Genomic DNA, 72,089 nt, shown 5'->3' with positions numbered 1-72,089 from the left:
GTCAACTGTCTAGGCCTTGCCTTGACAAAAGACTAAACAATTCTGCTGTATTCAGAAGCAGGATTGATATGGGGAGCACAGAATGGGGTAAGAGGGTTAGGGAATGTATAAACAAGGGTACTGGAGAAAGGGAAAGGGACAAGGGACAAAGAAGGAAGGGGTTTCTGCTTTTAAACCTACTTATAAAACTCATAAGTCTTACAAATATTAGAAAAATGAAAACCATTAGGGGCTTAAGGCATCAAGATCAACAAAGGCTCTTAAGAACCCGGTGGAAGTCAAAAGACCTTTGTGCTTATTTCCCATTTATACCTTAGAGAATCCCTGCTCTCACCCCTGCAAACACCACTATACAAGTTGAAATAGAAGTCTGTATTCATCAAACAGCTACTCTGGTAGAGTCATCCTTTTCATTTACAAGACCCCGTCATCTTTCTTACAAAAAAAAAATAAATAAAAAGAAACAAGAAAAGAGATGGAACTCTTCAAAGAGAAGTAAGATAGAACTTTAGACATTAAATGCCACCAGAACCCATGTGTGTTCAAGGGTTACCTGCATCGAACCACGTATAGGTGAGTCTTAAGCAAACTCTGTCTATCTCTGCTATGATCAAAACCAACACTTCACTTTGAACATCTGATGTCCCTGGCTTTTAGAAGGCTTGTTGATATTCATTAATTGATCACTTGATTCTTTTCAATTTTTTTTCTCTTTTTATATTTAGATAGTGTACACCTACTATACGTGTACAAATGCATAACAAGATATATACATAAAAGCAATTTGTTTCAACAAAGCTGATCTGCTTGTAATTTTAACATCCTCATGAGAATATTTTGTGCCATGAGAAAGGTAAAGAGATACTTTAGGACTTGTACTAGTTTTATAATTTTATTATTTATTGTACAGTATTGAGAAGCACGCTTGAATGAGATGAGAACATTTATCTGATGAGTTTTTAAATGTGCATAGTAAGAAATAAGAAGTTTTCTCAGGTTAGTAGTCTTCTTTTTAAGCAACATCTGAGGATGTTAGGGCAAAAAAAATTTCCCTTTCTTTATAATACTCAATGGTGTATAAATTGCTTCAGAGATCTTGAGAAGCAAAATTTCCCAGTCTGGTACTTTCTTCTTCCTGGAAGTAAGCAGTGAACCAGGGAGTGTGAAAATGTATGTCTGCAGCTTACAATCAGTCAAAATTTAGGTAATGAATTCCAAGGAATAACAAGAGAGGGGAAGGGTAAGTCTGAGCAGCTTTGAAGAGCTACATCTGACTTAGGCTACAGTTTGGTTTTCTCCATGTCAGAGAGGGAGTAGTGACTTCTCAGCTCCTCCTTGACCAACTGGGTTAGATTCTTCTCATCTGACTGACTATAGTCATTGACAATACAGGCATCTGTGTATGAGTGGGTAATGCCTGGTTCCCCTCCTGGGTGATGAAGAGAAAGAGGTGTCTCTGAGGTTCAATGGTGTCTTTTTCATACTTCCTGTGCGATGTACCCCAGAAAACCTCTTTCTCTGAAAAGGGAGAGAACTGAGACACATACCTTGGCAATAAGCACACACACTGCAGATGTCTATAATTTGGTCAGAATAATCCAGCCTTTTTGTTTGCTCTAATTCTCTAGTTCTCAGCATCCAAGCTGTTTAAGGGTTGTCTTCAAAAGTTGTAGCTCTCTGGCACAAATGTCAACAAGTCGGGGGTTTTTCTGCAAATTTGCGGAGACAGAAATCCTGCAGCATTAGGATTTAATCTGGTCTGATCAGATGAATCATTCTAGAAAAAAATCTTGGTCAAAGCTCACAATCTGGGTAACTGAGCGGGTAATGTCTGACTCCTGGTTCCATTTTTTGGTCACTCTTCTGCTTCAATAATGTCTGTCAGATGTGATCTACCCTTTCAAGCTCTTTCCATTTTGTTGAAAGAGCTCTGACTTTTTTCTGTCTCCTGAAGCGCTTTGTTTTGTGATAGAGAACTGTCCTAATCCGCCTCACCTGATGATCTATATTACAATCTATGTTACTGGGAAAGCCAAGACACAGGGCAAACATATTTCCCTATCCAAGTTGGTGGTGTGAGACTGTTGTGCATTGTCCTACATGAGGTCACACTGCAGAGGGTTCCAGTGGTTCCAAAGGATTCCATAGCAAGCAGGTAACAAATTTTAGTCCTGTTACAAACTTATCCTAACAATATTTACTTCCAGGCTGGTCTTAAGATCTCTAGAAGAAATTCTAGAAGTTCCAGATTCCATAAAAACCTAGTTTTAGTCACTTTCATCTGTGCAAATGTACATTTTGTAGACAGTAAGAATAAGGTGTGCATCTCTATTCACTGGGCAAAAAGTCCCGTTCCCCTGTGAGGCAGTATATAGAGAATCATGAATTTTTAACATATAAAAGCAGGAAAATTAAGGAAATAATTGCATGTAAATTTATTTCATCCCAAACTTCCATTATAACAGCAGATATTTTTTAAATGAACTGATTTTACATCTTGCGTGTCTAATCCATCGTCTGGCTACAAAGGAAGATCTCAATGAGAATATCAGTGAAGTACAAGCTAAGCAACAAAAACATTCCTTTTTTCTGATCAAGTTTTCATTCTTGCAAATTGTACATTTAAGTTCAGAGAACAAAGCCAACTTCTCTAGTGGTTTGTAAATATTTACAGTTACTATCTTGGATACCATCCTGGGTCACTGCTAGATTTACCCTGCTGATTTTTCTTGTTCTAGGATTTTGATCAAAGATTCTATTGGGAAAAGCCATCTTCCACTCTGCCAGCTTTGTTTATTCAAAGTAGCAGGATTTTTCCTAATGGTAAAATGTGTTCTCATCTCTAAACTGTGCTAAACTGATAAGTGTGAAAATGATGACTGCTTAGATCTATATTCCAGTATGTGTATATGGATGCAAATAAAACAAATTATATTTAAACTTTATGTTATGGATTTCTCTTTTAGTAGGTAGAGGAATTGTAATGCCCTGGGCATTTTTAACTGTTCTGCAAAGGATTACATCATAGAAAATGAGCACTCTACAAGTTATCTGATATAAAGAACCTATAAAATTTTTTTAAGTATTAACAGAGGTTGTACATGACTGTTTTTTACATAGTTATACTTCAATCCACACTTAGAGCTCAGTTTAAATTGTTTTTAGAACATGGTTCCCGTTAATACAACAGGAACATATTTTTAGCATCAGAAACTGTTACATAGCTAGCTTGAGCCCCTTCTTTGATATTTTATAAATATCAAATCACCAAAATAAAAGAGCATAGTCACTTCCACTGGAAAGACAAACGTTTCTCAAATATATTGCCTCACAGTCAGATTCACTGACATTGAAGGTGCTTTTCACAGCCATAATCTCCTAATTGTTGCACAATGACAACACTCAGAAGTCCAACAAACAATTTCTTGCACACTTGTAAAGTGAGCTCAAACCAGACCCTCTTTTAATCATATCACTAGTATTGACTGCTTCATTTATTTTCCCATCTAAGTCTTTCAGACATACTTGAATGAAAAGCATGTCAGCCCATAATTCCTAGCTTCTGTTCAGTAATGGGAATGACAAATGTATAGTTTGCAGCAATTTGTGTCAAACCAATGTCATGTTATTTTTAAACTGTATTTGGTAGGGAGTTTGAAGTGTTGTGAATAGGGCTATCAGTCTCTCTACCACCTACAACATCTTTGGAGACAATTTTCATCACATTTGAATAATGTTTTGTCACAGGAACAATTTATCTAAGATCTGGAAGCAGCATTTATACACAGTTTTCTTGCATTTATCATGTGCATTTTTCATAGTTTTAAAAAGTTAGAAAGAAACATGCCATTTTCCTTTCCATCTGACTGGAAGTTCTATTACTGCTTGTCATCAGTAAGGCAAAAAGGCCATCAGACACAAAGCTAGTCATTCTGCAATGGCTTATCCAAACACTAATTCATGATTAAAGAGCCATATATTATATATAAGGGAAGATGGAGTCAAGAGGAGATTTCACTGACAAAAGAGAGGGAACTTCTATCAAAACCCAGAGAAGACATCTCCCTAAGTTTTGAGAGACCCTTTTATACCCAACAATGTGAATTACTACTGCCTGTATTCTCATCTGTGCAGCAGTAAGGGGCTTATCTGCAAAGAGTGGCAGATCACCATGACAACTTACATCAGTCTAGATGTTTGTGGGTTTTTGTTCTGGTAGAAGTTTAAATTCTGTTCCTTCCTTAGTAATCTTAACACATGAACAATAAACCAAGAGCCTATGTGTTTATCTTTAGTTTTTCTTTACTATCATATTCCTTTCTGATAGCTTTCACCTATTTTCAGCAATTTTCAGCTTAGTACCTGATTTAAAGATATCTTTTCTGTGATAAATATGGCTTCAAAGTTAGAACTATGAGGAAAGTTGCAGTATTCTCTAGAGATAACATATGACTATCAATAAACCAATTCAACTATCAAAAGTAATTTAGCCTATGCAGGAAACTTTGCATAGGTTAATTTATCCTAGTTATTACTGAATTATGTACATGTGCTTGGGTTAGTTGGGTCTCCTGTTCTTAAAGTTGGCTAATTTAAACTTAGCTCTACCTTAATATTGTGTTGTTATGCTGACTGCAGCATAAAACAATGTGGGTTTTTGCAGAAATACTGCAGCATGAGGTTGAAGCTCCATAGGCAGTTTCACCAATGCCCAAATATATGCCTAAAAGAGAAGAGTTTCTTGACTTTCTGTATTGACTGTGAAGGAAACCAAGCCATACCTCTTGGATGTCTAATGAGTAAAGGTTGAAGTGAAGTGACACACATCCCACCATAACCACCTCAACATTTATCACTGTTTTCCAATATTGTTTTCTAGTCTAATTTTCTAGCTTGTGTGGTATTCTCTATATGCTTTGTTATTTGGGTGGAGACAGAATATGCTGGAAAACTAAATGGGGACATTTTTTTTGAACAGGGAGATCAAACTTTATTCGTAGGAATTTCAGTGTTTAGTGGAAGGGCAAGCCTAATAGTTTACCATAAACCCAGTCAAAGATATTTAATAATGAAAAGCACTATTGCTAACACATGCTCTCTGTAGTATCACCTCAGATTTTGACATTCCAAGAATCTAGGAGAAATGTTGTAATATTTTTATCACAAATATTTACTACCCCACTACTGCAGCTGTGTTAGAGATGTGGACACAGGTCATGTCTGGATCAAGACATTGGCATTGCTAGTATTTAGCCTTCTCAAATCCATTTAAAAGAGATATAATTAGGAATGCCCTCACCAACCCTTTCTGGTTCACAGCCTAGTCATGGGGCAAGTAATTACTGACTTAATTTTACTGTGTTCTCTGAAACCGCTTATTTAAATGAACAGAGATTATCTCTTCTCTGAGGACACCAATTTTGTAGGTATTATATGGCTGATCAAGTTCACTAACTTGTTTTTGAAGGCATAACATTATTTCTGTGAAACCAAATAAGTAAATCACTAACCATGGTCTTTGACAAGGTACTGCGCTGTTAAGAGTTGTTATCGTTTCAATGAGGTGTTACAGGGAAACTACATCTGCTTACCTCTTTTGACAGATGGAAGTCAAAAGACCCCCAGAAGCACTCTATTCATGCTTATCTTGGTGTCCTTGCCAATGTTCTTTCACCCAGAAGTCAAAGAAGTCCTGATCCTGAGTCATCGCTGAACATAATATATTTTGCAGTAGGTTACATTGTCATTCACAACCCATTTATAACCTTTTTATTAAAATATTGTCAATACTAAACACATGAATTTGACTTTGCAAAGACAAACCTTTGAATTTAGAGGAACTTTTGTTTCCACTCTTTAGAATAAACTTTCTTGGTCTGGTCTCTAGATAGTTTTCCATAAGTAATTAAGGGAAAATAATAATATACCTTCTGTTTTGTGAAATGGTGTGAGATCATAGGCAGATCATCTGCCCTTCAAGTGTATAGATGACCCAGGATGCAGTCTCCAGAGAACTGCATCCTGATCTGAATTCTATGACTGAAGACTGATTTCTAATATAAATCAGACTATGCGGTAGCCCAGCATGCATAAAATGAGTAAAGGACTTTATTTACCCTTATCTCTAAGTAAAGCTTCAGCTCTTCACTCTTTCCTCATATACATTTAAATGACTTCAAGTTCTCTTTATGTTCCAGTCTTAAAATGATACTTGATTTATTTCTGCTTTCTAAGATTTGTGCTTAAGGAAAAAGAAAAGAAACTTCATTAGATATTCACTTTGACATTCTGGCCCCAGAAGAAATAACATTAGTTTCATACTTATCCATCTGCTTTCCTATTTTAGCTGGAAAATCTCTGCTTATAATTATTCTAGGGACATGTGGGCAACCTTCCAGTTGTGCCATTAAAATCCGTTACATCCTAACAACATGTTAATTAATGTCCTCTGATGGTTCTGCATGCAAAACTGCAGTGAAAAATGTGTCCCAAAATGAAAAAGTTTGTAATTCACAAGCAAAATTCAAGTGATGTCTCTTACTTTCTTTGGCTGGTAAAAAATCTTAGTTTAACACATATGCAATCATATTTAAATAAAAAATCTTTGAATTTCAGAATAGAATAAATAAAGTACTTTTAAAGTTAGCTCTCACAAGAACAAAGTTGACCATTCATGTTGCCTAGCAACTCCATTTTGTTACAGGAAATCTAATATTGTATCGTAATGATTTGGGGAGTATTAGTTAGAAGTAATAATTTGCATGAGAAATATATAAATGCCTGTTCTCATTAGGAACGACACCTCTTTTCTAAAATTGGTCAGCAGTAGTTTGGAGTCAGCCATCTGTCTGGGAATGCTTTTCTCCATATGAAAAGGCAGATGAACATCATACTATCAGCAGCATATTGATGGAACAATAAAGTGGTTCAGAAATTAACAGGGGACAAGAACAAAACTTGCTTGGCCTTTCACAATGCTAAGGTAGTAACATATTGTGCATTTAATAATCTGTCCCATTCGAGGATTTCAAAGACCTTTACAAGCATTCAAGTTAGAAATTATAAGTTATCATCAGTACCCATGGGAAGGACTTCCACTGACCACTTCTAGCAGTTTTTTGGTTTGTTTTATTTTTTTACGCAATTTTTTATACTGGTTTAATTTTCCTCTACTCCACTATGTTTTTACTATTATTATTATTTTTCATCTTTCTTTTCACTAGAGGAATGATAATTAGCACTTGGGATACAAATTAGGCATTAATATTAGCATTGAAATGTGAAAGTTGTATATGCTCCAGCTCTGTGTTCCTACGTAACATTTCTGTGGACAGAGCCATTTTAGATTGCAGACTCAGAGACAAATTCACTGGAAAGAAACAGGCTCTGGTGGGTTATTGTATATTTTCAGTTTTTTCCTGGATGTTGCAGTAGGTTTCTGTGTCTGGATTTTGGTAGCGAGGGGGGGCTACAGGAGTGGCTTCTGTTAGAAGCTGCTAGAAGCTTCCCCTATTCCATGGAGCCAATACCAGCCAGCTCCAGGACAGACATCCTGCTGCTGGCCAAGGCCAAGCCAATTAGAAGTAATAGTAACACCTCTGTGATAACATATTTAAGAAAAGAAGGTTGTGGCGCAGAAGAAAATTCCAGCCAGGGAAGAGCAGAGTGAGAACATGTGAATAACAATGTAGACACCAAGGTCAGTGCAGAAGGAGGGGCAGGAGGTGCTCCAGGCACTGGAGTTGAGGTCCCTGCAGCCCGTGGTGCAGACCGTGGTGGAGCAGCTGTTCCCCTGCAGCTCATGGAGGACCATCGGGGTGCAGAGACCCACCTGCAGCCCATGGAGGTGCCCATGCTGGAGCAGGTGGATGAATGAAAGAAGCTGTGACCCCTTGGGAGGCCCAGGATGGAGCAGGGTCCTGCTGGAGACCTGCAGCCCATGGAGAGGGAAGCCCACACTGGAGCAGGGTTTTCCCAGGTAGGACTTGTGGCCCCTGTGGGGGACCCACGTCAGTACAGCTCATTCGTGAAGGACTGCACCCCATGGAGGAGTGACCCAGGGGACTGCAGTTTGGGAAGAACTGCTGCCCAAGGGATAGACTCACGCTGAAGAGTTTCATTAAGGACTGCCTCCCGTGGGAGGGATCCAGCGGGAGCAGGGGAAGGACTCCTTTCCCTGAGCAGCCGCAGAAATAACAACTGATCATAACCCCCATTCCCTGTCCCCCTGCACCGCTGGGGGGGAGGAGGGAGAACATGCAAGGAAGAAGCGGTGGGGGGAAAGTGTTTTTAAGACTGTTTTATTTCTCACTCTTTGGCTCTTATCCTGTTAGTAATAAATATAAGTACTATCCCCACTTTGAGTCTTATTTTGCCCATGAAGGTAATCAGTAAGTGACCTCTTCCAGCTGTTATCTCAACTCATGAATTCTTAGCTGTTTTTTCCTCTCTCTCCTCTATCTAGTTGCAGAGGGAGAGTGAGAGAGCGGCTTTAGTGGGTACCTGGTATCAGGCCAGGGTCAACCTACTACAATGTTAAATTTGTTTTTGAATATGGGCCTTTAAAAAGCTCACGAAGACAAAAACCACATGCACTGCATCAACACATCAATATTAATAGATTATTTACATTTACTAAATTCTGACTTTTTACGTCCAAAATTTTAAAGTGAGTTCTGTTAGTGAAGTTTTGTGTTTCTGTCTGTCTTTTTTTCTCTTGAGGAATTGTATTTATGGACTTCTTAAACTTCTCCCAGAGGAATGATTACACTCTGATATATTGTTAAAAAATAGCACCTTATAAGCCTACAGTTCATGGGTATAATGAATACAAGCACAGCAGAAATCAATTCCATCCAGACTGTAAGAAGCTGGCTTGGCTTCTGGAATCAGCATTTTCTTCAATCAAGAAGCACCAATTAATATGTTTAATTTTAAACTTGCAAATGCCCCCACTGGAATATGACCTCCCTTGAGCTCTCCACAACTAATTTCTAACAGAGGTTAGAGAAAGACTGAAAAAATGAATATGCTATTGTACCCCCCATGGTGTTTCCTCTCAGTTAACATCAGTCTAGGCTAAAGAACATACTCAGTGAAAAGGTACATCTGTACATCCATATTAAATAACCCCTTTTAAAGTTCTCTTCCTTTTGTTCATCTTACTGCTTTCCACTTTCTCACTTTTACTTTTAGCTTCTACAGTCGTGTTAGATTCACAGTCTTATGTCTGTGTTATGCAAAGATGGAATTCCTTTTGCTGCCCTAAAGTTCCTTTGGTACTTTCTGATGTAAGAAATAGTCACCATTTCTACCCCACATATCTTTTGCCTGACACTTCAATATCATGTGAAGAAGTGGTCTGTCACTACAGACTAAATAGAATAAATATATCTTCTAGACGTGTGATTTTACAGAATCTACAGTGAGATCACCTTTCCTTCCCATATTAAAATGTCCTCTGTTTAATGTTTTACAGAAATCATCCCATACTTTGATTGCATCTGCCACCATTACCTTTACCTCTTTTTGTTCTACCGCCTAGTTCTTTTAATTTTCTTTTTTTTGTCCTAGTAGAAACAAAATCACATGAAGCATTCAGGGTGTAGCTCACCATTAATTTCTGACTGTGTTTCCTTGTTTTATAGTGAGGAATTCTCAAATTCTGTTGACAAGTTGACTTCTGTAGACATAAAGATGAGACTACTGAACATAAAGATAAGCGCTCACACATTTACTGCATCAGAGTTCAAGGACCATTGCATATTTTCCAATATCAGGAATAAAGAAAGGCTCTGGCTAATTCTGATTAACAGCCAAGATATAAAGATCGTATACTTTATTATTTTGGGATATTTATATTCTACTTGATAAGTTTAAAATTTAAGCCTGCAAGATTCAGAACCACCAATCATTCCAGGAGATATCACTGAGTATCTAAAATGCTAAGCCAGAAATACTGAGCTGGTAGCAACTGAACACATAATCCTGCACAACTGAAATATGTTCGGGGATAGATATTCTAGGGAGTAGATTGAAATTCATCTGTGCATACCTCAGAGGCACGACTCAAGCATTTAATGATTCAGCTGAAAGGCCTGTTGCTGCTGAATGGTGCAGTCCAAATATGTTATCACTGGACAAATGAATCATTAAGGAATGGGATGTGCCGCTGATTGAAGAGATGGCTAATCTCAGAACAGATCATAATATCTACCTTACTATATGGTTTCCATTCTTCATACTCATTGAAAAGATCAATATTATAGGCAAAAAATAACGATCTCTGTTTTAATTTATCAGGCTAAACCAACAGCTAAAATACCGGGTCATTATTGTTTCTGTCTGCATCTGCATGCTTTCTCCAGTGATGAATTTCAGATCTGAAACTTTTTGTGGGAACAATTGGTAGCAAAATGGATCTAGTTCAACCACACATAGTTCTTTTAAAATTAACAAATGGACAACCTATGGCCCTGTCATGGTTTGAGATAGTCCCAAAATCCAATTCCCTAGCTCCATCCCCCCTCCCACATCTCAACCCAATGTGAGAGATGGGTTTTTCCAGACAAAAACACACCAGACTCAAAGTGGGGGAAAGGGAATATATTACAATGACTGTACAAATAAATACCATATCACATTATACACACGATCACAAACTATCTCTACCATGACATATAGTATTTACAATGGATCAGATCTCTTCTCCCCTCCAAATAAAAGTCCAGGAGGGAAAGAAGGACAGATCCCTTCCAGTCCTTAAGCAGCAACATCTTTCTGAGGCAGCAGGTTTCTTTCTGTCTTCTCCACATGCAGCAACTGATAGCTGGATTTCTGCCAGCACTCAACGAGGGAGATATCCAACCTCCCTCGGCCCCCTTGACACAGGCAAAGGGGTCTTCCGTGGGCTTCGTAACCCCAGACAAGGTCGTATCACCACGTCATATCACGAAGACACAGGGGGGTCTTCGTGATGGTCTGGTATCTTGCAGGAGACTCAAGCTCCTTGCTTGCAGGGCCTCTGTGCCCTGCCTCTCAGGCTGCCACCGTGGCAGCAGTGCAAGGGGGGGGGGAAGCCAAGGTCAACTCCCCCCTGCATTCCATCTGGCCGTCCCGGTCCAGCTCCCGGGACGCTCTGAGCTTCTCAGCTCCTCTCTCTCCGGTACTGCTGTACTACAAGGCTCCTCTAAAATAGGAGTCCATCTACTCCTCCTTTCTCGGAGGTCTCAAAGGAGTTTGAGGGGCTGGTACAGTCTTACCCCAAACTCTGTCTCTCAGCTGCTGGCTCTCTTTCTCCCGGCTCTGTCTTCCAGGAGTCTTCTCTGCAGTGCTGCATGTTGCTTCTGCTGCTCCTTCAGTTCAGGTCCTTATCTCTGGCTCTCTGCCACCGTTTCTCTGGTCAGCGTCGGCTGCTGCTCTGCGCCCATGGAGAAAAGCATCTCCCAGCATAACTACAGGCACCTAGCCCAGCTTTATGCTGTTCCAGGTCCCTGCAGCCCCCCCAGCCGGGGGCTGGGAGGCCCAGAGGGCCCAAGGGGCTTAGAGCCCCTTCCTCGTGGCTCACAACATGGCCACCTCTCCTACAACAACCAAAACTACAACTCATCTCTTCCGGTCTGGTTGTGATATGTTTACATTTCTGCAGGAGCGCCCATTGGACAAAATTTCAAAACTTCTAGGGGTTTCCACCCCTTGGGGTCTACCACTTCTCTTAGCCTCTGGGGGAAAACAAGGTCCAAACCACGACAGGCCCTTGAGGTCAGTGTCCTGATTTCAGCTTCTTTTTCTGTCCCTGCACCAGGGAAACATGAAAACACACTACTTCGCCTATTATTAAAGCAGCCATTGCAATAGACTGCACAGTGCATGTGTTTAGAGCTTTCCTATAACACGTGTATTATAAAAAAACCAGCTTATCTTCCTAGGGGCAAAGCTTATCTACAAAAGTACTAGACATTTCCCAAGTTTAAAATGCTGATGAATAAATATACATTTAGCTTCACAGAAGTTTCTTTTTACATGCCAAATTTTTTAAATGCATTACTGGTGTGTCTTTGTAAAAAGTTTTGGCACTAGATGTTAAAAACCTAAAGAACATAAAATTACATAGATGAATGCACTTTATAAAACACATAATGGTATTGTGGATGGTTCCAAAATATTGAGACACACATTATTACCTAAATCTCAGCTTCCTCAGCATGGAAAAGTCTCAGAATCAATTTTCAGGGGACAAGAAAAATTTTTAATATTATCAACCATTTATTATATATTGCCAGCTGAATTACAGGAAAACACAGAAGTCACAAAGACCACAATTTTAAGTGTTTACATGATGTTTTTCACATTAAAGTTTCAAGCACCATACAGCAGTTTTTAGGTATCTCAGCAAAATCTTCAGTTTTGGCTTTGGTATTCCCCATAGTTAATGCCAACATTTTTATGGTAGAATTTCTCTAGAAAAAAAAACACTTAAAGGACTGGAAAAATAAGAGATGCAACTAAGACAGATGGTAAATCTGTCCTTCTGCAGTGTCATCAAGTGAGTTTATTTGCTTAAGCATATGATTTTGTTAGGACTTTATTAGTTTTGGACTGTTCAGAAATGTTAGCCAATTCAAATAACAATGGAAGACTCCTTCTTATTCCAGGAGAGTTTCAGCAGTGACTCTGGCATTGAGGGGATTGCCTATCCCCACCTCCCACTCCAGAGGTGTGGAGAGAAACCAAAGAGCACTCTCTTTTGCAGTCAACAACACTCTTCTGTTCTGATGCCTCACCTTCTATTACTGCTTCAATCTACTTTGAAATCATATTCTTATGTTCATGATAGAATGGGTTTCCTTGAAAACACTGAGGTTCAATAGGCTTTTTTTACAAACTTCCTGCAAATGTGGGATGAGTAAATGCTTATATGGCTTGCAAATATAGCTGATATGGGCTAACATAAGGGGAGAAATAAAGTAAGTGCTTCTATTGTCACCTCTTATTGTAAAAGTATAGAGAGACTGGCAGGAACCTGTTGAATGAATAAAAAGAGATCCTGGACTTCGTTTTACCAATGCCCACTTCACCAACTATGTAAACTGTTGCCTGAATCTGAACCCAGATATGCCTAGTAGATACTTAGCAAGCAAACTACAGAAGTAACAATGTAGTCTCTGCTGGTCTAGAGTCTGCCTGCAACCCTGGAGTTATGCACCACAGTAGAAAGTTCTGCTATTCCCAAGAATGGCTCCAGAGAAGGTCTGCCCAACTACAGTTAAGCAATACAATTAATTATCTTCCAAAGCAGGCTCTCATTCCCATCAGCAAACTGAAGATGTTCTACTTCACAAATCCTGCACCAATGGAAGCCCTGGCTTTTCTTTGGAAAACTCCTCTGGAGCTCAGTTGTCCCTGCTTCTCACTTTCTCTCCAGTGGACTGTAGTATTAATTAAACATTCTCTAGCTTTCTATGCTTTAGCTTGATGCATTTTATGTATTCCCAATGGACATGACTTTCTTCAGGGAATTTTTTTCTGGTACATTTTCTAGTTGCTGAGAAAATTATATATTTGCTTCAAAGATATAATGGCAAAAAGTTTCTCAGTGAGGCATGAGTCTGGGTCACTGAAAAATATATTCCCAAGCATTACGCTGTCAGTGTAAGCTTCACACTACTGTTACTAGCAGGTATTGAGTCCTTTCTCATATGAGCTCTGGAAAAAATGAATTCCTGATTCTCCTCTTACATCTCTGCTCAACAGCATGTATTGCTTATACTTTCCATGGTTATGGTTTCAGCTTGTGAAAGATTTGCTTTTATTTTACTCTTTTTATTTTCTGAATTTTATGTGCAATCCTCCATCTTACATTCTGACCTTTATTTCTCTCTGTTAGTAACAATGTTCTACTAAGTACTACTGAATTTTCACATGAGAACTAGATACTCAAATCCCACTAATGTTCAATTAGACAGACTGTTCTAACGGAGAACCAGTGAAAATTTCAGTCATTATTTTTTACTCTGTTCTCATCAACACACTATGACTCATTCTTCAACCTTGGACTAATATTTTATTTTCTTCCTTTAATAAATATTGGCAGGACTACTCATTTAAAATCTTAACTAGACATTGATCTTCTTGTGGTTTTTAAATGATTTACCTCCTTTTTACAGACAGAAAGACTGACACTATATTTGGCTATATTGTAATCAATACATTTAATTTTTCACAAGTTCGTTTCTTTCCAGTCATAGTGAAATTATTACAAGAAGTCCAAAATTTGCTTCAGTGGAAATCACATGGCAGAGTTATTATTTCCTCATTTCTTAGAAGACTTAGAAGTCTTCACTCCAGGCTGATATCTTTGTGTTGTTTGCCTTAACAGGGAAAAGATGTAGAAGGAAATGTATCAACCTGAACACAAAGAAACACTCTTTCAAAACAGGTTTTGATATGTATTTTATTTCCTTTATCTACTTACTCCCTAAATATTTCTTTACCTAACAGACTAAAACACTGTGGTATAGAACTTCTGGTGGCTATTCCAGTCACTTGTTAAATTTGACTTTTCCCAAACATACCTCACCAGTTATTATCATATTGGAAGTCTAAAATAAGATTAAAATAGTAATTAGCTAACTAAACTTTATCTTAGCATTTCTTTAACTGAATAGACCCCTCATTTCTTCATTTTTCTTTCTAAAGGAAAAGATAGTTTTCAAGATAACAAAGAATCCTCAGTTTCCTCAATTTATTTTAATTAAGAATTCATTTCAGCCCTGTCTTTCCCAGCTTGCGAGGTAAAAAAAAAAAAAGTGAAAAAAAAAGGAGAAAGACACTAAGGTCATAACAGAATATTCTTACATGACACAGAATATTCTCTTCACCTTGCTGTCTCTAGCAGCAATTCTTTCACATTTTTCTGTGCCTTTTCTAAGCTGCAGCCTAAACTGGATTCTATTCTCTAATCATCATAAACTGCATACTGCTCCCATCACTGTTATTCTCCATTGCCACTCCCCTTTCCTTTCGATATTTTTGACTGCTTCTAAAGTGCATTTCAGTACTGAAAACTAAAAACATAATAAGAAATACTAATTTATTTAGATTGTTTGTTTTGTCTGGAAAACCACTCAATTACATCTTATTTCTGGAAATTTCTTACTGCTGATTACATGAAGCTGAGTGGTGCTTTTGACACACCTGAAGGATAGGATGCCATCCAGACTGACCTGGACAGCCTTGAGAAGTGGCGCCATGGGAAGCTCATGCAGTTTAACAAGACCAAGAGCAGGCTGCTGCATCTGGGTCAGGGCAACTCCTGGTATAAGAGGCTGGGGGATGAACAGATCAAGAGCAGACCTGCTGGGAAGGAGTTATGGGTGCTGGTGGATGAGAGGCTGGACATGAGTCAGCAGTGTGCACTTAGAGCCCAGAAAGCCAATTGTATCCTGGGCTGCTTCAAAAGCAGCATGGCCAGCAGGTCAAGGAAGGTGATTCTGCCCCTCCACTCCACTCTGGTGAGATCCCACCTGGAGTATTGCATCCAGTTCTGGGGTCCTCAGCACAAAAAAAAGACACGGACTTCTTGGACCAAATACAGAAGAGGTCACCAAGATAATTAGAGGGATGGAGCACCTTTCATATGAGGAAAGGCTGAGAGATTTGGGATTGTTCAGCCTGAAAGGAGGCGGCTTTGGAGTGACCTAATTGCAGCCTTCCAATACCTGAAAGGAGCCTACAATTAGGAGGTCCCTTTTAATCAAAGATAACTTTTTGGGGTGTCTGTGTCCAAGTGCTGGCAGTGGATGGGCTGCAGGAGTGGTCTCTGTGAGGAGAATACAGGGACTGTCCTGTGTCAGACACTGCCAGCTCCCACAGACTCACCACAGGACGCTGCTGAACCCTTCAGCCTGGTGGTCCCTTGGGGAAAACCTATTTAAGATGGGAAAAAGGATGCACAACAGTGAGGAAAATAGCAACAATGCTGTGAACACCAAGTTAAGAGAAGATGGAGAGGAAGAGATGCTCCAGGACTTGGAGCAGTTATTTCCCTGTAGCCCATGGAAGCTTTGGAATTCACCGTGGGGAACAGGTGGATATTTCCTGCAGGAACTGAGCCTGTGGAGATGAGCCCAAGAGGGAGCAGGTTTATTCAGAAGGACTACAACCCATATAGCAGACCCACGCTAGAGCAGAGAAAAAGTGTAAGGATGAGGTAGTGGCAAACAGGAGCTCAAATTCTCATTCTCCATCCTCCTGCTTGGTGGGGGTGGAGTAATTAGAAGAGCCAGGAACAGAGGAGTGAAACTGAACCTGGGAAGAAGAGAGGTTGTGAAGAAGGCATTGTTTTAATTAGTCTTTGTTTCTTACTTTCCAATAAATTGGCAATCAGTTAAAGTAATTTTCCCCAAGACAAGCCTGTTTTGCCCGTGACAGTAGCTAGTAAGTGAATTCCCACTCCTGTTTAGGAGAGGGAGTGAGAGAGCAGCTGGGTGGGTGTCTGGCAGCCAGCCAGATACCAGCCAAGGTCAACCCACTGCAAGCAACATGTCCTTGGTCCAGAGAATTTAGCAAAATTAAGATTCTAGATTAGAAGAAAGTTTGTAAATTTTTCCCAGATCAAGACGTAGTTTCTACTTTAGAGGACAGAACTTCTAGAACAGCTGCAGATTCCTTCTCTCTATTTATGGGTTGTTTGCAGGTTTTTTTAACAAGTTGGAAGGTTGGGTTTGACTAGTTTTATTAAGGATGTTTGAATTATACAATGTTCTTCTTTTGCTGAGTAGCATTATATAAGTACATAGCAAATATGATTTATTGTACATCAGTGATTAAGTAAGCATAGTGTGGTATAATAAACAGGTTTGTAGTATTAGCAAAGGGTAATTTTGCACATGCTAATGTAACACCAATCTTCAGGATTTTGTGTGTTAAGAAATAAGATAGTTATGAGCTTCTCATTTTTACCATTTTATCAAAGTGCATCCACTGGAACACTGCATACAAGTGGAAACCACTTCTACTGGTATGTGGCAGTATGAAATATTGTTCACTAACCATTCCCATTACTCATGTTAGATAGAAGCGGAATGACATCAAAGGAATCTAACTGCAGAGACTCGAGTGGTGAATAAAACTAATTAGAGTCACATTTAATATCTTTATGTGGTTTATGTCAAACTAACAGTATGTCTGTACTTACCCATGGCAAGTAATAGGTCTCTTCATTTTTCCACAATAAATCACTATAGTTCTCCATCTCGGATAATACTTGAATAATGTGAAATTACAGAAATTTTTTTTAGAGAAGTACTTTAATCTTCAGTCTACCTTGCCAGAAGGAATGTTAATGTATAAAACCAGTTTTATGGTTAATGTTTCAATCTGAGGTGTGAGATAATAATAACTTCTATTTTCAGCCCCAATATAGAATACTTAGCTAAAAAAAAAAGGACCATGCTACTTATTATGAATAGACTAGTTTAAAAAAAATCGCTGGTAATGAGAGAAGGTTTTCTTCCATTCTCTATTATATATGACTTATCCTATGAAAAAAGAAGAACAATTCATCAGAAGTAATGAAGTCACTTTGTCTATAGTGGGTTTAGACCATTTTAAGTCAGATTAAAACTTGGATCATTGAGTATAATACCAGGGAATAAACCCCAATATCTTTCTTCATGCAAATTCAGATGATCTGAATTATTGACTTTTTGATGAGAGTAGTTTCCATACGTCTAAATGTGTACAAAAACAAAATCAGAAGGGAGAGTGGTATGTAAGATATATGTCAAAGGTGATCCCAGTTTACTTTTGAAAATCCAGACATTGTATATTATGAAGGAATTTTATCTACACCAAATTAGACACATTAATGTTAATCATTCATTTGAAACATAGGCACCTCAAATCCATTTTAAAGATGATAGAATCATAGAATATCCTGAGTTGTAAGGGACCCACAAGGATCATCAAAATCCAACTCCTGGCCTTGGACAAGACAGCCCCAAGAATCACACCATGCGACTGAGTGCATTGTCCAAATGCTTCTTGAACTCTGTCAGGTTTGGTGCTATGACCACACTGAAATAGGCACAATGAATCTGTCCTGAAATTGGATAGAACAGATGCTCAGAATAGGTGAAATGAAAAACCATATCGTTATTTTTTCCCTTCAAGATTTAAAGAAAAGATTAAGAAGCCTGATTTAAAGTTAGATAAGACTAGTTAAGTCAGATTATATCAATACTGTCTTATTTCATTTCTTAAAAAAAAATAAATAAAACAAGCCATGTTCACTTGGTTTGTTATTTGTTATGACTTAAGGAGCACATATATAAAAAGGAGATGTCTGGCAATGCCCACATAGCTGTGGGTCAAGAAAATTATGTTTACCTCCAAATGCAATTTTATAAGCAATGATAACAGAGTCTTCATAAAAGCTGGTACAATTTTACTCCAAAATAGAGAAACTGCAAGTCAAAATGAGTTTCCATTCATTTTAAAATTATGGAAAAGACATCTACATGCAGATATATGACAACCACGGTTATTACAGACTGTTATTTAATAGAATTTCTAATTAGTATTCCTCTTCAGCACTAGTAAGCATTAATTAATATTATTATTTAATACAAGGAAATATTAAATGTGTGCAATAATAATAGAATAAAACCATCTTGCTTAAAATTCTCACAAAATCAAAAAACAATCCACATTTATATCTGAGTAAATTTTGTTCTGGTTATAATTACATTAATGAATGTTGTGGATCAAATCTTCCTCATTTAGAGACACGTTATCATTGTTGGGAGGGAATTTTCTTCTCCTTCCTTCTGTTCACCCGCACACAGGCAACTATGAGCTTTTGAAGTGTTTTCTCCTTATAAAACATCGCAGTCGTGCATTTCATGAAACACAAAAGCAAGGATCCAACACAATCACTAGCTACGTATATACTAAAGAACTAACATTTTTAGCAACTTTCAACAAGCTTCTGTATAATAATTTACGTGCCAAAATGCCTTATTTCAAAATTATTAACTTCTTATACGTTATCTAATGAAAGATACTACTAGTGTTTTAGCAATATATAAAATTTAAAAAATAATCATCTTCAAAATGTCGGTTACATTTTGCAGGACGACTGTGTATTGGGCACATGGGATTGACATTTTAAAATAACTATTAAAATTAATTGCAAGCATTTTGATAAATATAGCCTAACTATGTAACTAGCACTTAACAGTGCCCAATAAAAGCTTTGTCTATAGTCAATCACTTTCTAGCAATTAGGTAACATCTTATTCCAATTATTGCTTACAAGTTACTTCTTTTAAAATGTGTGAGGCCATTTTTATGAAGTTCTGCATTTCAGACTGAGACATTTATTTCAGCAATGCTGGGAGTTGAAAAAGCTGATCTTGTAAAAACAAGAATTTATACTTGTCAGTAATGGAATTGATATGATGCTTTCTTGTTCGAAGGCAATGAACAACAAGCTAATTTAATAATCCAACTTTATAGATGAGACATGCAAAAGTCTTTCAAAATATATTTGCTACATTAAATGAATTTTTCTGAAAAAAACCTAAAGGATGCAGTAATAATTCATAATGAGAAAAACTCTGGTATCCTTAAGAAATAATCTTATTTCAGCTGATCTTATTAGCGGGACAGGTGTTTTGGGATACCTATATAAGTGCATTACTCCCAGATGTGTTCTACAGCATTGTGGTATCTGTGGAAAACTTTTGAAAACCTATTCTTACTCAAACATTCAAGAGTTAGGCATGAGATCTTGTGAAGACAAAGTCAGACACAAAAGTGTTCTTACTGTTAAAAGAAGTCCATGAAACCATTATGGGAAACCGTTTTTAAAAAGTCCTTGAATATTTAGGTTAACAATATAATGAAAAATAGTGAAAGATGCAATATAGTGAACAAAATAGTGAAAAATACTTCAGAACCTCACTGTGCCCTGGAACTCTTCAAGCATCCATTGTTCTAATTGTCTTTTTGGTGAGACTTCTCATTCAACAACCAAAATACATGTTGGTCTGATTTCTGTTCTGGCTGGAGATGTCTTAGAGTAAGTTGGCACGTACTGATCATTTTCAAAAAATGGGTGCCATATCATAAAGCCTACTGGAAGGTTTTGGAAGTCTACAGAGGAAGTAGAACTAATTGCATTCCACTGTCCACGGGACTCTAGACATGACACCTAAGTGAAGAGCCCTGATATTTATCTTTGCTGATGAGTACTACTCTATTCAAGCTTCTCCTAAGAAATTGCTCCTTAAAAGGATCCATTTTCTGGGATTAAAATCCCAATCTCCCACAAAACCCATAGGAACTCGCAGGTTTTTTTCTTTACTTATTTTTTTTTTAACTTTTTTTCAATTTTTGTTGTTTTACTTTAATACAATTACCAGATTTGGATCTTTATTCACTTTCACTGTTGTGCTAAAAATATCAAACTGGGATTACAAACCTAGATGATGTTCTCACAGATGGGCAAACTGTAGGCATGAAGACAACTCATGACATTGGAGAATTAATGGAGAAAAAGATGAACAGTAAATTCTGGTCACATCCTTTAAGTTCTTTATTTTGATTATTTCTTAGCAGACTATTTTTTTATTTAAGTACCAGGAATATGTGACTCATAACTGGGAGAAGAGAAGGAGTAAAGTAAAAGAATCGGAAGTAAATCGATTGGTTTGTCACTCAAAGATGAAGTGCACTACATCAATGCAAAGGTTAATAAACCTTAACACAGTTTGTCTACCAAACGTGAGTCTTTAAAATATTAGGTGCCTAATGGTGTCATTGACAGTAGACTGCAAAATTGCATTCTGCTATAGAAAAAGTGTTTTGCAATCCATTTACTTGATGCCTAAAACTTTGTTTGCGGCACCTGTAATAAAAAACCATCTGCAAATGATTCACAATGTGACTCACCATAGCTTCATAGCTTATGCTAGGTGAACAGTAGCCCATCAGAATTACTCTCTAATCAGTTACTTGAATCTGTACTAAGCAGTATATTGACTTTATGTTGCTCTTTTATAAATCATTACTACATTGTACTGATCCTTCTTTTCATTCTTAACTGGTCTGTTCTATATCTACACTTTTTAACTATTAAAGATAACACAGGCATCCATTTTCTTTCCATTTTCTTTCCACATTAAATATGATTGATAAAAAACAAATACCCAGTTTAGACTGGGATTAAAAGTTTTCTCATCTTTTTGTTATTTTGTCTTTGGTTGGGCTTTATGTGCACACATTGCCTTAAAGAAGCACCTCTTGAAATGTCTGGAATAGATCTTGACAAAACAGAGGAAAGGTAAGTATTACTATCTCATTTTGCAAATAGGAAACCTAGAAAGATTAACTACTTTGCATGGGGTGCCACTCCTGTGACCCATGAGATTCAGTTTCTTCATCACAAAATAAAGCTCCTTTGAAATTCTGGGATTTCTAGCATTTGCTCCTTCTTCACAATGTCAGCTCCCATAAAGCAATTCTTCATTTGTAAGGGAAGTTTCGTAGATTTTTTGTTCTTTCTAATGCAAAAGGAGTTGGGGTATTTGGGTTCTTTTACTGTTGTGTTCAGTGAGTCACAACACCCTGAACACCCTCTAGTGTCATAAGCATCATCTTCAGCATCTAGGGTTTTAATCGTGTTAAGGGTAGTGTTAAAGAATAAGACAGAACTGCTCCCACAGAATTTTTCACAGGATGAGACTCAAGCTGTGCAAAGTCAATTCATTTTCCTTTTCTCATCTTGTCAATATTGACATAAAACTTTTTCATACGGAATATGAGACAGACAAGACCTACTAATTGGGAGGGGGAGGGAAGAGGAGGTCTTTCATTATCAGCACAAGCTGTGCTGCCTCATAAACAGTGAGTGATCAAATCTAATAAAGATAAACCCTTGAATGCTTGCTGCTCTACTGCAGCAACACACTGTGAAGGCTTCGGGCGCTGGTTTGGTGGAGACTGAATCCCAACATATGGAGGGACTGCCAACAGGCATGTAGGAGAAAAACAAAGCTGAACTCCTGCATCTCTGTTTCCTGCTGCCTCTCTCTGTCCTTAGGCTGCAAAGCCATTTCAGATGCTGATTTTTAACAACACACAAACAGTGAAAAAACAGCCTTAAAAATCAGTCTTGGAAGATATTCTCTTTAAAGAAGCCAGACAATTTGGTATGGGGTAAAGTGGGACAAGGAACTCAAGGCAGAGAAAAGTGTAAAGTTAAGGTGATTAAAAACCTTTTCTCAGCAGAAATTTCCAGATTTAGGATTCAACTGTGAAAACATCAGTATATATGCAAAAAAGTCATATTTCTAAAGCTGAAAAAAACATTTCCCTGAGAAACAAGGTATTTTTCTACTATTTCTGTGAGGCATAGACTGCATGATACTCTCCAGGACATGACTGGGGGGTACCTGAGAACAAGTATTTCCAGAAGTGATATGGTTTCAGAATTTAATTTAACCAGTTTTAAGACCCTAACCGTGACTGAGAAAAGGAAGGAAAAAAGGAACAAATTTAAAAAAGATGGAAGAAGGATATAACTCAGGATAAATGTATGGCCCCTGCATTTCCTTCTGTGTTTCAATGGGAGTTGTAAAATTGGAAGTTGAATTATTAAAAAATCAAAAGAAAACACAGAAACAGAAGGAGGATATTTGGGTATCGCTTTCTAATTGCATCAAAATATAGGAAAAAATCTAGAACAACAAAAGTGTGGTTCAACCAGATATCTCTACTCATAACAAAGCACGAGCACTGAAGTCGATAATATAGTAGTTTAAGTGCTCTTCATTGTTGGAGGACTTCAAGATATATAGAACAAACATCTAACCATAATGATACAGGGACAGTAGATCCTGCCTTCAGAAAGCTGGCCTCTTTCAAGGTTCTGTCCACTCTGATTCACTAAGACATGTTGTTTATTAAATGTACCCTTTTCAGAAAACGTATTTAGTGCTGTACCACGCTAAGGAGTCTAGCAGTCTAGTTGCATGATATGTTTAGGCACAATTGCCTTCTCATTGACCTCAGCAAAGAAAGGAACAGCAAAACAGAGTTCTATTTCTGTTACCTATCTGTCTTCAATCTTTTATGATCCATCAGCCTTGTCATGATGTTGTATGACAGAAACAACATAGGTCAAGTGCTAACTGTTCAGTTTTTGTAGGAGTTGGGTTACAGGACGGATGCTTGATGAGGCATCCTGGGAAATGAAGTCCCAAAGCACTCCCACACATGGGCAGTGAGATGCCCTTGGTAATTGGTCAAGGGAATCACATGTTATTTTGAGGTGTATATAAAAGGTGTCCTCTTAGTTGAATAAAGAGGATTTGGTGTTGAACCCCCAACTAGCTAGCCGGGTCTGTGTAATTCATTTACATATGATATTAATACGCCACAAGTTTTGTGACCCAAATAACTAAATACCTCAATATAAAAAGATATGCTATATAATGCAAGGAGGGTTCTGCATATGAAGAATTTCACAGGAGAAGTTAAAAATCGTGAAATGACACTACTTCAAATATTGTAGGACACAACAAGTGTGTCTTTTAAAACATCTTTGGAACTAGTCACTCACTATTCTGTGTTATTGAATAAAAGTCTCACACTTTGCAAAAACTTTTAAATGCAAAATCTGTTACTTTCTGTTGCTGTGAAAGGAGAACATAAAGCCTTGGGTTCTCTTTGGGCTTTTTGTTTGTTTGTTTGTTTTTCCCACAAATCCAGCAAAGTGTTGGCATGTTCTCTTTCTAAATTAGATATGAAGATTTTAGTTCCAAGCAAAACAAACCTCAGTCTAATTACATTTAAGGGTAAGCAGAAGAAGGAAGGGACATTATGAAAAAACTGAACTCTTGAATCTTAAATCGAAATATCTATATTAAACTGGCTTTGCTTATCCCTAAACACTGGTACCTACTTATCAAGTCTCTTTCTAACTAAATACATCAAAGAAAGTGCAGCAGTGCCAAATCTATATACACTAATGAAGATATACTTGACTATACTGAGACAAGAGATAGAGGATTTTGAGGGATTTTCAGAAGAGGTTACATCCTCTAATGCCACACAAGAACATCATGATTTACATTATTACAGAGCAGTTCCAAATGAATTAGTAATCATCAGATATTTATTCCTAAGTGTCACAAAAAACTCTTTAGCAATCACCTTCCAGAAAAGCACTAGTTCAAATATTTGTCACATCCAGAAAATGTCATAGAACATAATGAAAAAGCGTAAATTATCTGCAGAGTAGTTAACCCTGTGCTAACCTATCACACCACAAACTTAAGCTCCACTCCACTTGCTACCTGTGATGTCCTGGACACTGAAATGTACAACTGATGCCACAGCTTGTGTGATGTCGTTTGTTCAACAGAGACAAGGAAGGGTGTGAATCATGCCTGAGTATTTGCTACTACCTTAGCAAATAAAAATTGATTCTCACCTGACAAAAATCTTGTTAATTTTCCTGGGGTTTGATGTCTCTTTTTACTATAGGCTGTTACCAGTTTTAGATTGGATCACTTCTCATCTTTTGTATTGTCACAGGATTGCAAGGAAAGAAAGATTCATTAGGGAAATAGAAAGAATGAGAGCAAAGCAACATGAGCGAGGGCTTTGCCGGGAAAGCGGCTGGCTCTGGGAGTGCCGAGGGGCCTTACTGTCCCTATCCAACACCTCCAAGGCTCTCCCAGGAGCCTAAAGCCCAGGATCCCATTTCAATTCCCCAGCTCCTGGTTGGCACAATGGGACTGGTCCTGGCTGTCATGCCCTGCCCTACTAGACCCCATGGGAAACCCCCACAACTCCAGGTCCTCAGAGAGCACCTGTCACCTGGCAGAGATGAGAGAGATCAGGGTCCAGGCTCCATTTCCCAAACTAGACTGAGATATCTTGTCCAGTTTCAATTTACATATTCAGGAAAAATGCATCAGAGACAAAGATTTGTATGCTTGACTGCGAGCCCGAACCTCTAATTCACACTGTTGTGCTGCCTTTTCCCCCCTTCTCTGCTTTCTTACATTCAGTTCTCTGTTGCACAGTGGTTCAGCAATAGTATCTAAGAATTAAAGATGAGCCTTTTCCTAAGTTTACTGCATGGGATTCTGTATGTTCTTGTTTTAACCATTTCTTGCAGACACTCTGTCGAAGGGATGTTTGCTGCTCTGGACCCTCACTTTCCCCAGGCACTGCACAGTGCACAGAGCACAGCATGGCATGTGCAGAAACAGCTTGGTCTTTCTTCTAAAAACATGTTTGCTGACGTGACAGTAATATGTTAGCCAATGTCTTGGTCAAAACATTACCCAATTCAACATATTTGTTTTCGGGCTTAGCCCAAAAATCATTGTTTCCCAGTAGAGGAACAAATCACTGGGACCCAGGTGTGCAGTTGGTGTCAGTTGTTTTAAGGAAAATGCTATAAAGATCAAAAGGATATGATTTTTACCACCCTTCTCTGCTTGTTTTAGCTATTATGTCTTCAGTGTCTTGGCTTCTGGAGGAACTGTGGATTCCAACGGTACTCCCAATTTTAAGTGAAGAACAAAAAATTTATATTTAAAAGGTTTTATTAATTTATTATTAATGTAAAGCCTTGAACCTAAATACCACTGCCACTTCATCACACAAATTCAAAAATAGATAATCTGACTTAAACATATTGTTAGGTATTTCAATTTGGTCTTAAATTCAGATTGAACTCCTTCTTGGTTAAAAATAATGGATTTCCAAGAAAATTTTAATTTCATTCAAGAGGGTATAATTAAACATGCAAATTAAAAAATACAATAGAGGAAGAGATATGTGTAAAATACTTTGCATATAATCCGACATCATTATGGTCAAAGTCGTCTTAAAATGGGCCCCATTTCAGTCTTTAACTCCGTGTTTTCAACATAGCAATGAAAATAACTTTCAAATAACAGTTGTTTTAACTGGATGTAGTTCCTTATTAGAAACAATTGTCTAAAAGCCCTCACTGAAGCCCATACACCACCCTCAGAGAACAACACAGTGCAGCAAGTTTTACAATTCCAAAACAGAATTTGATGTGGTGGTTTCCACTAATTCAGACTGAAGCATCAGGGAAAGTAACACCAAAGCACTAAGGTTTGGATTTAAGGAAAAACAATTTATTTTCAGATCAAATACCTGCTAGTTTTAATTTAGATATTGGATAAACTGTCTAAAATGAAAGCAGCAGACTAAAATTGAGTGTTTTCCAACCTCCTCTAATTAAAATCAACTAGTTCATTGCATCTTTACTCAGAATCACCACTTCCTTGCCTGACCAGGGTGACCTGCCAGACGGGAGGGGTGAATGTCATCAAGGACCATTACAGACTCCAGATAAGGAATGAAGGTTTTGAAGAAACTGAACACACTCTGAGGAAAAAATTAGACTGGTGGACTTGAAGGGGGAAAAAATACCTGCAAATTGTTTAAACAAGAACTTACGACACAGGTCAATAGGGATGTTTCTGACTGGAAATCACCTGCTGGAGAAGAAATTAGTTTTGAATACCTAACACAAATCAGTAGAGTAGGTAAGTTATTCATCTTTGTCAGGAAACCCTGATTTCTATCTTCCATAGCCTCCTCTACTCAAAGTGTGTCACTGGAAAAGTATAACGTCAGATGAACTGCGGTCTAATAATAAGAACATAAAGCAGAGAAGGAAACAAGGCATCTGAGCAAAGGTCCATGTAGCCCATATTCCATTTCTGAAAAGGGCCTGTACAAAATGTATGGTGAGAGAGCTTAAGAATAGCAAAAGCAGAGATTGATACTTTTTCTCCCTACTTCTCTGGTTTCCAGCAGTCTGCCACTTGGGGATTTTTTTCGGTTAAAAGCTGCATCTGCACCCTGTTTTGTAGCCCTTGATTGATTTTCTTCTACAAATTTGCCTAAGAGTTTTTCAAATCCATTTGCAGAGAGAACCTCCACAGGAGCCTCTGGAGATGAGTTCCAGACTTTTCCTTCATACTGTGTGTAAGAGCACTTCCTTTTCTTTGATTTATACCTGCAGCCTGACCATTTCATCTGACGGTCCCCAGGACTGTTGAGAGAAAAAGGAAAAAATTGTACCCTGTTACATTTCTCCATGCTAACCTATCATATCCTCCCTCAGCTGTTTTACAAATGGAGGAATCCTCATCTCTTAAAACACTATTCATATTGTACTGGGTCTTAGTGGGATGGAGATAATTTTCTTCATAGCAGCAGGTACGTTGCTGTGTTTCAGATCTGTGACCAAACAATTGAGAGCTGCACTACATGACAATTGTAGGTCCCTTTCCACTGAAATATTCCATTCTATTCTATTCTTAAAACAATGTTGAAAACACAACAATGTTTTATCCATTGCTGAACATTGTTTGCATGGTGTCAAGACTTTCTGTTTCTCACTCTGCCATCACAAGTAGACTGGGGAATGGCAAGAGGCTGGGAGAGGTTGCAGGCAGAACTGCTGACCCAAACTGACAAGAGAGATATTCCACATCATATAACATCATGCTCAACAATAAAACCAGGCAAGAATTTTTCCCAAGTAACCACTGTTGGACATTGGTTAGCCGATGGTAAGTTATCGTGTTTGCACCACTTCTTTTTTTCTTTTTTTTTCTTTTTCTTCACCTCTACACATTAAAATGTCTTTACCTCAATCCATGAGTTTTCTCACTGTTGTCCTTACAATTTTCCACCTCATTCCACTGCAATGGAGCAAGCAAGAGAACGGTTGAGGTCTTACCTGCCAGCTGAGGTTAACTCCACACTCCCATGAAAAGTGCTTCCTACTTTTATTCATCTTGCAAACCCCAGGCATTTTCTCATTTGCCCTCTTCCATTTCTTTATGTTGAGGGTGATTTAAGTGAGAAGTATGTTTCATATTGCAGAAAATCATTCCAAGCATCGGATTTTCTAAGACCAGAAACATTGTCAAATGGTTTGAGTCAGAACAACGAAAGAGAATGGCAAAGATAGTCCATTCTCCAGCTGAACTATTGTCACATACCCTCTATAACTTCCTACCTGCTAACTCCAGAGACAATATTGTAAAAATAAGTTCTGTATAGTGTAGTTCATCTAGTTCCAAACCCCTGCCATGGGCAGGGATATCTTTCACTAGATTAGGTTAATCAAAGCCCCATCCAACCCGGTCTTGAACATGGGGCATGGGACATCCTCAGCTTTCCTGGGCAACCTCTTCCATTGTCTCACCACCCTCATAGTAAAGAATTTTTCCTTCTATCTAATCTACATCTGCCTTCTTTTTGTTTAAAACCATTACCACTTAACCTATTGCTACGTAACTGAAGCAAGAGTAGATTAAAACAAAGTAACATTGAGAAGGATTATGTCAAGCAGGGAACAGCATTTACACTAATGTGTACTATCTAGGATACAAATCATATTCAAAAATAACATTTAATGTAAATCAACTAAATTTTCCCCTGGGATAAAAGCTTATCTGCTAAGCAACACTGCAGTGACTTTTGTGATCAAGTTATTGCCAGACTGAACTTCTGGAAAGGAAACGCTAATATTTCAAGAATAATCTGGTTTTAGAAAAGCTGTTAATTTTTGGGTTTTTGGGGGGTGGGGAAGGGTCTGGATCCCTTTCCCCACCCTCGACGTGGGGGAGCCCAGTTGTGGTTCCTTCTCCATCTAAAGAACCATTCCGGCGTCTTGAGGGACAGGGAAAGGGGACTCCAGCGACAGGGTTTTTCAGGCCCCGAGCCTGGAGGGGAGAGGTGCTCCCCCCTCCCCCCAGCACCCACGTGGTCCCATGGCAGGTACAGAGACAGCACACCGGGCGTGGAGAGGAGGCAAGAGAGAGTTTATTGTTGGGGATGTCACATTTATAGGGTTAGGGAGAATCACAGGTTAACCAATTAGAAGTCTCAAGGGGCTTACAGGAACACCCAATCACAGGAAAGGGTTAACAAGGACCAATGGGACACCTCAGGACATCTTCTCAGGACATTCCTGCATGGGAGATAACAGTTGCTGTGGGGGGTGTTGGGAAGAAGAAACACGTGTTTACAAAGAGACCACAAAGAGCCATCCTAAGACATGTTCAAACAAGTTTCTCATCAGACTTAGTGCTACAGAAGGGCAGTTAACCAAGAAATGTCAAATCTGCAGTTTATACTTGTTTTTCATCAACCTTTTCAGTATATATTGTATTCCATATGTAACATAGGTATGTACATTCTTTAACTATCAGTTTTATATCAGCACATTTTTGCGTTTTAGTTTAGATATTGGGTGCTCTTCTGAAGGACATGTCCCTGTATCTTCCATTTACTAAGATTCAGATCATCTCAGGGTGAAGTGAAAGGGTCTCAGAGTGCCTGAGTTCCTTTCAGGTGAACCTAAACAAAAATTATATATATTTCCAGAGATTTTTGGTTCTCCAGTTTCTTGGCATTCAGTCCACAGGACCAGATTATAGATAGTGTGAAACAACCTCCATAACACATAAATGCAGATAGTGGGAACATGACATCCTTATTCCTTCACATGCTCACTTGTGCTACATTCATTAATGCTGACATAGCCTAGAAAGACAGCTAAATGTAGAAACTCATTGTGGAAGGATTCTTTCAAATATGTTGGCAAGATTCACTTTCTGATGAAAACATGCTATTCAACAGTTTTTAAGGTGTTCCTCATCCACAGTATTTACAAACATTCTTTTTTTTAATATAGGCTTTCTGGATACATGGAGATGCCGATACATTCTCTAGTGCCTCATAAGAATGTTTCTCTGAGGCTGTTTTATAGATTAGTTGTGTAGCATATGCTGTAAATGCTTAAATTTTGAATGGCTGCAGTCAGTCATGGCTATTTAAAATACGAAATACATGCTTTATCTAGACCCATCCACCACTTGCAAAACTCTATAATCAACACAGATCCTTCAATGTGAAGTGCTAGAAGCTGCAAAACCTAAGTCTGATGCAATTATAATAAAGTTACACTGTAAGAATCGTATTGCTATTGACAGCAATATGCAAAAGCACTGAGGTTAATTTTGCCTAATGTTAACCTTAAAGGCCCCAGACCCGGCCTGCTATCAATCTGTTATGAGAACTTGCTATGTGACCCAGACATTGGTACCTAGTGTCCTTTGAGGAGTTCAAGCACAAGATGACAGGAAAGGGCTTGAAACATGATTGAATACTCATGACTGTAAATTACTCATTGATGGCAATTACTGGTCACAGAATTGCAACCTTGAGAAAAGACCGTTATGTACATGACAAAGAGGAAGCAGCCAAGCAAAAAAAAATCCATCTGATTTTGCAGGATAACACACTTGCCACCATGTGGGTAAGTATCACTTAGTAGTGTTGCACAGTATGTAGTTTGAAGAATGGAGGGTGGAGGACAAAAGTTTAAAAAACTGCCTAGAAACTAACACAATCTGTGGAGGGAAAATGGAAATGGGAATTCCACATAAGAACATAATGGAAATTATCTCATGGAGAAATTATTCAAGCTGTGAGTGCCCTGCCCACTTTTCCAGCCTGATTTTACTGCCTGCTCCAGTCTCCCCTGCTCCCAATGCCTATTTCTTAATGTCCTTATGTACTGACAAACTATCACCCAGGACAGGTTACAATTTTATGAGAGACTCTGTGTGTTTCTTTGCCACGGTCCGTAAGGGGAGAGGAATGGGGCCATGACACAGCACACACAGGTCCCGACTCAACGCAGAGGTGCAAATAGAATCCCTTATTGAGGTGTGCAGGGGTTTTATGAGTTCAGGCAGGGAAAGGTCTAGAACATGGGGCGGAGCATGAGACAGACGACCAGGGGAACAAATGGGATTAAGAACTGGGGAGAAGAGGGTGGAACCGGGGAGGAACTGGGGAGGAAAAGATCCGATGGTAGCTCTCTCCTCACTGCAGCTTTCTCAGCCAATCAGAGGGAGGAGCGGGGAAGCAGGGAGCAGGCAAACTCATGGCAAGCCCGAGCATGCCCAGGTTATACAAATATAGGGACAACATACAATGTGCATATTTAAAACCACATAATAACTGCAAAGTCCATATAATAAAGTCCTGTCAATTGCTGTATGACTTTTTCCAGTCCTGAAACTGCTCCCATCCTGAATCTTGCTCCTTCACATTTCTTTGTATGTGTATGTGTGTGTTTCTGTGTGCATGAAAGTCTGGGCTCACAGAAGAATAGGGAATTTACACAAAGTAGCCTACACAGTAAACTACAAACCAGTCCATAGAGGAAGGCAGGAAAAAAATCTATCCAGTACAAAGACCTAATTCCTTTTTGACAAACCTGAGTATCCATTAACTAAGCACATGAGCAAGACACTTTGTACCAAGCAGCCATGGGAATTTCCCAAAACCTGTTGAAACAGTAATGCACCTGCAAAGTATCTCCTGTCCAGCTATGGCCATCTGCAAGGCAGTTAAGAGAGGCTTGCAAAACATCAGGAGGCTGAGGCTCAAGGTTACTCACACATTGGAGGGAAAGAAAAAGGACCTCTACCAGCATCCTACAGATGCCCTGAACTATGGAGGAGAATCAAATTAGTTGGAGTGATTTGTTAGGAGTTAGGGAGTTAGAGAGAGGACACTTACCTTTTTTTTTTTTTTTTTCATAAAAGGAGAGGAATAATAACTGCCCTTGCTCGGTCAGACACAGAGCTAGACCAAGTATGTGAGTCAAGATTTTCATTTACTGAAGCTATACTGAGTCTTTCTCAACATCCTGTGCTTTTCCATTTGCTCAATAGTCTTGCCTTTTAGATACAGAAATCAGATTTTCCAGTCTGTAGTTTCCAGGTTCCCCTCTGTGGCTCCCAGACTTTTTTATTTTGTAATGGGAGTTACTCTTCTAGCACAGTAGAAATTGCATTGCACTGTTTACAGTGAAAGTTTACAAGGCTTTGTCAGATGCTCTGCAGTTTCACATCTGAGTTACTCCAAAGATTTCTCCCAAACATCATCCAGTTCTGGAAACTTACCTGACTTTTCTGTTTGGTCTAATTCCTCCTGTATACTCACAACAAATGTATCTAACTCCTCTGATCCCTCTGCCGTAAAGAATAGTGAGGAAGTGGCAATTATCAAAGACTTAAGCAGTAGACTAATACAAAAATCTGTTGCACACTCTGCTCTGTCTTGTTCATCCCTGAGTAACCTGTTACACCTTGGTCATCGATTATCCTGTTTGTCTTCTTATATCTGATGGAGAAGTAAACAACTACTTACTAGCAACTTGAGCATTCTCTGTGAACCACTCTCTAATTCTGTTCTAGTCTTTGTCTTTAAGCTCAAGCTGCTATGTTTTAGGGGCTTTCTTTTTCTTTTCATTTAGACAAGCTCTCAATTTTCTATAAGGCTGACCTTTCCTTACAACAGCCTCCTTAAGTTTTCTATCACATCACGCTGATCCAGTAACAACCAGACTTTTTTTTGGTTTTTTTTACTTATGGTTTACTTTGTAACTTTTTTTTAATTTTACTAATAGCATACATTTTTATAGTACTTTTCCTTGCAGATATCAGCGTGCTCTAGGAAGGAGATAAATAGCACTAGCTCAGCTCTTGAGAAAGGGAAACACAAGTGGTAAAATAGCTGTCCCTAAGCATTTCGATAGACCACTAGCAAACCAGGAATAAAATCCTCCTAAGTCTCAATAGTCCTTGCATTGTATATGCCAATAGGATGGAATTCATATGCATGTTTATACACTTCAATGAGCATCCATCCAGCCATTTTAGATTTGTTATTCAAGAAGACCTCTACAATCATACATGATTTAGTGAACATTAACAGCAATGCAGAAAAACAGGAAAGTATATCTAGGATAGATTAACAAAAGCAGCCTTGACTTTTAAATTTAAAATATATGTATATTATAATAATAACTGAAAAATGAAGCAGTTGCTTCAAACTTCTTTCAGTACTAATAAACAATGAACTGCAGTGGCTCAGCTTGAGTCTAGTAAAAAATGCATTTACGCTTCAGTACTGTGACAGGACAGTTTTCAGACTGGAACAGTTTCAGGCTGGGACATGTCGAACTCAGCTTTGCAGTATTCCTTGCTCCATAAAAAAAAAAAAAAGAAATATCATTCAAAGTGCAACTCATTGGATGTCATTCTCTATTGCATGAAGGCTCCTTCACACTGCTTGGCTGGAGAAACAGTCATAAGGTAAATAAGAATACAAGTTATTTGCACTAGGTAATTCTTGTCACTATCAGTCAAAATTGTGCAGGTAATCACTTCAGTGTGAGATCTATTATAGAACGACTCCTGCTTGAATTTAAACAGGCAGCAGAGAAAAAGGAATCAAACTAAGAATGAAGGAGAAACTGATGCAGCAGGGAAGATTTCAGTGTGTTACTTGATATCATTGTATACAATTTTGTGCAATAAACTAAGACTACATCTTTATTTCCTGAAATTATATTCTATAGAGTCACAACATCACACATGCAAGTAGAATTTCAGAACAAAAGGGAAATTTATGCAAGATTCTTGTTTAAGAAAGTGAGCAGTTTAGGGGATTTTTTTGTTCCGACCCCAACTTAAAGAATTGCAATCATTACAATAGGCCAGGCCTTTTTTTGTATGCTGGCAACAGTTCATTCTTACTGTTAAAAAATGTGTATATTCTTAGAACACACTGATTGGCAAGCAATAAATATTTTGAGCCTAAATTTATTTGAACACAAGACGCACTTTTGATGTGATTTTACCCAACATTTACCATCACATCCACAGATGACTGGCACTATGAACTCTCTCAGGTACTCTTAGAGCACCTCGCACCAGACCGCCTTCTTCACTTCCACTTGAATGCAGCTTTTCCTTCTTGAATTATTCCTAAATAATTATGAAATAGCACATACAGTAGTCCCATCATATTACAGACATCTCAAAGTTCTTTGCATGTCTTTTATGACGTATTTTTAAACTACAGTATCAGAGAAGAAAGTTATGTTGTGATAGCCATTAATGTCATAATTTCTGTAAACTGAACAAAGACCAGAATTAAATATTATTCTTGCTGCATCAGTCATGTTGTCATAAATCAAAGATGTGATAAGTTTTACTGTTAGCTTAGCAGTTTTTCGCTACTAAGAGTATGCGTACTCATCATTTTTACTTCTTCCTAAAACTATTTTTCTTTCCATGAGGCCATTTACAATTGCCATTTTAAATTCCATTGCTTCTGTGAGCTCCTGTTTCTGAGAACCATAAACATGTACCTCATTGCAACAAGAAGTGATGAACTGCAGCATGATTTTTTGAGTTTTGTATTTTAAAAAAATACTTGGTATAAATCAAATCTTGGAGTTTAAATCCAATTCAGACTTTATGTTATTGCCTTTGAGACTTAATAGCAACGAGAGTGTTTGACTGATACATCACAAGAATCATCCCTTTCTGTTCACAATCACAGCAGCTGTGCTGAGAGGAAACACCGTGGCTGATGGAGCCCATGAGGAAAAGCTGTTACGCTATTCTGTATTCATTACTGAGCCTAATTACTCTCAGATTACAATGCAAAATGCATCTGCTTTGAATGACATTCTAGTAATAGACATGCAGAGTGAACCAAATAGTTCTTCCTAATGTCATGCAAGTGATTTCTTCTTTAAGAGGGTGAATGACATCAATGAGCGCATATATATTATTCACAACAATTTAACAATTTAACCCTAATTATTCACAGCAGTGGAATGGGGTTTTTTCATGTATCCCATAAAACATTCACATAGTAAGTGACATCTATAATATTGTATCCAGGAACATATCCATGTTGTCTGGTCCAGGCACTCTCATGACAATGTGCTTGCAACCCAGCTTGAAAGACTGGTGGTGATTCAGACTTATACTCCATCTGCAGCTCCTGGTTTCCACACAAATAAAATACAATCCTGTAGGCTAAATGGGAGCAGCAGAGCCCTTCAATGAAATGCCAGATGAGGGCAATGGGGACACTCTTTTTCTTGCACTTGCAGCAAGAGCAATGGATTTATCTGGAGGATCTGATAACTTAAAAGAGAATTGAACTAATTGCCACTTACCAAGTTTGGTTCTGCTCTTGGGTTTGGTTGGTTGGTTGGTTGGGTTTTGGGGTTTTTTTGTTTTTTTTTCTTTTTAGTTATTGTTCCAGTTTACCTGAAATAATAAATTTCAAATTCCATTTTTAGAGGGATTTAGAATGTCTTTAGAATATTTAAGGGCAAACTATTCTAATGCTACATTAGCTATTATAGCTAATAGAGAAAACAGAGGTGCTGTTTTAAAAGGCATTTTCTTTTTCTTTTTCTGTTTTTTTTTCAATAGAAAGATAACATGTCTCAAAGAAAGAAGAAGAACAAGCAACAGTGTCCATATCAAAATTTTGGGTATGGATCCTGTAACTTGATGAAAGCAACCTACTGGAAGAAATGTTTTCTGTGGATTAGAAAGTTGTATACTATGATTTAGCCTGCATTGAATTTGTACTGATGAATTATAAATGGCTTAAAATAATGGTGTAAACAACTGTAATGAAAATCCTGATTTTGGAAGTTTACTGGCATATGATGGAGTACCACTGCAATAAGACTTTTACATTTGCATAACTCTTCAATATTTTATTAAAAAAAAATTAAACATGCTCTAAAAAACTTAGCCACTTAATACTAATTTATGGTGTTCTCTTTTTTTTTTTCATAAAAAATTCTACTTTAGATTAAAATTATCTAAGTTATTTCACCAAATCTCACTTCATACTTCTCACAGGACCTCTTTCCACCGAAAATATTACCCATCACTTGTTACCTTCTATAAAAAGCTAGTGCAGACTTTCTATTTTTAACTCATCCTGGAGCTTGAAAAAGACTATTTTGGGGGGTATAACTGTAGAACCTCCAGGTTCAGCCTGGAGATTTGCCTTTTTTTTTCTGTCCTTGGTATCCAATCACTTTCACTTCCCTCTACAATCCTGCATTCTAAAGATGCGAAAATTAGTCCTTTCTAATTGCATCAATGAACATTGGAGCTGTAAAAGTGGAGAGGCAAAAAATTGTCTGTAAGACTTGAAAAGAGTCAGTAGTGTTAAAATGAACAAATGAAAAAATAGTCAATATAAGAGCAAGATATTCCTACAGCACACATTACTTTCAAAAGCAAATACAAGAAAATCTCTTGTCATGCCTTGGTAGTAACATGGGAACACCTGAATGAAAAGAATGTTACAAATTTCCAAGCTCAAAACAAGATTTAGAAGAGAAAACTTGAGACCAAATGCTTTTCCCATTCAATTTTTACTGTCATTTGACATGTCTGGAAATGCTGAAAAATTATCCCATATATATATTTGGCTTACAGAGGAGACATGGATAGAAGCAGATGTTTCTGCAGAAGATGGAGTACTGAAAAACACAGATAAATAACAGTTTTCTGGCATTCAGAGATTTTAATATCATACTTTACTGTTCTCCCAGAAAGGAAAAAAATAGAGGAAGTGGACATCTGAAATGCAATTTTCATCATTACTGTCTGGCAGCAGAAAGTAGAGAGAGAGAGATATCTGACCGACAATAAAAGCTTCTCAAGCAGTGCAGTGTGGGGGGAGAACTGTATGAGGTTTATGGAGTTTCACAATAGAGAAGACTGTAAAAGGCAGTCTGTGATAAAGCAATTCTAGAGGAACATCCTTCTAAATGTACGTAATATCTGACAGTGTGTCAAGGATACTAATTCTGAAGATGAAGATGACATTGAGTTGAAGAGGCTCATAGAGAATTAGAATGTTTCAGAGAATTTTTCTCATGAGAAGCAAAACAGTAGCTTTCTTATATATAATTCATCATCCCACCTGGTTATTTATAGCTATCACAGATATCAGGTAAGCAAAACATTCTGGATTCATTGTTGATTATGAAGCATGATTGCCTAGTGTAGTGTCATATATTGCTTCATTGTTCCACTGATTAAGAGCAATTGTTTGTTGAATGTTTTTGAAGGATTGCCAAATCAGTGAAATTGGAAAAAAACAGTCAAAAATATTTTTAGAGTGTTTGTCTCCAACAAACTCAGATGACTCAGGAGCATGCACTTATTTATGTCTCTAAATTTTTTTCAGTTTATTTTCAGGAATATAATTCAAGAAATTCTACATATTAAAAACATGGAAAGGAAGAAAAATAAACAAAAGCCCTAAACAAACAAACAAAAAAACCAAAACGGCAGGGGAAAGGATGTAACATGGAAGTGTAAGAGAATCTATTTTTTTCCACTCTTGCTCTTATTTTCCAACTGGATTACCTCTCAAATCATTTGTAACAATTAAAGGTAGTATGGTGGTATGTCAGATTTGGCAGATATATGAGTGAATACATGCATATACAAAATAGAATAACAATATGCTAATGGTGATGATACCTGGTACCATCATTATGGCATTTTAATGTGTCTTATCATTACTACTCCTATTGACTTGAAAGTAAATGCTGCCTTCAAGAAATATAACCCAACATAAGGTCTTGTTGGAGGCATGTATTTACTACTGTAAAGAAAAAGCTGTTGTCAATATAGGTGTTTCCTTTCAGATTTACCAATAAATTGACAGTAGTCAAATAGTGTTTGCATTTAGGGAGCAAAGTTTCTTGGCAACAGAGACAGAGGAGAAACATCAGTTTTACCGTTACAAACGGGACTTAAAAGTACTGTTATCTCTCCTGAAATCCTAGCACCTGCTGTTGTCTGTTTTCTTCTGAGCTCCTTATAGATTGAGATCCATATCTATGTCTTCTTTAGACACCTCCTTAAATTTGCAGATGACAGAAGACAAATAAAAAAATGTTTAAGTATACTACACTTTTTGTTATTTACAGAACAATAGGGTCATGATGGCTTAAACTTGTGCCTAAGCCACTGATGAAAAATTTGGTGAAGAGTTATAACCGCGTGAAAAAAATATGTATTTGTTGATTGTGAAGTATGGAATGAAATAATAAGATTTTCTTTTTTTGGTTTGCCTGGGTTTAATAATCAGCTTGCTACAGTTAGAGTTTATGCCAATCATATATTTAGCTAAATTAGGAGAAAAAAAAGGCAATTAGATAGTCAAAAGGAATCTCTACATGCATCCAGCTATACGGTACGGGTTATTAGTAGAAAACCGCATATGAAATGCTTCGATTAGCCTGAACTGCATGCAGTAAGGACTGTGAGAGAAAAGCACCCAACAATTCCTGCATTGCCAAAGAGAAAGAGGACATACATGGGAGGGAATTGCTGATTGACAGATTGATTTTTTGGGTAATTTTGGTATTTTTTCCCCTTGAGGAGAAATCTAATTCTTTTGTGAGCCATAGGTGAATACAAAGTCAGCAGAAGTCTCTTAAGGATTCGTGGTCACATCATATCAGCAGAGAGAAAATGTTCCCCTTTAGTCCTTCTTTTGATATCTGTTCAAAAAGAGTTCACTGATTGAGTCAGGGCTGCTTTCCTCCGCTCTCCGTGACATGATAATTGCTTTAACACAGTTATATTTGAATTAAGCCACATTGCCCACAGCTTGTCTCTTTTCCTGTGACATTAGGCTAGACCTGATCTCAGCCTGAGGTGTTAGCAGTAGATAAAACCTTACTGAAGAACACAGTTTTCACACAAGTAAGGAGGTCAAGCTCAACACTGGAAGTGAGCTCTAGTGAGAAACTTGGCCACTGACACTTCAGCACTGCAGTTAGCCACCCAATCCTGAAGGGACTTTACTGTCATGTACAGAGAATACAATCAGTACCCATACAGTAACCTATTAGTCAGGTGCCTTTATTTAGGTTTTGAGGTGACCAAACTACTGCATACTGGGAATGAGCATCCCTAGTTCATCCCTAGGAACTTAGTTCATCCCTAAGTTTCTCACTTTGTCTCAGTGTCACTATAGGAGTAAAAAGATTAGCTTAGATATCAAAATCATGCTTTTCAGCACAGAGAGAAAAACTTACTTTCTTTTAAATCACTCCTATGGCTAGGAAACCTCTTTTGTATATCAAACTTGTCATAATTCTATTTTATTAGCACAGTAGGTCATCATGGGGCATGTTTTTACAGCTTTCCTGGAATGAAAGAAAGATTGCATCCACTGCTAAGATTTACAAAAATCCCTAAACTTTACTGGCATCATATCAAATTGCTGAAGTTATTTTATTATTTTATTTATTCGGAAATTCTCTGGCCAAATTTGCACAGTCTTTTTTTTTTTTTTTTTGACTCTCAGCTTTCTATTTGTTTGTTACAAATCAAATTAAAAACACTTTAGGGTGGAGCTGAGGTAGATTTACTATTTCTCTGCCTCTAGGACAATGCAAGATTTAAAATCTACAAAGCTTTTCAATACCACCTCATAAAAATAAACTTGATGAAATATATAATATTTCTAGGCTCTAAAGCAAATTCTGGTTTTTTGATCTTCATGTAATTTCTACAGTATTTTCATGAAATCTAAATAAAAAGAGACACTAGGAAACTTTACTGTCTCCTCTAAAACTTAGTTGATATATTTCTTCTGGAGATACCAGAAAATCTCACTAAAAGTAACAAAGAATGATCATAAACTCTCCAAGCTTCCAAGTAGTGAGAATCATAAAAAGCAATCTACTGTTTCAGCTGTTGGTAGTTTATACTAAAGAAAGCTATTCCACACCTAAGTGTAATTTCTATTCAGACATATCATGTTCAAAAGCAATCCTATTTGTCTCTGTACACGACAGTAATGAGCTAATCCTGCCATGGGCAGGAACTGCTGTGTCTCCATGGTATCTTGCAAAAAGGCTTGGTGTCCTAAGAACATAAGAGGGTGGCCAGGAGCTAGACCAAAAACTCTTGAGGCCACATACAGCACAGAAACCTACAGTAGGGGGAGCATCTGCTCCCCTAGCAGATCTGAGGCAAAATCTAGCATTTATCTCTGTTATTTTATATACACACACATACATACACACATACATTTATTATAAATATGCACCATGCTCATTTCCATCTCATTGAATTTTTTTCTTTTAATAATGTCCAGCAAATGTCAGTAATTCTTGTAAAATACTGAAGCATTTTGAATACCATGGATATTTATAAAACAAATACCTACAAGTGTAATGCTATTCAGTGTAAAGAGCTCTGTATTCACTTGTCACAATGATTGGGCTGCCCAATAGTGTCATTCCAGTTAGGAACAGTAACAACCCTCATTTCTCTTCTTTCTTGTTCCAAAAGTTCTTTGACTCTGTTTTGTCTCTGTAACTTTGAGAACTTAACAGAAAAATAACTTTACTATAGCTGTGACTGAGCACATAGTATGGTACCTTTGATTTTCCTTCATTTGAGATTTAGGGCTGATCCTGGTAGGCAATGGGAATTAATTTCATGAAAGTTGCTTCAAAAGCCTTTCAAAAAAGCTTTAACTTTCACAAGATCACACTGTCAACACCCAAACTGCAAAGAAATGCATACTTCCTAAGGGTTTTCTACAGACTTTTTTTTTTCTCCGTTAGCATTGAGCTCATTTCCTGTCTAGTGAAAGCTCTGAATCTTTCTTAACACGCTTATTACAGGATAAGGTGTGGTTTTCCCATCAGCTCAGCAAAGAGATGATGTGCTGTTCAGAGCCACAGCTACAACCTGCAAGACACACTGTGAATTAGTTCTGCTCCCTGTCATATCTCTAACCAGTCTAAAAGCTAGGGAGGGGGAGATTAAGTCAGGCTACTCAGGCACTGAATTATTTCTATATAGGTTTCATACTAGTAATTTATATGATATAATGTTTATGCTTCATATTTCTGTCCATTGTGCCAGCTAAATTAAGGGGTCCAATAGTTCTAGCATAAAATAAGTATAATGAAATAAGGTCCTGTTCTAAAGTGTCTGATGTCAGCTTGTTGTGATAGACTTCATAAATAAAGTAATTACTTAGTCCTTCACTATATGAAATTTCTAATCTGTTAGTTGAGTGTATATACCTTACTTCTATATATTATGAAACCTATTATACTCTTATAGTACATAAAACAGACATTCAAAATGACACAGAAGAGCTTAAAGAAAAATGTTTTAACAACCTGAGGTCAAAAGATTAATATGATTTTAGTTCTACATGCTAAAAAAATATAATGGGTATTTGCATTCTACTTTATTCTAGTGAAATATTTGTATCTAGGTCATCTGCCCAGGGATGACAGAGCCGACACAGAACTCAGTATATGTCTGCTCCTTGCTAGATAAAGAACTCAGTGCCAGACCATTCCTAAAAGGACAGCAGAAATCTACATCTAAATAACTTTGCTACACTTAAGTGAAACCTATTTCTCTTGTCTGCTCCAAATTTGTATTCTGGAGGCAACAGCTAGCAAGAATAGAGTAAAAAAACAATAGCTAAAGAAACAAATAAACAAATAACCCTTCTCCCAGTGAGATGAAAAATATTATTTAAAAGAAAAAAAAAAGGCAAAACCAAAAAAGAAATAAACAAAAATAAAATCCAAAAACAGAAACAAGTTTCTACATATCTTAGTTTTAAGACAGGAATAACAACCAGCTCATCCCACTGCTACCAGGACAGTACATAAAACATAGAAGAACTAGCCCTGCATTTCTTGAATTTCCAAAGAGGACTGCTGTGACTGTTGAGCAATTCACAGTACATACATTTTAGACCAAACGCATTTAGGTCCAATTTTTAAAATAAAAGACAATGAAGTAGAACATATGAATACTAAGATACTGTATGGAACATCTGTAAGAGCATTATTGCGAGCTAGAATATAACAGTATTAGCTGGAAATTCTTAGGTAAGTTTATGCAAAAATTTTTAATTCTATTTCTTTTATAAATTAAGGATTCATTTCAATAAATTTCTTCTCTGTAAAGTAACACTAATTTATGAAACAGAAATAGAGGGAAAGGTTTTTCTTATGAAAAAATTGTTTTCCTATGAAATCACAGAACCAATCATAGAATTGTTGAGGCTAGAAAGGGCCTCAAGATTGACAAGTCCAACGCACTCCCCAAAGCCAAGTCAACTGGCACAAGTTGCTAAGGATCATGTACAGCTGGGCTTTGTATATCTCCATGGATGGAGACTACACAGCCTGTGTAGTAAATGTCTTCTGGTATTGGTTCACTCTCATGTCTCACGGAGATTATGAACGTTCATTATGATCACTCTTATTACTTTTAAGCAGAATTTGCTGTGTTTAAATTAGTGCCCTCTGCCTCTTGTCCTCTCACTAGGCACCATCAAGAAGAATCTCTTTTTCATCCCCACTCATGAGGTATTTCTAATGTATATATATATAAAATATAAATATGTGCAATCAGATTCCCCCAGGCCTTCTCTAGGCTGAGGAACCCTAGCTCTCTCAGCCTCTCTTTATAATAAGAGATCCTCCAATCCCTTAATTATCTTAATGGCCCATCACTGAACTTGGTCCAGTAAGTCTACATTTTATTTGTATTGAGGAGTCTAGAACTGGATCCAGCACACCAGATGTGTCTCACCAGAGCTGAGTAGACTAGATGGATCACCAGCTCCAATCTGCTAAAAGCATTTATCCTAAAGCACCCAGGATGGTGTTGACAGTTAGAATTTAAATACTATTTTTATTTTCCAAGTACTTCTTGTAATTTTTGGCATATTACCATCTTTTATTTTTCTGTTATATTATTAACTTAATGCTCATAAAAAGGAAAAAAAATGCCATAGTGAAAATGGTTTCAATCCACAGGAGATGACCACAGATAGTGGACTACATACATTTGTGAATTAAGTTGTAGCAGAAATAGGCAGGATTTATATGGTCAGATTTAATTGTTGACAAGTATTGTGAGTTAATATTATGGACAAGAGCATTACTAGTAAAGAGTAAGTGGAATGAAAAAAATTCTAAGCATATCTGATCTTGACTGTATAGGTTGTAGCTTGACATCGCCATCCCCTCCATCTTTTATCTGCATAGTATGAATTCCTATTCCAGTTATACAGTTGTGACTATTTCTGAAGAAAGAGAGACTTCTTTTATTTTTGAGTTGTATTTTTGTTTTAAGGAAACATGAAACAACGTAAGCAAAATGTCTCTCTTCCCGATGGTTTGAAAAATATTAAATATTGCATAATTCATTGCAGCAATGTACTCCTATATTTACAATTCTTTTTGGTTTATTACAAACTTTTTCTTAAGACATAGAACATATTTCTTCTTAATCCTTAGAGGTAAACAAACTGTAGTTATTACATTAAAGAATTAAGAAAATTTATTTTAGTATAGGATTTGAAGCTTGGGGAGTTTTGCCTCTTATTTTGCCGTTTGTTTCGCTTTTTTTCATTAGCTTTTCATCATAAATTTTGTTTTGCTTGAGGTAATTTTACCCATCTGTCTCATCAGATAAGAGAAACAAATGGAGAGCAGGTCCTGAAAAGAAAGGAGGATACACAAGGTGACATAGAAGAAGCTTCCACATATTAACCCTTTCTGACTTGTCAGCAACAGGGAAATAGAAGCTGGATGTACTGTAAGAAATTATGGTAACTGAATTTGCAATGACCTCTTCCATTGGTTAGACTGCTCTCCTTCTTGATAGTTCCAAAGGAACTGCTAGTCTCCCTGGAAGATGTTGAGAATCACCCAGGTCACTTGTTTTGTGCATCTTTTTTTTTTTCTTTTTTGTTTTTTCTTCTATTGAGTCTGTCCTGGCTAAGAAAGAGTACTGTGTTTTGCCACTTCCACAACATCACAAGAGGTTCAAACTATGCACTTATAGAAATGTTGCACTGCCACAAAACCAAAACCAAACCAAACAAACAAAAAAAACCCCAAACAAACAACAAAAAAAACCCTACTATTGGTATTGAGAGATTTGATATTTCCGTAGTGGATATGTCTAAAAACAAAAAGGGGACAATATCTTTACAGATCAATTTCCTCCCATTATACGTCTCCTCTCCTCACCTGTCCATGATGATCAAAACTGAAGAGATGAATTAGAAAAACTTACCAAGAGGCAGAATAAAATTAACTAAATTATATACAATAGAACAAACAGCCTACAAGCTCCGCCTTTTTGTTTTACTGTAACTGTGGATAAACCATGTATCTTACCTCCATCAAAAATAAGTCACACTAATTTCTGCCTTACAACACAAGAGTTTGCAGTATAATGTCTTCTCTTTGGTTCTCTCCCCTTACTTTTTTTGACAGAAGGTTCTGATTCCCAGTCAATTAATACTGAATATAAGAATTAACCTAATAGCATGATTTTTAAATAATTTTTATAGTGTTTTGAAACTCAGTGTAAAGCATTTAATAAGTCTAACGTGCTTTTCTCATTTACCAAAAAAAACCACAATTAAAACAAAAAACCGTAAGGTTCTCTTCAATTACTTTGCCTATGAGCAGTGCACTTTTTTTTTCTTTTTATTTATAGGTGTATCATAAAAATAGAACTAGCTGGTATTTTTAGGGAAAAGTAGTTGTAATGCATACCTTATTAGTTCAAATGACATTAGAGTTACCCAGTGTTTGAAAACCTCTCATAGAAGATTTCTGAAATGAGCTTTATATTATTACTCTTTGTCATGGTTATACCACAACATTGCTTTTACTGCTGCAAAAAGAAAAAATCTTTCTCTTTTCTTCCCTTGTTTCCTTTCAATTATTTTTCTGGAATTTATCCTTCACGAGTATGATTACTAACTATTGGAGAAGATTGTATGTAAATAGGTGATAGTAAAGCAGGAAATGAAAGACTTGCCCAAACCGTTCTAACAGGAACGTAGCCTGTGTACCCCTGTGTGGTTGCGAGCTATGCTGGCGACGGCACATGCCTTCGGTAGGGTCACCCATGCCAGACAGGTCAAAAACATAGGACCAGATACAATACATCCTTGGGCAGGATGAGCTCGTTAGCCTTCTGGCAGTCATCCTAGGAGAAGGACAACTCTAATCTCAAACCCGGGCAGATGGAGCTCGCTTAGCCCTGTAAGGCCATCCATCTAAGAGAAGGTCACTCTAATCAAACCTACGTCCTGAGGATCTCGATGCCACCATCCAAGCTCGCTCGGCCCTGGCAGATGAACCTCAGGATTAAAGGGTGGGGTCGGTTCCGCGCATACTGTGTCTCACCTAAAAATCCATTGCGCAGGCTTGAAGGCTTTACCCACATGCAAAAAGTCCTGTAGCAACGGGTGAGGGTCGAAACGGCAGGTGAAAGGTGCACTGGGAGCCGCAGACCCAACCCTGCATGCAGGCGGTTCAGGATATTGGTCATTTGAGACTGACCGGAGATGACAGTCTCTTGGGGTGCTTTCCAAGGACAGCACTGCTTGCTCTTTCTGCTGTGCCTTTTGCAATCGGATATGTCTGTCTCGTATTGGCCTCATAAGTCACCAACATGCCTGTAACAAATGTGGATAGAGCCTTCCCAAATCTTCGTTCGCGAAGCCCAGCCATGAAAGTTGGAGAAAAGCAAGCCAAAACAAAATAAACCCTTTTCCAAGACTGTATTTATGTTTTCATAATCATTCTGTTTCTACCTCAGAAGAAACAAATAATTCCCTTAACTGTGCACAAGTAACTTTACTTATGAAACCCACATTATGGCTTCAGCCTCTTGGCATACAGTCAGATTGCAGCTGCATGTGCACATTTTTCCTGAAAAGGCTGCTCTGGATTTCCCTCTGCAAACTAAAGATCTCTATAAAACACTCTATAGAGTGTTCTGTGTGCTGGGCGGCAGTACTAAGTTTCCACACCAGCTCTAGACCCCTTAGATACATTTTTAACTTGGCAATCTCCCTGGGATTCCCAACTAAAACACAGTCCAGATTCAGCAAACTATCAAAATATGAATTTAATTATGTATTTAAAAGCTGATTAGGCTTGGCTTTTGTGATAATAAACATTAGTGCTAATAACATTTCCTGATTATCATTTCAACAAGTGATCATACATTTATCTTTTTTATTATCAATTTAAAATAGCTTTCCAGTTCCTGCTTAAGCTGCATTCTCTACAAGAGGTTTATGCCCTCTCTCTCAGAAGGTGGAGACACACACAGTGTGTCATCAGTTTGCAAAACTGGAGCAACAGGCAAATTCAGCAGAGGAAAAAGGAGTGAATAGTTGAGAAGAGGACAGGAAAACTTGTTTCTCTTTTGCCTTCTGAGTGCATGCAAGCAAGGTTCATTTGCCTAATGAGCCACAGTCATATGGCTCCCAGTACTCAGTTCTGCCTTGGCTTTGTCTACCATCACCTTTTCAGCCAGTGAATATTAAAGCTGCCCAGTGAACATTAAAGCTAATCCTCTTGCAACATGAGGAGGAAGATGATGCTATGATGTATTTTAGCTAATTAACAATATCAATGGGAAGATTTGGTGAACAGTTTGAAATTCTGCCTGGAGCATCCATGAATAATGATCACTATTTAACAATGAATTTTGTGGGTGACAGTGCAGAGCACACCTGATGGAAACTGGAAAACATAGAACTGGGAAATCTGTTTTATTCTATAGTATCTTCTTTTTCTCAGTGTTTCCATTGCAGTGGAACCTGCAATGAGTAGAGTCCTTATATTGAGTTCTGATCTACCAGACTAGGGAAACAAGTAAAAGAGTGAAAATCTGTAGGTGGAACTGGGGCATGAACACAGGATGGGCCTCCAAACAGTTTTTTCAGGTTGTCATATGAAAAGATTTATTGAAATCCCCAAATGATTAGTGAAGTATAGCTCCTGCTTCTCAAAGCACAGCGTACTGAGCAATTTTAGCTGGACAATCTTAACAGGATTGTTCAACAAGACAAATTCAAAAAAACTAGCAAAAAGTACTCAAAGAGGATAAGAGCCATGACAACTGAATGCATCATTCTCAGTGGTGAAAAATCAGCTAGACAGAAAATATATTAAGGGCATAAAAAGATCAGTGGTATACTATAAATTCATAATGCCGTGCTGTCTTAAATACCAGTCTCACTTCAGGATGTGTACTAGGAGATACTACAGAGGAGAAGAGAGGTAGCTGTCTTTGCCCTCTTTACTGGTAGTATGGAGTCTCTAGCTAGAGGATTCAGGCTCATTGTGGATATCTTTCTCTTCAGAATGATGCTGACAAACTGCAAGTTCCAGAGGGGAAAACTGGAGTAAATGTGGAAATGCAAAGGCTTTTAGAAGGCATGACTTAGGAGAAAAAATAGAAGATGTATTTAGTCCAAAAAAAGAATGGTCTGACTAGTAGAAAACATAACTGCTTCCATTACTTAAAAAGCAGTTATAAAGAAGGAAGATGAACATTTGTTCTTTACACACATAGGGGGAAGGACAAGTAGAAATCAGCAAAGACTTCAGGTTCAGAGCAGCAAAAATGTTCTAATGAAGAGTAATGAGGCACTTCAGCAGGCTACCCAAAGATGTGATGCACCATTCTTCACCATTTTTAAGAACAGATTAGACAAGTATATGGTAGTTTTAAAAAATACAGCTTCAGTGCAATAGATGGAAAGAAATATCTTGAACTTTGGAGTTCTTGAACTTTCTGACAACATATGTCTATGATCCTTTCCTCTTTTCCTGTTACCCCAAAATGAACTTTCAAAACATCACAGTGATTACACTTCTTTGAAAAAGAATTATTATCAGTAATAGCATATAATGACAGCTTAATTTTTAAAATAACAGGAGCTAAAGTATTGTCTGATGCTTCTTCTGCAATATGATAAATGATTCCTTCATTTGCAGTATATAGGGAAAGCTTCCAATACCATACATTTACCTACAGCGTATTTCCACTACAATGCCCTTTTTCTCCTCTTAACTGCAACAAAGAGGATTTTAATCAAATATCCATAAAAGGACATCTGATGAGTAAACTGAATATATTTAAGTATAGCAGAAGCAGGCATGATTAAGTGCATAAAGAATTGAGGTTGAAAGAGGCTACAATAAAAGGTTGAGTAAAAATTAATTTTAGCATGCACTTTGTATAATACTGCATAAGGTATTCTTTTGTTTCGTTGCCTCTTTTTTAGGACCTTAATTTTCAGTCAGTCACTGGCTTACATCTTATCTCACACCATAATGGCAGAAATTAATGGGATAAAAGTACTCAATTCAAAGACAAATTATCATTTCACTGATCTACTTCACTGAGTACAAATTCCCTCTGCTCCCAATAAAAGCTTTAGAGCAGTAGAAAAATGCTAGTTAAACTAAAATTGTGATTCTTTTCTTAGACCATAAAATTTTCATTTATTCTGTCAGTAATACCCTTGTGTAAATACAGTAATTTTGAAGCCTTTCAGTATAGTGTGATACACATTTTGGCATTGCTGTATGTCTGGATTTCTTCCATGGTACTTCAATTTTGTGGTTCAGTGAACAAAACTAAGAGTTCTTCTGAAGGGCTTGTGCTTAAAACAATCAGGGGCGTGTTGCCTGCTGAAGCAGTCAGTCTTTCCCCTTGATGAGAGTGTCCATCCACTGTTTTTATGAACTGCATCTTTGTTTAAATTTGCATTGGTTCCTAGCAGCAACTACTTTCAGGAAAATAACAACCTCAAATAGGCAGCTAGATGAGGGAAAGCACTTTCAGGATATGATAAAAAAATGTAATATTTGTTGGAATGTAAGGGGTTTCAACACTTGGAGAGGAAGTTTGAATTCAAAATACACTGAGAAATGCCTTCAGCTGTCTGAGGTTGCAGCTCCTCTAAAAATATGGAAATAATCTTTGTATGTGGTTTAAGCTTGAAGATAAAGATTTCCTTCGAAGGAACAGAGTATAGATTAACTATATTTTCTGAAATACGGGAATTTTCTTCTACTGTTAGGGGAAAAATAATTGTCCCCAATTGTGATTAGAAGAGATGAGATTTTTGATAATCTTAATCCTTGAGATCAATCCATAAAATGAAGTGTTACTTGGTAAAGGTTTTATCAGTCTACTATATTATCCTTGCTTTAGAGAGAGCTTAAAGCTATTCACACTCCTCTATAACACAGAACTTCAAACCACAGAACAGAATTTTACTGCCTCTCATTAAGTGTCCCAGATTATTCATCATCAAGGCTTACTGTATGCAACTGCCTTGTGCAAGTATAATAATGTATATTAGTGATCACAGCCTTCAGGGCAAAGTAAATAAATCAATCAAAACACCAAAACAAGTAAAAACACCAACACTTCTTCCTCAAAAACCCAAAGCAATATATTTGCTAGGAGCATCATGAAATAAATAATTTTAAGTATTAAGAAAAACATATGTATATTCTTTCTTATAATTTTTACAAACAACAGATAAACAACTTGTTTTCACCTGCTCATAAGCTTTCTGCTTATTTTAAAAATATTTATTTTTCTTTACACCATTCACCAAAATGATTGTAATTGAAGTCCTGGAGTTTCAGCCCTAACTGGAAGAAAAATTTAATGTAAATCTTACAAATGTGGCCCCAAATTGCTCTTACTTAAAATTTTCTCTCCTCTGTAGCTAGAGCAAAGGAGAATGTAGAAATGGACAAGGCTGACAAGGCAATAACAGGTACCAAGCCTTTACCTTTTCTATGCAACTCATCTCAACCAAAGTGCATTGGAAAGTCACCAAGTGAATTGCCAGGTTGGTAAAGACAAAGAAAGTTTTAGCCCAGAAAAAAAAATCAGGATATTATCAATCATTCTTGGTGGTCCTGGAAATGTAACCACTTACCATAAACAAGAGCTGCAGGTTTGGGAGTTCTGTGGGAACAAAGAAAAAGTAAAGATCCAGACACAGATGGTGTCTCAGCTTTGTAGGCCAAGCAGCAAAAGAAAATACCCATTGGACTAAGTCGATTTGAAATGAAGTTATTTCATTTCAGCTATACAAGTTCATGGAACAAGTCTACAATTACCTTGATTTAATTAATACAGCACCCCTAAAACTATAAACATAATAACATTATTTTTCAACAGTCAGACAGAGAAAGTATAAACTTTTGGTGAATCCCAGAGGAAGTTTTGAATACAAAGACCAGTTAATGTGGGGACAGGTAATAGAAGCATATTTCAGTACATGCAAACTGGGAGGAATCCAATTTTCTCTGTATAATGACCTCTTACCTTCTGGTCTAGGTGAAAGTGGATCCATATAGACAGAACACTGTATACTTGCCAAGGAAAGGCCTTCAGGCTGTTCTTCTTGAAGCAGCATTTCCAAAAAATAATGCAAATGGATAATATACACTGCATTTCCAAAAAGAACCCACATAAATTCAGTCTTTATAAACTATTAATCAAGTCTGATTTAATGGGATCATTATATCTGGCATTCTGCATGTGCTAATAGCATCTAATGCACAGATGCTTTTTTTGACTGTTGAATGAATAATGATCTGGGATTCAGGTTTCCTTAATGGTTCCTTAATATCAACCATTTTGGCTAGAGCTGCAAATAAACATACATGACATTTATTTTATATTAGCAGCATGGAAAATGTGTACATTTGTAATCAAGGTAAAATTTGACAATGTAGACTTAATGACCTTACTGAAGAGGAAATGATTATGAAGAGCACTGCTTCCAGAATGTATATGAAATGCTGTCACATTAAAAAGTGATGGGAGAATAAACAAAATATTGATAAGATACTTTGAATTTACACAGCAAAATGAACTGCTTCTTTCTGAAAAAAATTTCTCCTTAGAAACTGAGCAAAAGAAGACATCAAAGCAAGGACAGAACCTGAATTTCATGTGGTTTTTCCTACATAGGTAGAGCAAAAAAAAAAAAAACAAAACGAGAAAAAATTCAGAGAACATATGTATAACTATCCTGTTGATTGATGAAGTTAATAAAATTAAGTCCATTAAACTTATTGGTATACAATTCCTATCTGTGAAATTTGTATCTGTCATCTGTATAATACATAACTTTTACAATCCTTTGTTGGATTTTTCTGGTGTGGAGAAAAAGATGTAAACAAACCTCACCAACGAGTGAAAGAGAACACATTATTCTGTATTGCCATCAGAAATCTGACTTTAGCATGCACAGGCATATAAAAGAGCTTGTATATAGCTAGACAAGTATGAATAAGCCACTTGCGAATGAGTCAAGAGAGTTCAGCTTGTATATGCTCAAACCTAAAGTTCAATCTCCTGAGAATTTATTACTATAGGAAGTTCTTGAGTAAAAGATAATATGGGTATGAATACTTGTAGTAGAAGCACAAGCTGTGTTATTGTATACTGGCACTGATATAATCTTAGCAAATGTTCCTAATATTTACACTGATTTTACTCAGATACATGGTTAAGAATGAGACAAGGTGAGCTTATACTGGTAGTCAGACGACTATATAAGTACTTGTCAAGCTCAGTCTTAATGGTGCAACTCTCATGCTTCAACTGGTCTGCCCATTTTGGTTTGTGTCAACAGCTCACTATGAGCTATTTTACAGAGGACTTAACTCTGCATATACTGTCATACTCACTACTGAGAGTCTCCACACTATGACATTTCAGAGTCATTGAGATAGTAGTGACTATCTAACTCAACTTAAGGACATTTAACTCAATTTAAAACCTTTTCCATACAAGACTGGAGTTGTCAGTGCTGGGATGGGACTGAATATACCATCTGTGTTTAAGTTATAGATTGGTTTAGGTTTGCTACAAGTAAATACAAGACCTTGGTCATGATGCTGCTAGAGATATAATCACAATAAAAAGAATCATCAAATAAAATCCTTGGTTTTGTCACTTAAATAAGTAGTTGTGACAGTACATACAAGAAAAAGATCAAATATGAAGTATTTTTGAAAAAAAAAACATGAATGCAAATAAAAATACCAAATTTAGGTTGTGAAAGCAGAAATTAGTCAGATTGGGGAGGTTAAAGTTGCAGTCTAAAATAAAACTTCTTGAAAAGTTAAGGAATGTTCTTATCTTAGGGTTTGATTTCACACACACATACTCATCTCAAGAAAATATGTTTTAATGTTAACTAATTTTGTCTGACTGAAAGATTGTTCAGTCTGGCTTCTGTTAAATTTATGGATCATTAGTCTCTTATCTTTTCATTATGGTCTCCTGAGATGAACCATCATAAAGTTAAATGAACAGAGTAGGAGATTATTACAAGCCTCCTTTCACCCTACCTCACTCACTGAAGGAGACAGGGTATCAGTGCATTCATTCTATGCAACAAATGATAAATATCTTATTTGATTTAAAGTCCCTAAAGATCTGATTTATTTTGTCATTTTATAAGTGCTGTGATTAATGAGAAAGATGTAATACACGAATTTTCCCCAATACCAAAAGTAGCAAGCCCACATTAAAGCTTGGTTGCCAATGCTTAAACAAAAGACAAAAAAAAAAAAAAAAAAAAAAAAAAAACCAAACCCAGGCAAATGTTTTAAAGGAAACAAAGTTAATGATATTTTGTACTCTAATGAATGAAAGTTAACACCCCTCTACCCCAATTTCACAGCTAAATCTAAAAATTTCTGTACTCAACCAAAATGTTTGTGCCTAGAAATATATGTTCTTTTCTTTAGCCCTAAGCTAATTTTTGTCACTAACTGAAAGATCATTCACTAATTCAGAGAAGTGCACAAGTATACCAGTAATAAACTAATCACAAAATTCATTTCTTGTAAATCATACTACCAGAAAATAAACTCTAAGAAACAGTGATTATTCATAGAGTAAAATATGCCCACAGCACTTCTTGTAAATGTTGCAATACACAGCTTGTATTCACTCTAGGAAAAGAAGCAGCTTTTTAAAATGCAGAGCTCAATTTTCTTTGCATTCACATTTTCACTTACCAGACTTTTCAGCTGTATTCATCAGAACTGTTTCAGGGTTTTGTTTGTTTGCTCCTTTTATTGCTTGTTTCCATTTTTGTTTGCATATCTTGCCTGCTTTAAAATATATTAAAAGCATTTAAAAATAGCACAGAAAAGTGTTTTGCACACAAGAAATTCAGTGGCCCGAATGTTTGTGCATCTGCACTTTATCTCCTGCAAACAGTTGCCTCCTTGACAAGAGGCATAATTCACTAAAATAGAAGGACACAAAGTGCAACTGCCAGTAATATGGAGAAGAAAGCAATTAAGTGTTCACAAATGTAATTTGAAAGGTCCATGACACATAAAGGGGATTTATAGTTAATACCAAACCAAACAGACACCCTTGACTGTTGGATAAAAGTAATGGTATTTTATAGTCATAATTTCCTTCTGTTTACCAGATGGGATGGGAGAAAATTCAATTTCACTCATTGTCACAGAGATTTTAACACGAGATCAGCAAGACACACAGTACCTGATAAGCAGCCCAATCCTTTTCATGTTCGTTTGGTACAACTTGTGACAAGACACTGCAATCAGAAATCATTGCTAAAAAGAAAACTCAGCATTCATTGCAATCGGGCATTGGCAAATTCAGCAGCATGTGTGCTAAAGAGATATATTGTTTTTCTAAATATGCCACTGGGATATTAGTAGTGTTCTTGAGGGGAAAGGACATGATACTATGTACAATCAATGATGGTAGAATAAGTACCTTTTTGGGTGGATGTTGCACTTGATTGTATAAAGAGACTGGTCATTGCTTATTCAACTATAGCTCTGGTTAATGACTCATATGATGTGCAGATGAAGTAAGTACCTGCTGACCTTAAGCTATAAAGAGAATGCAGGGTTTAAAAAACAGAATATGATTCTGAGCTCTTCTTGTTTTCATGCCTAAGGAACCTTACCAATGTGATTTATTTCAGATTTCCTCTATACAACTGAAGACAGAAAGGTAACATGGCACATGGAAATTTTCAGAGAAACTGAACCCTTTCAGAGTTATCAGGGTTGTGCTGTGAGGTGTTGGATGTGCCAATGGCTAATAGCCATTCTGGGCTCCAGAGGCTGTCATGTGGAGCAGTGCTCCCAGGGTGCCAGTGGTTGACAGCTGCACTAGAGGGTCTAAAGGAGGTAGGATATTGGGTTGGCAGAGCACTATTCCACCTTGGCAGAACCTGATCTGCCTCCTTTCCCCCCCCCCCCCCACCAAGAGTTGTTTTGAGCCAGTAATAACTTTTTAACATCTTTTTTCAGTCCTTCACAGAAGCTTGATATAAATAACATAAACATGTCTTAAACCTAAAGAAGGTGTGAAGTATGTTTATTGGCTCATAGGCAAATCAAATCCTCACTGCCCCACTCACGTTTCCTCATTGATCATCAGATTACTGCTTAGTCTAAAATATGCTAAGATGATGTGACCTACCTGTAAGACCTATTGATGTATACTAAACTATTGCTCTGTTTCTATCCTATCCCAGCTGTATCATGTTCTCTATTAAAAATTTAGAATCACAGAATCAGAAGTTTTTAGTTGGTCATCAAGTCCAATTGTTAATTCCGCACTGCAAAGTGCACCACTAAACCGTGTTACCAAGTGTCCCTTCTACATATCATTTAAATACTTCCAGGGCTGGTGACTCCACCACCTCTGTGGACATCCTGTTCCAATATTTGATAACTTGTTTGAGGAAGAAATTTTTCCTAATATCCAATCTAAACCACCCCTGACACAAGCTGAGGCCATTTCATCTTGTCCTATCACTTGTTACTTGGCAGAAGAGACCAACCCCCAACTGGCTACTTCTAGAGAGTGGTAAGGTCCCCTCTAAGCCTACTTTTCTCCAGCTCCCTCAGCTACTCCTCATACGCTTTGTGCTCCAGACCCTTCACTAGTTTTGTTGCCCTTCTCTGGACACATTCCAGCACCTCAATGTCTTTTTTGGAGTGAGGGGACCAAAACTGAGCACAGGATTTGAGGTGCAACCTCACCAGTGCCAAATACAGGGAGACAATCACTGCCCTAGTCTTGCTGGCCACACTATTCTTGATACAGGCTGGCTGACACTGGCCTTCTTGGCCACCTGGGCACACACTGGCTCATGTTCAGTCAGCTGTCAACCAGCACCCCCAGGTCCTTTTCAGCTGGACTGACTACAGGCACACTACAGGCTTGGACAAGCAGGATGTCTGGTTCAATGTGGGAGAAGCATATTGCCTCCCAGGGGGGGCCAGATTTCCCTAGCTGTTCCTGTGGAGTAGTACCATACCCCTCCAGCATTTGACTGAAACATCATGTGCAGGCTTAGTCACACATGGAAGATGATTTAGCAGTGTTTAAAAAATCACTATGCTCTGTATAAGCTACTTGGCCACCCCAGCATTGACAGTACTTTTATGTCATACATTTTTTTAACAGCTCCCTCAGGCTTAGCAATGCCCAGTGGCTCTACATCCAATCTTCTGCGAAGAAAAATATTTACTCAACGTACTGTTACATAAAGATGCAAATGCTCCAGAAGTCTCCTGATATTTCCCAAGCTATTTACCACAGAACTGCAATCCTTTTCTCCCTTTGAATGCATATATGTACATTCAGATAGGTAATATAAATTGCAAAATGTATACCTGAGCATTCGACCATACTGCTTCAGACCCAACATCTTGTCTCCAAAGCCACTCAATAACAACTGCTTACAGAAAGACACGGGAACATGGCAATAAAGGGAAACTTCCCAATGAGATCCTCTTTCTAGAAACCTTAGATGGTTACAAAACTTTACCAACAAAGCAGATGAACCAGCAGTTTGCCAAAATAGCACATGAATTTTGTTCAGCTAGTGCAGAAGCTGCTATTATTTGGAACCAATGGGGCACAAGGGCCTGACTGTGAGGGTTTCTTGATGTAGGAAATAGACCCTGAGAGCAGGGAAAGCCAGACAACCTTCTCTGACAAGCAACAAAAAGTGGGAATTGTTCTTACATTGGATTAATAGGACAGCACCGACCAAGCTTAGTCAGTAATTGTTATACATCCCACGTGTTGCTAATCCTTTTACAGTCAGACCCTTATAAAACTGTTATGATCATTGCTATTTATCAATGACAGATGTATTTGATGCAGGTGCCTGGTCACTGGCAGTGGGGGCTGCAGGGCAGCCTCTGTGAGGAGAGGCCGAGGCTGCCCCATTCTCAACATGGCCCATTCCAGCCAGCACCACATGGAACAGCTGAGCTCTGCAGACAATGTGGTGGTACCTCTGGGAAAGCATATCTAAGAAAAGGCAAAAAAACCTCTCTTAGAGAGATGAAAAGGGAACCAAAACAGTGAGAAATAATTGCAAGGTCAAAGGAGGAGGAGGAGGAAGCACAGCAGAAGCTGGAGCAGGTATTCACACTGCAGCCCACTGCAAGTGTGCAGGTGAGCAGAGTAACTGTGAGAAGGAAGCAGCAGCAGCAAGAACCTGCTGTGGATTAATTCCCTTCCTATTTTCCCTGTGCCACTTGAGCTGGGAGTGGAGAAGTCTGAGCTCGGTGGGACAGAGTTAGGAAAGCCCATGAGATTTTTTTATCTTGTTTCCTTCCCCTGTCCAACAGAGGCGATAGAATGAGTGAGTGAGCAGCTGGGTGGGTGTTTGGCTGATAGTCAGGGAATATCCTGTCACAACAGAAGAGGTGGGAATTGGCAAAGAACACAAAACGCCCGTCTGATAGTCAGAAATATCTCACTGCGTGCCTCAGGACACATCTTAGCTACAGTTCCTGAGAGATAGAAAACATTTACATCAGGTTTGTACACTTGGAAAAGCATGACAATTGGTATACACTCATCTTTCTCTTATTTTTGGTAGCATAAGATCAGAAAATAAGGTAAGAAAACCTACTGAAAATAATAAATTCTTTGAAAATTTAACTCTGAAATGAGTAGCAACACCCTACATGCAAGTCAACAGCTACAAACAAGCACTGAAATATAATGTTTGGAACCTGAAGCAACTCCTTGCACACACTGGAGGGTAAATGAACAGGGACATATACATCTATTGTTAGAGTGATAAATGCTATGAGTGTACAAACCAGAAGGTATTAAATTTCCTTGGAGAACAGAGCGAAGCTTTAGACTAGGGTTGTCAAATTATGATTACATATAAATTATAGTGGCAGCAAGGAAAGGACTAAGTCTGCTGAGCTGAGATTAACAACAAAAAATTCCTATTACAGTGTGCATATGATGAGGATTAATGACTGAATAAGTCTTCCAAAGTTTCTAAGATATTCCCTACAAATAGCTAGATGATTTTCAGGGATAGGTTCAGAGAGATTATAAGTCTAGGATCAATATAATTCACACCACTTACAATTGCCTAACATTGGTTAGGCACATTTATACTGAAAAGGAAACTTTCATTTGAGTCTCTGTGGACAAAAACCTATGTTATCAATCAAGTCTGAAGTAACATTAAGAGACACAAGGTGTTGCAGCTATACAGCTATGATTTTCTTAGCATACTGTTCATTCCAGTGATACTAAGAATTGGTTTAATAAAAAAAAAGTCAAACCCATGTAAACCAATGCCTAACTCACAAAAACACTGATGTGTGGGATTTTAAACCATAGCACATTCAAAATAAATACTTCTAATTGTACTTTTATATGAAAAGCTCTGGCTGCATTTCTTTTAAAAGGTGACTTCCCACATTACAAGTATCATATATCACCACACTATTAACAATGCAATGGGCACTTTCAACTGACTGATAGGTTGTTCTAGCCAGGGACAATGATGAAGAGCCATAGAACAGTATTAGGCAGCAGGCAAAAATGGAACTTGATCTAAGGAGTCGAGACACATGAACATTTGCTGTGCAGTAAGACTGCATCGTACTTGAAGAAAGCTTTTGAGCCTAACTTGTGTTCCTGGCAATTTTTATCATTAAAAAGAGAAAAACACTGGTGCCAGGAAACATAAGCAGGAATCCTGGAAACAGAGCCGCTCACCTCACTGAAATCAGTGGGGGAACCGCACTTTTTACTATTTAGCTGATTTGATTTTTACATACTCATTTGCTTGCAAATTATTGACTTGGAAAAGGGGCCATGGAGCAACAAGGTCTGGAATAACAGCACAAGATTCATCAGAAATACAAATCTTTATGACTTGGTAGATGTTTGTATCTACATTAAATTTATTTAAAACCATATCTTTCTAATAAGAAAATTACTGACTAATATAAAACACATCTGACCATCTTTCAACACACGCATACTACCTACGTGTCTGTAGAATAAAAAAAAAGAGGTATATAGCCTTGTTTTAACATTTTTAACAAGACTTTACTTGACAAATATTAAGGGTTAATTTTTGCAGTAGCCAAGAGGGGGCATGGCTAGGACCTGGAGGTGATTCTATACCACCTGAGATCATTGCAGGTGGCAGGGGGAAGGAATCCCTTCTGACCATGTACAGGGTAGCAGGCATTGTTGGTGTCTGTGTGGAGAGCAATCGCATGTGAATCGTTTGCCTCTCTTGTACACTTTGCTAAAAATATCATTGCTCTTACTGTTCGTTTTCTTATTTCATTGCTGTTTCCAGTAAATTGTTCTTATCTCAACCCGTAATCTTTACCTTTTTTGCCTCCAATTCTCCTCTCCAGCCCACCACAGAGGGGGGGGGAGGGGGGAGTGAGAGAGCAGAGCATGGTTTGGAGAGTTTCAATGGGAACACTAAGTTGGGGAATACCATTCTGAAGCCATGACATCGTGTTAGAAACTCTTGATAAGATCATTCACTTTTATAAAACAGTAAAGCTTATTTTTCTTTTTTGTTTTTAAATTAAAATTTTCTGTAATCCTAGAAAAAATAATTACTAATCACGTAGAATCACAGAATATTCTGAGTTGGAAGGGACCCACAAGGATCATTGAGTTCAACTCTTAAGTGAATGGCCTATATGGACATCAAACTTGTTATCTTGGTGTTAGCACCATGTTCTAAACAACTGAGATAATTATGCAGTTTTTTCACCTTGACAAATACATTATTGTTTTTCATCTCATTTAACTCTCTTCTTGCTATTCCACCAATCAAAAAGACCAACATTGCTGAAGTTATATCCTGTCTCCCAGAAGTCATTAAAAACAGAACATCAGACTTCCTGTCATATTTTCTGTTTAAAGTGAAAAAAACATTGAATAAAGGGAGAAACTTCTTACAGAACAAATGTCAACAAATTTTAAATTTTTCAAACCCTGCAAGATCTAGCAAATTATGAAGCACAAAACATTAGTATTATAAGTACATTTTTACAAGACATTAATATTATAAGTAGGGTTAGCATACCAATGCTCTAAGACTGTATCCCATCATGTATTAACAAACATGGTATAAATACTTTTATAATAACAATAGAAAAGTTTTTCATCTAAGAAGAGTCGATGACTGGATGAAATTCGAGTTCTAGTATTAAAAAAACTCAATTATTACAGTTCATTCTGTAGGATTTTTTTTTCATTTTCTGGTTTTGTATTTTCTAGAGACTTTGTATCCTTCAGCTCGTGATATCCTTTAAAATAGATGTCAAGATGGATCTTTTTACCATTCTTTTCTCTCTCACAAACATCATTATTTCCAGCATTCACTTAAATGACATCTTTTATAAATTCTACCTAGTTATATACACGACTCCAAGTTTGGCCTGGTGCTTTTGCCAACTGAAAATCCTCAATAGGCAAAGTATTTTCAATCACTGTAAAGGTGCTCTGTCATTTGTGCTCTGAAAACCTCCTATCTCTTCTTTTTCCTACAGATTATTGAAAGACAATCTTTTTTCATCATCTCTGGCTGGAATGAAAATACAGAGGTTTAAATTTCAAAGGTCTCCTATTGTAGACTTTTTGAGATTCAACCATTAGTATTTTCCTGTTATTCAGTGTAAAACAGTGGTAGTCACTAAATGGTTCTTTTATACTGTGATTTAAGAGGAAGATTTCAAAAAAGAAAATAGAGAATAATGTAAGGATACACAAGGATATATGCAGCCTTGACATGAAGGAAAGAAAGACCAAAAAAAAATATAGAATTCTGGATAAACAGAAGTGACAAGCTCAGATATGCTTTTTTATTCTTGATGCTAAATGTGACACAGAGCAACCAAAGTTTAATAAAATTTCCATGACTGTGCTGGTTAGACTACAGCATTTTTTATTCACACTTCAGGCAGTGCCCATTCTCAGCTCTTTTTGCAAATTTTGAATATATAATTTATATTTTAAAAACGTGATTTCATATTGCAAATGGCAATTTTGTTGTTGTTGTTTTTCTGGTGCACAACAGTAATCTCTTCTAAGTCTGAAAGATGAGACAAAATAACAATTAAGACCCGTAGGGCCAATCTTCTATGACACAAAACACAAAGCTGAGCTCCACACGTAAAACAGTGAGATTCACACATACAAACCTGTATTTCCAAATTATTAGACTATTACTCCAGTGAAAATAACACAAGATTTGGCTATATAGGTCAAATAGAGCAATATTCCTACAGGAAAGTGATCCTGCCGTTACCACATATGGTTTGGTCCCGCTGAATCTCCATATAGCCTGTTTCCTTCACCTATATCTAACACTTTCCACCCAACCCAGCCTGCCTTACTCCACTCTACAGTTGCACAATGTCAATGATATTTGTTTCAGTCTCTGGTGGCATTTATTGTGTATTCAACACACTTCTTTCTGTACATTAGTTGGAACCAGTGTGCAAGGATCCAAGTCAATGAGAAAACACCACAGCAATGGTAGAATGAGCACTAATTTGATGTTTAGCTTGCTTTCTGCTTTCAAAAGGAACATTTTCTATGATTTCCTATCAATTTTTCCCAGCTTCAACCACCCAGAAGAGAGAAATAAATCTGCCAGATGAAGCCTAATGGTTCCTTTATTTTGAGACAGTGTCAGAGGTGTGAGGGCTCTGTGAAGCCCTTTTACCTCATTCATGTAGGACAGTACCTCATATGCAGCAGCTTTGCTGTGGGATCAGAAAAAAAGCCTTGGGCACTTGAGAAACAAAATTATGTAGATTCACTGCCCCACATATATATCTGTAAAAATTTTCCCCACACAGAATGGTAGTTTGTTTTTTCACATAACTGATTCATAATATCAGGTTTTGGGCTAAAGATTATTCTCATGTACCCTGAAAAGGTAGTTATTTCAAGCTTGCCATGTATCTAACTGTATTTAAATTGTACAGTTGAAACAGAAGCTACCAAATGACACTTAAAAATTGGTTATAAACCAAATATACAACAAAAGAAATTAGCAACTTAAGTGAAAGAAGGGGCAAGTTGAATTGATTTCAGGGATGTTTAAGATTATAACTTTAATTATTTTTAGGTCATTACAAGATAATTATTATTGTTTCGGTTTGCATTTAATTGACAGCCATGAGAAAGACTCAGCACATACCAACTTTATTTGTAATTGAATTTTTGTTTTAAATGAAATCCACTTGAAACATGAGAGATTTGGACAAATCTCTTCTCACCAATAATGTAAATAGAAGTTTGTCCAGTAAAAAATGCTAATTTCAAACACAAAGTATCACATATGGCAAAATTGAAGCCTTCATAATGAAAAACATTCATCCACAGTGGCTGTTTGCTTCGGAGAGAACTAGCTTTTCAATTTAACTTTCTAAAACAGAATTTGTGTTGTGTAATATGTTTCATATATTTTTTCCAGCTTGGGAGACCAGAAAAGGATACAGACACTCATTATTCCTTAAGCAATTTATGATTAATTATACCTGTATCATAATGCAGATCCACAGAGCTGTTAAAAAAAGTGGGCATCTACAAAGGAAAAAAAGTACCAGAAGAATAATTCAGACCAGGCAGGTATGGATTTTTGCACTAGAGGTTATAATAAAAGTTAAGAAAATTTTCCATCATATTTTTAATTCCCTAGAAAGTTGCTAAATGGTAAAAGACAGTCCCCTACATAAGATATTTTCCTGACCTTTCTCTTTTCATCTCTGAGCATTGGAACTTGTAGTTAAAACAAAAAGGCAGACAAGGATAAAAAAATGAAAAGATGGAAATGTACGTACAGATAACACTCTGCAGATGAGAATATTAAGGAATAAACTTTCACTGTTCCCCCAGAAACACTGTTACTTTGATGTCAGAGCACCTGCTGTGATGGAGGCCTTCTTTGAAATGCTTAAGGTGATGTGGTTTTATACAGCTTTGTAACAAGATCTTCTTGCAAAATCAGAGACCTTGAAAGCTGATGTTAGAGGTAATTCAATAGGTGACTAGCTAGATTGTACTTCCAGGCACTTTTACTGAAAAGAAACCAGCTATAGCAGACAAAAGGGCCAAACTGCTTCTTTTGGAATCAATATCAGCTTTCACTGGCCTCTGGTTCCGGAAGGCAAAACTGACTTTCTCTGCATTGTTCAGTGAAGGAAAAGTTATTCTGGATGTCAGTACTGACTACCGTAGCTAATAATAGGTGTTAGGCTGTTTTCTTTAACAGCTGAACTCATTATTTTTTCAATTAGTCACTAGACTATGCTCCAGCAAAAAAGTCTTGGTGAACCTTCTTCAAAGTTAAGCAGAGTGCATGGTTTCTTGTGCGTTTCATACGAGTAGTCAAGTGTTCAAAATTAAGCATGACCTTTGTTGAACCAGGGCCATCCTTAAGGCTGAGTAAGTATGTGCAAAAAGAAGCCTTTTTTCAGGACCATTCATTAAAATCCCACTGACTAAAATATGTTCATTGATAAAGATGAAGAAAAAAAAATCTTGTGGTATAGCATAACACAAAAGAAAGGTACCAGACAGGTACCTCCAAATAATACTTTAAGAAGTTTAATCTTGGATGCAAGGTCATCATAGTTACCTGCAACTAGTATCCAAGGGTTTTCTAATTGAAAATAATAATTATAAATGTGCTATTAGATTATTTATATTATAATGCCTCTTATTTGCAGAAGTCAAATACTTTCATTCCATTATTTAATTTTACAGTAAAGCAAGGAATAAGGCTGTCATTTATGAGTGAGATTGATATTTGATGAATATGTAAGGTAAATGTATGAGGTAATTAGATTTTGCTTAGCACAAACTTGAATTGACACGCATAATTTAAAGGGAATATTCCCTAGAAAGAATGTTTTCATTTTCTGAATAGCCTCTTTTCCAGTGACTATATGACATCAATAAAATGCGTTATTATTAATTATTGTAATATCTAAATTTCTTAATTATCTTTTAATAACATACTATAATACTTTGTTGCTATACATACTTTTCATTTTCTTACAAGCTGCTTTTGTACATTATCTGGCATTATCTTTTATAATCTTAATATAATGAATGCATCTTTTATCATCTTAATAATAATGACTACTGAAAACAAAATATTCTCAGATGTTTTGAAATCATATATACTGAAGTGGTGCAGAATACTCGTAGGCAGATCACAACTACTTATGTAAATACAGCAACTAAATGCTTAGTAAAGTTTCTAAATATGGTGAAAACCTACGTATTGCATGGGGATACTTAAAAGATTATCATATATCTTAGACAATGTTTTAAATTTTGTTTTCCTGTTAGCAATACATATTTGAATAATTCAGTTTTCATCTTTAGATTCTACAGCTGATTAAAATGGTGTAGAGAGCAGATATCCCATGTTCCGAGCGCTTGTCAGATTTTAGGAAACAACCTAAAACCTCATGTTCGAAGACACATTCATTTTTTAAATCATATTCTTACACCCTGCTTGGTCAAATCTAATAGAGAAATCTTTCATCGTTTCTTATGCCTGGGCTGCATTGTAAATGTTGTATTACTGTTGAAGGGAAAAAGATAACTCATTTACATTTTACTGTGGGTTTAAATAAGAACAGATGCTTTGTCTTGCTGGGGATTTTACAATTCTTACTTCTCTATATAAACGTGGATTGGATTGAGGCTACTCATACACTCTCCTTGGAAGGAGAGTAATAATATTTTACAACCTTCTTGAACTTCAAGCAACTACATCAGCTTCCAAACCAAAGATACCCAGTGTTGCCAGTTCTTATTTAGTTCCCTGTAAAATTGAATACTGAGAACTGGAAGTGGGTTCAGAGAATAAGCAATTTAGGGAGTTCAATAAATTCATATTGAAATTGAAGCAGTGACAAGACTCTGAACATAGGCAGAAAAACAATGTTTCAAACTACAGAACAAAAACACAATACAATGACTAGAATTAGAAGTAGGAAACCTTAATATAAGACACAGTGCTTTAAAAGATATTGGAAAGTAATTTAATTATTGATACTTTTCAAGAAACATGATAACATATCTATCATTGAATCTTTAAATTGGTGCTAAAAAAACTTTCTTTATGGAATGAGCAAGAAATCCTTTGCCTCTAAATTACTTGGAAATTTAGCCATTGATATAAGAGGTCAATATTTATTATTGCAAGATTCTATCAGTATCTCAAAAAAGGCACAAGCCAGCTGTGAGGTGAACCACACAAAGAGAGTAGTAAGGCCTGTGAAGGACAGCAAATGGCAGTACAAGGGCAAGACAACCTGAGCACTGCTATTTTGGAGGAAAACGCTATATTCCTCTGCGTCTTTTCTCTCTTGCCTCCCTGACTATTGGATAATTTCATACCTACTAAAGAGTTGCTGTCACTAGTGCGTGAGAAGGCTAACTGAAGAGTTATGCTAAACAATATAATTGCATTTATCTTATGTTAAAGACTTACTCAGCTGTCTGTAGTTTAACCTGGAATAACACTGACAAGAACTTTGGTCTCTCTGCACTTACTTTGGATTATAAGCAGGATGTCACTAATTAATAAAATTTTACATCCATGACAAAGAACATGATGAAGAATGAGGGACCTGTCTCTGTGAGTTGACCTGATTACCTCATAGGGTGGTCACGAATTTCAGCATCAGATTATTTTCCCAGTCAATAATGCATCAAGTGTGTTTCTTTTGTCAAACAAATATTGATCTACTTATATCTGATTTTAAAGATCTGCGTCTTCATACTTAATGGACTGAAATAATGGAATATGTGTTCAAATGTTTTCTTTTCTCTCATGAACAAAAATAGATGGCTGAACTCACTGGTAAATCCATTGGTTCTAGTCCCTCAATTGCAACAGGCCTTTATTTGTACATTCCTTTTTGATTAATACCTTAAGAGCTCAGATTAAGTTCTAACTAAATCATATTAATGAGAATGCTGATTTCTTAGAGAAACAGTGGGAAAAGCAGGCTAAGCACCAAGCATCATTCTGGTCATTTTTCATCCATATTCTGTGATGGCCTTGTTGACATCACAATTAATCATTTCATTCTTCAGTGAAAGTATCAATACAGCCTCGAGAGTACCCCTCATTATACAGCCTTCAGTACATGCACACCTAATCACACACTTATTTGTAATGTGTTAAGACACATTATAAAGTTAAATTTATATGAAAATACTTAGATGGAAATAAGCTAGTAAACTCATATACAGTGGCAATGTAAGAAAATTGTATATTTAGATATACTATTATCAAAATATTCAGAAATATATTTATATTCTATAACTCATCTTTTTAATCACTTTTTACGTCCCTTATGTGTAGAACTGTTACCAAGGTGCTATTTTTCATACATCTTGGCACTCTTTTAATATGGCTTTTTGCATGGTGATTTACATAATTAAGATGTTCTGGTAACTCTGAAATTTGCATGTCCTAATTGTCAGCTACCTGAATTTGAAAGGAAGTTTACCTTGTCACAAAAGATTTCCTAGATCCTTAGAGAAGGCAGTAGATTTTTCAGGTGGAAACAGTTACATTCAATTCTATTCCAGTGAAATAAGTCACTCATAATACTTTCAGAGGATTTGATTTTTATGACTTCTGCCCTAGAACTACAGTATTACAGGACTGATTTACAAGATGAGGAGAGTCACTGATGAAAAAAAAATGGAAGAATTGGATCTCAAAGAGTTAGGAGTTGTCCTGAGAAATATCCACGGCCAGAGGAGCAATTTTAAAAAGAAAAGTTCAATGTAGATCTCTTAAGTCTCTCTTTTTTTTTCTCACCAGAAGGTATGGGGGTCAAAGTACTGTGGAATTCATTGCAGCAGAGAAGGACTGTGTTTGCCAGAGATGTCTGCTGTATACAAGAACACCCACAGATGGTCCACCCTTTCAGAACTCCTTACTCCAGCATCCTCTAATTGTTTTGAATGGATTAAATGTAGCCATTGCTTCCAGAGGAATATTAGATCCTCCTGTAATATTTGTATACTTAATGATAAGCCAGATCTGAAGTCATTATTGAGTATAGGTACTCCTTGAAAACAAGTAATAATTATTATTTTGGACAAAAAATTATTTTAGCTGAAGGAAAAAAACTTATAAAATTCTATTGAAACATAATTTATTCTATTTTTAATTGATGGGATGAAACCTGTTTTCATGAGGAAGAAAAGTCAGATCAAAAACATCCAGTGAGCTCTACATGACATTTAATTCAGTTCCTATGAGAATTTTATTTAATAAAATGCTGAACCAAAATTTCAGAAATGTGGAAGGAAAATTTGAATCCAGAATATGGAAGAAGTAGGCAAAAATAGAGTTCTCTTAGTGGGTGTACTCCTTCTTTCTTGCACTAACTGCCTATCTTTCCTTGATAAAGAGTGACAAAATATGAGTTTTCACAGAACAAACGTTCTGCTTAAATACATAAAATTAAAGACTTATAGCTAAGACTTTTAATTAGTCTAAATAATTCCTATGACATTATTGGTGTACCAGTCCTCACGTGTCAGTGGCAACAGTTAATATCTAGCGGAGTCTTGCTATATTCATTGTGACTAGAGCTGCATAGTATCACAGAATAATACAAGACCAGAAAAATTAACTACAACAAGATCGTAATTCCAAAATCTGCTGAACCTAAAATACAACAAAAATAGCAATCTTTATCATACAATACAAGTTACTCAATACCCCAAAGCTATGGACTGCTTAAGAAGCAAATCCAAAGTGTACAAAGTTCAGGTTCATAGGAACCACAATGTCTTTGACCTCAGAGATGGTTGTGGAAGTTTATTAAACATTCTACATTCCAAATTCTTCTTTATTTTTTTCCAGGGGTGATTTGAGTTTATTCAAATCTTTACATACAACTTTCATGACGCTGACAATATTAAATTTTCTGCCATCCATTACAGCTCAATCCTATAGCCAAATATGCCTTTTGCATACTGATGTGCAAGCCCTGCTGCCAGCTTCTTGGAATCTCAGTAATTATAGCGGGTCTAGTGAAATCTCCCTCTACACTCAAGTGGTTTCTTATATAAATAAGAGGAGACACTGTGAGCAAATCACTGTCAGTTATACCTTCTTGTGTAACATCCAGCTACGTAATCTCATGCATGAAATGTTCTTCACTAGTTACTCAGAGAACATATTTTAACCTTTACACTGATTATCATAAAATTTCCCAGCCATTTTCTTTCTAATGAAGTAAATTTAGTTCATCAATACCTACAAGAAGCATCAAAGACACTTGCAAATGCCATTTAATTGATGTTCAAAATGGAAACAAAATTAGAGATAGCTAATGATATAACCATCCATGAAAGACAGGCTTGGAATATAGGGAAATCCCTATTTTTAGGCAGAAACTTCCTGAGACTTTATAAAGTCAGCTGATTAGGCTGACAGTCACTACCTACATAATTAACTAAATGCTCTAAATAAAGTGTCCTAGACAAGCTAAATAAAAAGCAGACCATTTCACACACTCTACTCTTGTTCGTATATGACATGACATTTCCCTAAGAAGAACAAATTTTAAAGATGGTTAGATATGTTCTGAAAAATTCAGATGTAATGGGCATGGTTGGGTGAAACAAAAGAGCAGACAAAATGGCTAGAAACAATTGTATAAATTCAAATTTCAAAAAATTTTTGCACTGTTTTGGAAATGGAAGCAATTCACCACTAGAACAATCTGCCAAAGGAAGGGATTTCTCCATCATTAGAAATATTGAACTTAAGATTGGACATGCTCCTAAAACTTGTGCTGTACTTCAACACGCTCCTACTTACAAAGAATACCAGGCAAAATTGTCTGTCTGATGTGGCATAGACTACAATGACCATAACAACTCCTTCTGGCCTTGAAATCTATTGCTTATAAATTACAGCAACTGAAAGCAACTTTTGTGTGGCCTCCTTGAAATACTAGCTCTCGAAGTAGCCATATTCTCTCCCCTGAAGTATATGTATCAAAAAGATTTGAACTGTATACAATAACATCACATTCTGAGAGTCAGGCACGATCCTCCAGCAGCTAATTGCACAAAGGGATTATGGAAGCACACCCGTGTTGAGGGCAGAAAAAAATTATCCCTATGGTATCTCCAGATCTCTTCTGGACTTCTCCTTTGTACTCAGTGTGCACAGACCAGTATCCATTTCCATAAACTCAGTCATTCTGGCTGGAGATCTCCTAACTAAAATTTATAAAGTACACCACAGAGCATGATTTATTTCCCCATACTTATTTTCCAAGAAATCGCAACATGAATTTCACTAAATAGATCCCTCAACAAAATAACCTCTAGGGGAATCAGCATCTGTGAAAACTGATACACAAGACAAAGCAAATCCTGGTTGAAAATAAGAGAAACCTCCTCAGTCAAAGCTTAACTGATGAAACTGAATTCATAAATCATCAATAACCTTTGATATAATTGCATGAATTTGTATGGATGTCATAAAAATTGCATCTGCTCATACCAAATCTCATTTTCTTCAATTGCTTTCTATAGTTGACATGTTATTAATTATTCACTTTCCATAGTGCACCGGTAAGCCCCAGTGTTCCTTGCTGAGCCAGATACTACACAAACCCAGGAAAGAATGATTGTCTTTAATCATGGAGTGTTTCAAGTTGTTATTTACCAATAATCCTAAATCCTATTTCCAAAAAATATGTATCCTCCATTCCATTAATAGAATGTCAGCTCTATCTACCCATGATAGTGGTGTCATCAGTATCATGTACAACCAACCAATTATTTGCTTTAGCTTTCATTTTCCAATGTGTATCATAAATCCCAAGATTCACAAAAACTGGAAAGAAATTAATGGAAAACATCATGAGAAATTCCTAGTCTACTTTTAGAGTCATCATTAATTCCACACTTAGTTATATCATAAATATGACTTCATAAACACACAATAAGCATGACAGATAATTGTTGCCCATCATGAACTGTTTTCTATACTTTTTCAGTATTTACTTTCAACATAAATTTACCAAAATTAAAATCCAACAATACAATGCTATAGTCTTGATGATCTCATGCACAAGCAAAAATAAATTAATTTCTATTTTAAGTAGAAAAATATTTTGACTATTAACATCTGTGTCTCCTTATTGATGCAACTGTAATAACTATTAAGGTACTCTGCAAATGATAATCCATCCCTATATATTGATTGGTATTCCTTACTAGGAGGGGAAAACAACCTTCAACATCTGTACACAGCCCAGCTGCATTTGCTATACTTCAAAACTTACTTGGCCCTTTTTTTAACTTTAGAATTTTTTTTTTAAATCAAGACAGTAGATAAGAAATTTGCTAGAAATCTCTTCAGACTTTTACAGATTAGATTAATGCTGCTGAAGAAGTGTTCCAAGATTGCTTTCTGATTTCGCTATCTTTCTTCTAATGTTCAAGCACTGTCTGATCATCAGAGAATGAAACAAAAAGTTCCCAATAATAAATTTGAGAAAACTTAACCTCTTTATACTTAAAAATGTCCACAGCTCAGATTCTGTACAACATTTAATTAACATCTTTTTTTTTTATTTCAATATGAAGTCTGATATTTTCACAATTGCAAAAGAATTGCTTTCTTGTGACTGGCCATCTACACAAATTCATAAACCTAAATTAAATATATGCCAATTCATATGTATTGAAATTCTGCTTCTGCAATATTTATAATACCAATTTATTTCAACCTCTTTCTTTTAGCAAGTGTAAATAACAGAGAACTTAACATAGTCAGAAAAAAAACAGTAATTAGAAAATAGCTGTTTCTTGCCGTATTTCCCCACGTATATTAAATAATTGTGATACTTCCTGTATGGGCAACGCATCTGTTTTTCACACAAGTCTGCTCTCTTGTTAGAAGAGGAACTTTTTATAAGTATATTTACAATTTGAAGTGTTGGTTTCCTTAATAATTCAGTTTTAGTTTTGAGACAGGATTGGTTTTGGTCTGGGTCAAATCAGTTAGTTATTAATAACCGCATAAGAGAAAAAAGGTCTTACTTTTGTAACCAAAAGGAAAGTACAAGGATGATTTTCAAAGCTAAATGGAAGAAAATTAATAATTAAGATCTGACAACAATTAGAAAAAAGGAATAGATACAAATATTTTAAATAAAAGTTAAAACTATACCAACACACACCATGGTACAGTTAAAACCAGTCCAGCTGGCCATAAGTACCTAAAAAAGTTATGTTTTTTAGGCTTTTTAATAACTAAGTCTGACCTCAAATGCTTCCTTAGTGATCTTTCAATCCTATAATTTTCAACCATATGTTCATCAAAATTGTCATAAATTCCTAAGTTTTATAATTTGTGCATACAAACAAAAAAGTTTGAAAGGCTTAAAAACACACCAAAGAGAACTAAGTGTCTATTTGGTAAGAACCTTTTCAAGTTCACAGTCATAGGCCACAGACTTTGACATTCCTACAGTTTCAAAGGATTTCTGAAATTTATGGTTGTTCTTTACTGGAACTGTCATTTAAGAAAGCTTAGGCCAATTTAAGGATTCACAAATTCATCAACACTTTCAGTTTTCCAAACAAGGCTTTTGACAAATTCTTTAGATTTTCACCCACCTACCATTCTCTGAAACAAAGCTAGAGGCAATCACACTGTGTGACGGAATATGCTCTCTGCTCTCTGGTGAGTCTAGTGCTGCTTTACCTAATCTATAGTCTATAGACACTTTGTACTTTCCTTTTATGGTAAATACACTCTAAAACAGTATCAAGTAGGAAAAGACTGCACAGAGGTTAAAATTCTGATTTTCTCTCTATAGGCCCATCTAAAATTAGACTTGACTTTTTTTTCATTCACTGTGACTTCCAAAAAGAGGTGTGCTGCTTTTATGTCAACTGTATCTAAATTCATTAATTATACCTGAAGTACTATATGTTAGTATATCTGCATGGCTTTCCAGTACAAATATAACAAGTTCTAAGGCTGAAATTTCTGTGGCAAATCAAAAGAAAAGATTTCACAGAGCACATTTATATCTGCACCGCCAGATCTGCAAAACCACCGGAGACAACTTACAAGTGATTTACTACCACTGAGCTAAACCTCCCTTCACTCCTGTTTTTGTTTTCCCTGTCCCTCTTGGAAGTACATTTTACTGCAGTAGGTGCCACTGGATGATGGATCACTGGACACTGAGCATATATTTATCATTTTCAGCGGATTTTAAACAACAACTGAATAAAATAAGAACACCATGTCTCCTCGAATTTCTTTGCTAGAGGAAAATACTATTTTATCCTTCAAAAAGCATGTACATAGAGAGAAATTTAAAGATACATTTTCCAGGGTAAGCGTAGCAACACTTCTTGTGAGTCGTTCATGAGAATGTGCTTTTACTGGCCAGTAATTTTGACAATCCAAAAGGAGCTTACAGCAAGATCAGCACATATAATAGAAGCTGTGTGGAAAGCATTCAGCTATATAATGAAGACAAAAAAATCATAAAAGGAATTTTAGGGAATAAGGCTTATAGGTAAACTAATTTGATTCCTTGAGAATCCTAGATAGTCTCAAGAAGATTTTTAACAGTCATGAAGGACATGCTGCTGACTACTTTCATTGTGTAAATGACAGAAATCTGCATGTTGAAAGCAAAAACATATTAGGCAAGACTCAATACTAAAGAATAGACTGTTTTTAATAATCCAATACTATCAAGAAGAAGACTTGAATGGTTTATTGAGCCTTTTTCTTCTCTAGATTCTAAAGTTCACAATCTATTTTTTTCCTCTTGTCCTTAAATTTTTAAAGAA

The sequence above is a fragment of the Pseudopipra pipra genome, chromosome 3 (assembly GCF_036250125.1).
Source record: "Pseudopipra pipra isolate bDixPip1 chromosome 3, bDixPip1.hap1, whole genome shotgun sequence".
Taxonomy (NCBI): domain Eukaryota; kingdom Metazoa; phylum Chordata; class Aves; order Passeriformes; family Pipridae; genus Pseudopipra; species Pseudopipra pipra.
This window is presented reverse-complemented; position numbering follows the sequence as displayed.